The sequence below is a fragment of the Pempheris klunzingeri genome, chromosome 5 (assembly GCF_042242105.1).
Source record: "Pempheris klunzingeri isolate RE-2024b chromosome 5, fPemKlu1.hap1, whole genome shotgun sequence".
NCBI classification, from domain to species: Eukaryota; Metazoa; Chordata; class Actinopteri; order Acropomatiformes; family Pempheridae; genus Pempheris; species Pempheris klunzingeri.
In genome coordinates, this window is record NC_092016.1 from 26,790,200 (window position 1) to 26,857,186 (window position 66,987).

Genomic DNA, 66,987 nt, shown 5'->3' on the forward strand with positions numbered 1-66,987 from the left:
GGTGCTGGACTTGGGATGACTTGACATCAGCTGTGTTGTGCTCAGTACTCTGGGGCACCAATAAATGTTGGGGTCTGCATCATTTCCGGGGCAATTTGGCAATCGTAGATAATTAATAATCATTATGAATAATTATATTGATTATTGGGATTTAGTGTAAAGTCCACCTCGATTGGGGCAGCACCTCAATAAACGAGGAAAAAGAGCTAATTTAAGTGATTCAGTCTCTTAAAATACTAAACTATCAATTTGGTATTATGATGAATAATTAACTTAATAACTAAAACCAAAATGACCACATTGACAGCTAGGTGAAGGATTTCAGAGTTCTTGACAGAGTAGAGGTTGGCAGTATTCACTCTAGTACAATATTATAGAAGGCAGCATGTGGATTAAAACATTTATTAAAATGTTACTGGCCCCATGCCTACGGGTACCTGGGCCAGTGGCAAACCTGCTGCCAGGGACAGCAACAGTTGTTTACTTCATAGCAGGTGGATTTAATCTTCCCTATACAAATTAGGCTTCAGGTTTCAAACATATCTGTTAACCAATGGCCTTAGCTTCAGTCCATTTTGCATAACATGGCCATTTAACACCACTGAGCAAGAACAGCAATGGTTTCTTCACATTTTCACATTCACATTTTCTATGTGACTAGGATCTATTAATCACATTCACTCAAAAACGTGTATATAAAAAAAGTGTATATAACCAAGGATATGTTCTCTTGTTCTCTAATCTAGTACATCTTCACTGTATCCATGAAAAATGATATGCATCTTAATATTCTGTCTCAACATGAACTGTCCTTACAGTGATATTTTTAACCATAACACATGAAGACTTTTGTTCTACAGATAATATAACCACTCTGATCCCAGTTTCATTTTCAAAACATAAACTGCAGATAAACTACACATTTTCCCTTTGAGTTCAAATTCATCAACTCCATGCAACTCCATTTGCGCCTTTACTGGTGTTTTCCTCTCTCATACTTTACACTTTGTGCATTCACCACTTTATTTGCACTTGGCAGTAGCCTTTCTCTGGTTCAGACCATAGACCACAGATGAGCCCATATGGTTACTAATAGCCAGGAAATAACTTCTTGCATGAAAACATTGTTCATAGCTTAACCCCTTACTGCCTGAATTTATTTACAATCATATAAAAAAATTATTATTTGTGTTTTTGCATTCAAGCAGATGCTAAATGAAGTGGAGATTGTTCATTTGAATATAACATAGCATAGACTAGTACAATATAATAATAGTATAATATAATATATATGTATATACACATAGAATATATATATATTTATTTATGTATCCATGCATCTATGTATATATAATGTATACATAGAATATGCATCAACCAGCATTAGTGGGATACAGAGGCCACCTCAGATGCATCAAGACCGGACGAGGTTTGAGGCGAATTCGGGGTTAAGTGCATTTAATTAATTCACACATTTATTTGTTTGGGTTATCTCTCACCATCCACTAAACACATGTAAGTTCACAGTGATTATCTCAAAGTCTGATCACAACCCGAGATAATATGCAGCAGCCCAACTATAGTGCTGAGCAGCTTGTAGAGGCTGGTCTATACTCAGTGCCATGTCATGGCTCATACCTGGAGAGGAAAAACATACTTAGGCTATATTTGTGTCAGAGCATTAGATGTGAGTTGATGTGGCCTTGAAAACTTCAGAAGCATATTTCCTGATGCTTGCTTGACAGCATGCCTCTGATGTTATTCACACTGCTGTTGGCTGCAGTCAGCTGGCATAAGCTGATTTTGCATCAGTCTCAGCTGGAGTTGTCTGGGAGGAAGTAAATTAAGCATCACTATCAAATCCTCGAGGATACCTCATTCAAGTTAGGTAACACTGTAGAACAAGGACACAGAAAACAAGGACAAACAAAAATGAACAGATGCAAAGCATCCTACATACAACAGCAATGTAGAGAGGGGATGATTGTGGTTCATGGTGTCCGTTTGTCATATTATTTTATTTTAGCCTCTTTAAAGCCATTAAGGGTAAATGAAGCAAATCAATCATCTAATAAAAAGAACTAATGTCCCCACAGTGTGTTATATAAGCAGTGCAGTGAAAATAATCAAACATTCAATACAAAACCTAAGTAAAGGACAATACAACCCACAATCATCCCACAGTTCAATCCTCAGTTCAAAAGATGTACCAGACAGTCTGGGTCGCTTTTTAGGTCCCTGCCTACTCAATTATACTCCAGGTTCCAAAATCCAGTCAGAGTGATACCTCTTGACAGTTGAGCATCTTTGTGCATTTCTCCAGAAAGACCAAAGCGACCTCCCGTGAGCGATGGCAAACAGAAAAAGGCAGCAGCCTCCAGGGTTCCTGAGACAGCGAGGTAAGTGGAGGGTTGATGGCTGAATGAGGTGGACGTGATGAAAGTGGATGCGGATAGAATGGCGACCTAGCTAAATGGCAGACTTTACTCACATTGCCAGGGATAGGCAGACAACTCAGACCGACTGACCTCTTTGGGGTTTGGGCAATGCTGTAAGTTACGTCATTCCCATTTTAAATTCTTGTCATTTTGTCAAAGTGTTTGTTTTGTAAAGTGTCTTGACATGCTTGTATGATTTGGGACTATATTAATAAAGATTGATTGATTGATTGATTGATTGATTGATTGATTGAAAGGTTTGGGCATCTGGTTGGGATGCTTCCTACGTGCCTCCCCTTGGTGGTCTTCTAAACACATCAAGTGGATGGCGGCCCCGAGGCGGACCCAGAACCCACTGGAGGGATTATATAACTCATCTGGCTTGGGATCCCCCAGAAGGAGCTGGAAAGTGTTACTGGGGAGAAGGACATCTGGAATGCTCTGCTTTGCCTGCTTCCATCATTACCTGATCCCATATCAGTGGATGAAAATGAATGAATGAGTGAATAAAAGTGGCCTGTTTCCACTTTTATTTGAACACAAATACAAATGATTTTGCTACCTCAACAAACACAGATAGAAAAACAAATACTGGGCTCTCTGCACATCCCTTATAAATATGTGAGTTCATTTCCAGTTGAGAGCTGTGAGACAGGATTCAGGTGTATTATAGGCTTTATTTGCAGTCACAGTGGGATGCAAAACAAAGCTGAATCCACAAAGGCGAGTGGAAAGGCTGCGTTTATGTGCTCATTTTGCAATCAGTACCGAAGGCATTTCAGCCTCAGCTCACTAAAGGGAATATTTTGTCATGAGAAAATGGAGAGTACACTTGTTAGATGTAGATCAACATCACTCTCATGTCCGCCTGTTAAACATGAGGCTAAAGCCATGAGATGGTTGGCAGAAAGACTCAAAAACTGGATGTGATCAAGAGTAGCCCAGAATAGTTAGCTGTAGAGATGCTAACCAAACTGGCCGCTGTTTATAACTTCATATTCAAAGGACAGATATGAGAATGAGAAGAGCTCAAGTGGTGAACAACCTCCTCCTTCTCATCACTCCTAATTACAAGAACTGCAAAAGTGTCTTGGATACATCCATGTGCACTTGTAAAGTAAACCCCAGTCTCACAGAAGTTTGTGAAATAGTCATAATATTTAATCTCTGAATTTGTGTTTGTGTACACGAACGTCAAATTTCTTTCGTGTCCCTGAGCACAAATTTCAAACTAATATATTTCTATGGGATTATCTTTTCATATCGGCGTAATTTCCTTTTCCTGTCAGTAAGACATCTGTAGGACCTGGGAGCACAGAAGCTGTGCTGTTATTTCTCATTTTATATCTATTTTTAATAACATTTAAGTTTGATTTCATCCTTGTTTCCCTCTCTTTATTTCATCTGTCCACATTAGGCCGGCGGTCCGGATGATCCGTTGTTGGTCAAAAACATGCATTTGATAAGTCAACTATACAACTGGTAAATGCTGTGACCATCCATTTTTTTTTTCCCTGAAATATCATGCTTTTCTATAGAGACGGAGCACTTTTCCTCGCTGTCGTCACTTCCTGTTAAACGTCTCTCAACTTAAAAACATAACAGTGACCTTGACAGCTTAACAGTGGTGGTGTACTACCCTTAAGGCCATGAGTTTGACATATTTCCTCCTTGATTCTAAAAACATTTAAACTTGGTTGTCTGTTTTTCATCGCGGAAGTGGCGTCATAATCCATGATCCTCATCGACCGTAGCTATGGGGACAAACATGTCTGTTGTGCATTATGTTACAAAACTTTTAATATTGCTATGATATTATTATGTCCTTTACTAGATATTTGGTATATTCCATAGGTTTTGCAACTCTAAAGGATTGTAGTTTTTGAAGAATTAGAGCTCTCTATCTAACAGTTGGTCCCATGTATGTCGCCTCTTATGATGCTGAATTCTAAACCTTTAAAGATGCTCTGAGGTCAAGGTTCAGTGGTCCGTATAACACAGCAGGAGCCCTGTGAATTGCTGCTGTGCGACTAATAAAGGAATATCTTATCTTATGTAGAATCTTCATACTAATCTATGTTACTGTCCATGCTGACTTTCTAATGATGTATTTAGTTTAGTTCTTGGACATAATTTTAATTTTCTCATCTCATGGGCACAAGACATCCCAGACCTAATTTCAGAGAGCACTTTGAAGACACACTTTATAACATGAAGTAAATAAGGTAGCTCAATATTGAAATTAAAATGAAATGAATTGAAATGAAATATTGACCGTACAAAAGGAAATATAGACTGTGCTATGGATAAGCTAATGAAGTGCAGGTCTGTGAATATACTGTATGAAGGTGACTAAAGCAAAAATTAAATGTGACATGTGGATAAATAATTAAATTGTGTAACTGTGGAGGTTGGATGCATTTTACAGTGTGAAGTCCTTTTTGATTAAATCTATGAAAGTGACAAGTGCAGAGATTAAATGAGGGATATGAAGTGTAAAATCCAGTTTGTTAACACCATCTTCATCCTGTTTATATGGCCATTGTACAAATTGGATGCATGCACACATGCACAAGTGCTTTAGTGTTTTCAGAAAGTTAATTCCATATTAAAAAAAATCCTCAGTCACATAGTCTTCTTTACAATTACAGGCTATAAAAGGCCTTTTTTCAAAAGATACAGGGGTGTTTGGATTTGGCTTATGGCTAACTGATGACAATTCGAAATGGAATGAAGCCAACTGATGGCAAGCCCAAAACAATAGTTGAACACTTCCACAACACGGTGTACATTAGATACATATAACACACAAACCAAATGTGTAGTGCAGCTAAATTAGTAATTATAGTGCCCTATATGATCTATGATTACAATCAGTAATGTAAATGATGTATTAGTATTAAAGTAGTATAAACAGTTGATGAGGCTCATTAATAATGGTGCTGCTTCCGCTCATTGAACAGTCCGTCATATTGTTGAGCCATCCAGGACACTCGTATTTTTATGTTGAGAAATGTTTAACAGGAAGCGGTGACAGTGAGGAAAAGCAGAGCATCTTCGTCTCCACAGAAACCGCCGAACTGCTCCTGACAAAAAGCACGATTGTTCAGGATGGAAAGAGAAATAATATAAAATGGATGGTCAAAGCATTAACCAATTATACTGTTGACTTATCAAACACATGTTTTTGACTGGCAGCAGACCCTCCAGGCCGCTGCTGCAGACGCATGTGGACTAATAAAATTACAAGAGGAAAACAAGCATAAAATCTGGTGGTTAAATGTTGAGTAATGTAGTGGTTACAGTTAAAAAAAACATATAATGATAAATAACAGCACAGCTTCTGTGCTCCCAGGTCCTACAGAAGTCCTACTGACAGGAAAAAAGATGTGACGTAGACATGAAAAGAGAATCCCATAGAGATACATTAGTTAGTTAGTCTCACAGTTATTCAAAAACTATTTTATTTATTTTCTCTTATTTCTAAATGCAGCCCTTAATGAGACAAGAACATTCTACCTATCTACAGTATTATGTGTCTGTTTACTTAAAGTGACAATAAATATTGTCCTGCCCTTAATTAACACGTCCTTACTAGATATGATCAATGAGTCTTTACTAACAGTCTACGTACCACAGTCCTTTAAAGTAGCAGTAATTAAACCTCTTCTGAAAAAGTCCACTATTGATTCAGGTGTATTAGCTAACTATAGACCTATATCCAACCTTCCCTTTCTCTCCAAGATCCTGGAGAAAGTAGTAGCCAACCAGCTGTGTAATTTTCTAAATTCCAGTAGTCTATCTGAGGATTTTCAGTCAGGTTTTAGAGCGAACCACAGCACAGAGACAGCACTGGTGAAGGTTACAAACGACCTCCTTATGGCATCAGACAGAGGACTTCTCTCCTGGTCCTGGTCTTGTTAGACCTGAGTGCTGCGTTTGATACCATTGACCATCACATCCTGTTACAGAGACTGGAACACTTCATTGGCATAAAAGGAACCGCATTAAGTTGGTTTAAGTCCTATTTATCAGATCGATTTCAATTTGTAGATGTTAACAATGAATCCTCTGTCCACACTAAAGTTAGACATGGAGTTCCACAAGGTTCAGTGCTTGGACCAATATTATTTACCTTATATCTGCATCCTCTGGGTAATATTATCTGTCGAGCAAACTGATTATTTTTAATTCATATTAGGATTTACAGGCTGAGATTAAATGTCATTGTAGAAATATTCAAAGCCATTGTATTCTGGAAATAGCAAAGCAATCCTGATGGAGGTCACCACACACGTTGGAGTAGAGACCATGTTCCTCATGCCAAACTGTCTGTATGCAGTTAACCTGAACAGACTGTTCATTAGACTGACAATCATTAGTTATCCCATAATATCAGTCAAAACATACACACCATAAACAAAGCTTGCAGCTGCTTTTTGTAAAACAAAGTCTGTAATGTTATGTCACCTTAAGCTATAGCTTTCCAGTCTCATACTGTGTAATTTAGCCTATGGTTCAAACTAGAAATTTCATTAATTTCATGAAGAGTGAAGTGCTCTGACAACATAGCCTCAGTGAATCTGTCAGTGGTCAATTAGAGGCATGAGGTGAGTTTTGCAGGATGTGAGGGTTGTGTGGCTGGCATTGTCTGTTTACATCCTGTACACCAAAGCCTTCAAATGAGTGTTTCATGTTAGAGACAAAGGGACTGTGGTCATCCTTAATGGCACAGCATATTTTATTCATGACAGTTAACATGGAACTTGCGGTTTCAGTTGAGAGTCCATACTGACGTAGTAATGTAACCAGCCAAAGATGTGGCCAAGAAAATGAAACAAATTCTGCTGTAGAAATATACAGCGGACATTTTCCAAGAGCTGAAGAGCTGGGTTAAGCCATGGTGTAACCCCTCATTCAAAGGTGCCAACACCTTCCAGACCCCATCCTCTACTGGATTGACAAGAGATGGACAACAGCCAGCAGCAGGATCAATGACCGCCAGCAACAGAAGAGACAAAAGGAAGAGATGAGATGTGAGAAAACAAATAATATGTGCCATAAATGACGTGCATATATTTGCAAAACACATGCAACAAGCACCACATATTGTCCAACATGTGTATGAAAGTTTTGCTCACGTCAATGAGACCTACAGGCCATAAATAGCAAGTACAAAAGTACAAAACTTTTAATGTTCACAATTATTTTAATGACAAAAATCTAATTTGATAAAAAAAAAAAAGAATATATATATATATATACAGTGGGGCAAAAAAGTATTTAGTCAGCCACCAATTGTGCAAGTTCTCCCACTTAAAAAGATGAGAGAGGCCTGTAATTTTCATCATAGGTACACTTCAACTATGAGAGACAGAATGGGGGGAAAGAATCCAGGAAATCACATTGTAGGATTTTTAATGAATTACTTGGTAAATTCCTCGGTAAAATAAGTATTTGGTCACCTACAAACAAGCAAGATTTCTGTCTCTCACAGACCTGTAACTTCTTCTTTAAGAGGCCCCTCTGTCCTCCACTGGTTACCTGTATTAATGGCACTTGTTTGAACTCGTTATCAGTATAAAAGACACCTGTCCACAACCTCAAACAGTCACACTCCAAACTCCACTATGGCCAAGACCAAAGAGCTGTCAAAGGACACCAGAAACAAAACTGTAGACCTGCACCAGGCTGGGAAGACTGAATCTGCAATAGGTAAGCAGTTTGGTGTGAAGAAATCAACTGTGGGAGCAATTATTAGAAAATGGAAGACATACAAGACCACTGATAATCTCCCTCCATCTGGGGCTCCATGCAAGATCTCACCCCGTGGGGTCAAAATGATCACAAGAACGGTGAGCAAAAATCCCAGAACCACACGGGGGACCTAGTGAATGACCTGCAGAGAGCTGGGACCAAAGTAACAAAGGCTACCATCAGTAACACACTACGCCGCCAGGGACTCAAATCCTGCAGTGCCAGACGTGTCCCCCTGCTTAAGCCAGTATATGTCCAGGCCCGTCTGAAGTTTGCTAGAGAGCTTTTGGATGATCCAGAAGAGGATTGGGAGAATGTCATATGGTCAGATGAAACCAAAATAGAACTTTTTGGTAAAAACTCAACTTGTCTTGTTTGGAGGAGAAAGAATGCTGAGTTGCATCCAAAGAACACCATACCTACTGTGAAGCAAACCTCCTTCCATCAGCAAGGGCATTGAAGATGAAATGTGGCTGGGTCTTTCAGCATGACAATGAACCCAAACACACCGCCCGGGCAACGAAGGAGTGGCTTCGTAAGAAGCATTTCAAGGTCCTGGAGTGGCCTAGCCAGTCTCCAGATCTCAACCCCATAGAAAATCTATGGAGGGAGTTGAAAGTCCGTGTTGCCCAGCGACAGCCCCAAAACATCACTGCTCTAGAAGAGATCTGCTTGGAGGAATGGGCCAAAATACCAGCAACAGTGTGTGAAAACCTTTTGAAGACTTACAGAAAACGTTTGACCTCTGTCATTGCCAACAAAGGGTATATAACAAAGTATTGAGATGAACTTTTGTTATTGACCAAATACTTATTTTCCACCATAATTTGCAAATAAATTCTTTAAAAATCAGACAATGTGATTTTCTGGATTTTTTCTCATTTTGTCTCTCATAGTTGAGGTATACCTATGATGAAAATTACAGGCCTCTCTCATCTTTTTAAGTGGGAGAACTTGCACAATTGGTGGCTGACTAAATACTTTTTTGCCCCACTGTATGTGTGTGTATATATATATATATATATATATATATACATATACATACACACACAGCCAAGTATGCAGTGGAGTATCGGACTGTTGCCAATGAAGGGGGTTGGAACGACATTGCACTCCAGGGGGCATTCTACAGGGGTCTCCAGGAGGCATTAAAGAATGAGTTCGCCACCCGAGACAACGTCTCCAGCCTTGACCAGCTGATAAATATGGCCATCCGGTTGGACAACCGCCTTCGTGAGCGACGCCAGGACCCATGCAGATTGGGAGGGCCCAGCTAACTGCTCAGGAGAAAGAGCATCATCGCGCCACCAATGCCTGCCTGTATTGTGGAAAGAGGGACCACTTCATCTCCTCATGCCCTGTCCGCCCGGAAAAAGGACTGGCTCACCCTTAACCGGGGAATTATTGGTGAGTCGGACAACCATTGCTCCCCCCCGATGACTATCAATCAATCAATCAATCAGTCAATCTTTATTTATATAGAATATTATTATTATTATCTATTATATAGAATGAAGAGAGAGACCCAACCATTCAGGAATTCACAAACAAACTGCAACCAAAATTCTAACAGCAACTATAGTACTGACAATAGGAAGATGACTAATAATGAGCAATATGGTAACAGTGAAAAACATGACCGTAGTTGATATATGAATAATAATAACTAACTAATATCAGTAAAAAGTGTCAGCAGCCGAGGAAGAGGAGGAGAGAGGAGCCCAGTGCATCATGGGGAGTCCCCTGGCAGTCTAAGCCTATAGTAGCATAACTAGGGGCTGGTCCAAGGCCTGATCCAGCCCTAAACTATGCACCTAAGATGCACTGTAGTAGCACTACAGGTTTGCACTGTAATAGCAGACCTGTAGTGTAATCTAGCTGTCTAGACACTCTAACCAAACTTAAACCTAAAACATAGCAATATTTGTTTCCCTAAACATGATTTGAAAGTGAACATGCTTGTTTTGGGTGTGATTCTCGAGTGTGATGCAGTATTTTATGTTACAATAAATACAAAGTCTCATTCAAACAAGATGGTCGATAGATTTTCAGGGTTAGTTAGTCATGGCTATGACACTGAGACTAAAAATAGTTAATGAGATGTAGAGCTTATCAACCATCTCATGTGATATTTTGATTTTTGTTTGAGGTAAATGTTGATACAGACTACTAAAGATATATCTTACATTACATAAAGTTAACTGAACTGTAAGCTGCTTCCCAAGAGTAGGGTATTCAAAAATGAGTATTCATTTGAAATGGTAACATTCGACATTAGAAATAACCCAAAAACTACAAATGTTTAAGAACTTCTTGTAATCTGCTTAAAAGTGTTAGACATTAGTTCACTATCTTTATAAACCTCACACACAGAGAGAGAGGCACAGAAACCACAAAAAACACAAGCCCACAATGTTTTTTAATAGAAGTCCATTTCCTTTTAAAAGAGCAGCAAAACATGAGTTTCCTGTGTGTCCTGGGCCTCCATCTGTCCCCTGGGCCCTCTGTGGCTCTGCTCTGAGGCACTGCGGCCTGCTGAAAAGCCAAACACATCAGGGTGAGCCCACAAACTACATGCATCTAAAACCAACAGCAGCAGCCAGGGTGCATCACTGGCTTTAATGTGGAACTGGTTTAATATACAGTAGGTCCTGGTGTACTATTTAAAAAAAAACACAGAGCTTGGAAACTGCACTGACTGTATAAAAAGAAAAACATCTGTTTGTTTATAGGCAGATGCTGTTTGCACTTGAGTGTCAGTAGCCAACAACAATATTTGCTCCTAAGTGTAAATAGCCAATGTGACTATTTACACCCCAGTGTATATTGGAAAGATGATATTATGTGTTTAATGTCATTTTTAATTGTATTTGATATTTTATTTTATCACCTTTAATCATCTTTTCCTAAACCAAACCTAGAGTTGTGTTGCCTACACCTATCCAAATTGCAACTGAGAACTGATAATAATGAAAGAATGTTAGTGAACAAATAAGTCCACAAATAAATCATAATATGAACATTTTGACATTACTAAACCAATCAGCTTCCAACCAGCCATCAGTGACCGGTGACCATCAGTCTCAATGGCTAGTTGCACTAACCCTAGCCATCATGAAGTGCTTCAAAAGACTGGTCCAGCAGCATATCAAAGCAAGCCTCCCAGCCACCTTCAACTCACACCAGTTTGCCTACACATCCAATAGGTCTACAGAGGATGCCATCACTACTGCCCTGCACACCGCATCGCTCCACCTTGAATGAATGTACTCTTGTTCCCTCGGTTCAACTCTCACGGGCTCGTCCGCCATCTTCGAGTGACGTATTCACTTGTGTGATTACGTCACCATCCTGCTGCCTCTTCCTCGCCTCCCCCTCTCACACACACACACACACACACACATACACACACGTTAGATGCTTGTATATTGTTTTTGAGTAACTGATCATTTGTACCAATAGCTGCTTTTAGATTGCTTGAATAGTAGATGTTTATTGAATGAAGTATTATTGATTACCAATCATTGTGCTGTGTTAAACTCTATTATGCATTTAAAGAGTAGTTGTTTGTGATTATTGTGCATTTGTGTTGTGGTAATAGCTGGTTGTGATAGTCAGTGCTTGGATTCAAGCCTTCCTGATCACTTTTATATATGTAAGATAGTGAATTTCTTTTGAGACTGAATTCACAGTTTGGTTATTGGTCTCCAGGTCTACCAGGGTGGTGCCCCGATATTATTAATTTGATTAATAATTTTACTGATATTGATAAGTATACTGATAAGTGTTAAATCCTATCAATAATCACATAATTCTTCCACTAATAATCAAATCTGCTCCTTCCAGTGCCCGACACTGTTGGACTGAATCTCTTGCCATCTATCTGTGACTGGAAAAAGGAGTTCCTGACCAACCGCCCTCAGGCAGTTAGGTTAGGCGAACACACCTCCTCCACCTTGACACTCAACACTGGCATTCCACAGGGGTGCGTGCTGAGCCGCCTTCTCTATGCCCTCTACACCTATGACTGCGCCCCTATCCACCCTACCAACACCATCATCAAGTTTGCAGACGATATGGCTGTGGTTGGACTCATCTCAGGAGGTGACGAAACAGCCTAGAGGGATGAAGTTCAAAGATTAACAGAATGGTGTGGGGAAACTGGCCCTGAACACTTCCAAAACCAAAGCCAAAACCAGCAAGGGAAACTCATATTTGGGTGATGCACTTATTGCACAGCATCCAAATGTTATGGAGCTGCCATGATCGCCTAAGATTGAGACAGTGCGAAGTTGAAAAACAGTTTTTCAGCTTACAGGAACAATCATCGCCAGCTGAGGAGGATTGGACTATACAGCACATCTTCTCAAAGTACCACACACACATCTGATCACAGACCACAGAGTACAGAATGCGATTAAACATGCCTTAACATTTAGTGCCTAAATGAGAATTCTTTCTCCACTCTGAGAAATGTATTTTTGAAACCTATGCTCTACAAAGGAAAGGCTTGGTTGGTTCAGCTGGGGGTTTGAGAGGGACTTTACCTGAAGACAACAAATGAGTGGACCGACAGCATTCTTAGGAGGTTATGGTGAATGGTCTGTACTTGTATAGCGCTTTTCTAGTCATTTCGACCAATCAAAGCGCTTTTACATCACATCCTCATTCACCCATTCACACATCATTCATTCAGGAGGAATCTAAGTTAGAGGAGACTATCCTTTCACACACATTCACACAATTAATCTGTAAATTGGGATTCAGCGTCTTGCCCAAGGACACTTCGACATGCTGACTCATAGATGGGGATCAAACCATCGACCCTCCGATTAAATTTCTCCATATCCAGAGTTTTGTTGAATCTAAATTGTCTTCCTACCTGAACTGCTATACCAGCATGCCTTTGGTAGCCTTTTATTGACCAGACCCCTGAGCCAGACAAGCAGTATCTTCTGTACTATATGATCGTAGGTCCAGTTTGTAGAATCTCTCACTAACCATTTTATGGGAGATTGAATGAGATTTAATGTTTGGCATAGCAGGCGTCCAAATGGAAACAGGTTAAAAGTAGCAGAGACTTGGGACATGTGTCTGTCTGCTGTAGGACTTTAAGGATGATTTAATCCTAATCTTTATGTACGTTCAAATTCAGTAACTATTTTGACACGGCTGTGCACCATATTTATAGAGCAGTCTGGAACACTGGAATCAGAAAATCCTGTATTCCTCAGTGATCGTCCAGAAGTATAACGTTTTCTGCACCTCTAGGTTTGCCTCTCCAATTGACCTTGTGTCTTCAGACTGTTTTCACTGCAGGGACAGGAAAACAAACCATAGCGTGTTTTTAATGAATAAAGCTCTAGAATGCAGTGCTAGGATCTCTATCTGTCAGATCATTCAGAGAAATGACTAAGATAATTTTTATTTTAAGTAAGTTAATAAAAAATACTTTTATCACACCTAGGTGATGCATCACTTGACATAATATCCCGTCTTATCTGTACGTGCTCTCGTGTGCACACACATGTGAGGGCAGCATTTATCAGAGGTGCAGGCACCAAGGCTGAATGAGAAAAGCTGAGTTTTTGTTTTTCTTCTAAAGCTCTCAATGTTTACTTTGCTTTCTACACTGCAATTTGCAGTCTTTGTAGTCTGTGCAATGATAATATCTATCATCTAATCTACTTTAATCTAACAGATGCATGGCATTGGGGAAATTGCACTGCAGTGAGCTGTGCTGTGCATGCTGAGGAAAATCCTGCTCACAGTCTGGTTTACATTTGTTGTTACTGATCTTGTGCGTTTCAGCAACAAGGATGTGCTCCAACTCCTTGTTGAGAGTATAACAATTCATATCCCTAAAATCTTTTTAACCACAGTGAAACAGTTATATAAGTCATATATGTACATGCACAACAAACAACAACCAAAATAATAACAACTATATTCCTGACAATAGGAATGTGACTAATAATGAGCAATATGGTAACAGTGAAAAACATGACAATAGTTAATATATGAATAATAATAACACGACTAATATCAGTAAAAAGTGTCGGTGGGAGAGGAGCCCAGTGCATCATGGGAGTCCCTCGGCAGTCTGAGCCTATAGCAGCATAACTAGGGGCTGGACCGAGGCCTGAGCCAGCCCTATATAACTATAAGCTTTGTCAAAAAAGAAGATTTGAAGCCAATTCTTAAATGTAGAGAGGGTGTCTGCCCCCCGAACCCAAACTGGAAGGAGGTTCCACAGGAGAGGAGCCTGATAGCTGAAAGCTCTGGCTCCATCACTACTTTAGAGGACTTTAGGAACCACCAGTAGGCCTGCAGTCTGGGAGCACAGTGCTCTAGTGGGGTAGTACGGTACTATGAGTTCTTTAAGATATGATGGAACCTGAACATTAAGAACCTTGTAGGTGAGGAGAAGGATTTTAAACTCTATTCTGCCTATTCTATTCTGCCAATGAAGAGAAGCCAGTACAGGAGAAACATGGTCTCTTCTTTTAGTTCTCGTCAGAACACGAGCAGCAGTGTTCTGGACCAGCTGGAGAGTCTTTAACGACTTATTGGGGCAGTCTGATAATAATGAGTTACAATAGTCCAACCTAGAAGTGACAAATGTGTGGACTAATTTTTCTGCATCATTCATAGACAAGATGGGCCCGATTTTAGCAATATTATGTAGATGGAAAAAGGCAGTCCTGGAAATGTGGTTTATGTGGGAGTTAAAGGACAAATCCTGATCAAAGATAACTGCCAGATTCCTCACAGTGGAGCTAGAGGCCAGAGTAATGCCATCCAGAGTATATATGTTGTTAGAAAATGTGTCTCTAAGATGTTTAGGGCCAAGCAGAATAACTTCACTTTTGTCTGAGTTTAGCAGCAGAAAGTTGCTGCTCATCCAGGACTTTATGTCCTTAAGGCAGACTTGGAGTTTAGTCAACTGATTGGATCATCTGGCTCCATTGATAAGTATAATTGGGTATCATCTGCACAACAGTGGAGTGTTTCCTGATAATATTACCCAGAGGAAGCACATATAAGGTAAATAATATTGGTCCAAGCACTGAACCTTGTGGAACTGGACAGAGGACTCATTGTTAACATGTACAAACTGAAATCGATCCAATAAATAGGACATAAACCAGCTTAATGTGGTTCCTTTTATGCCAATGAAGTGTTCCAGTCTCTGTAACAGGATGTCATGGTCAATGGTATAAAACGCAGCACTCAGCTCTAACAAGACCAGGACAGAGAGAAGTCCTCTGTCTGATGCCATAAGAAGATCGTTTGTAGGAGAGGTGTAATTACCGCTATTTTAAATGACTATAGTCATTTAAAGTTAGTAAAGACTGGACGATCATATCCAGAAGAGATGTGTCAGTTAAGGGCAGGACTTCCTTAACCCTCCTGTTGTCCTCATATTCTGTATACACCCCGTGTCCTCCGGGTCAAAATGACCCATCTTCGTTAAACCCCCAATATAAGCAGCTTAATTGAATTTAAAACACCAAATCTTATTTTGCTTGAAGAAACAACTTCATTCACCACCATTCACCACAAATTGTGTGAATACCTGAGTTTTCCCTCTTCACCTGGCAGAAAGACTGCATTTATTCAAGACACCACTCGTTGCTATTATTGTTTCCTGTATAGGTGGTAAGCAATATTTGAATAGTATTTCTATAGCTTAAGAAAGAATAGAAATGTGCAAAAAGGAGTTTTGAATGCATTTTTATTATTTTTATTTTTTTTGCCAGTGAACGATGTAAGAAAATATACAATACAAAAATGTGAACATGTGAACCAAACAACATAACTCATTCAACTAATTAGCACATGTAGGGCAGTATGCAAGTGCACAGCCTTTGCAGATATATTTCTTACACCTGCAGCACACAGTATGTGTTTTACAGTCCTTCTTTGGCAGGCAGAACTGACATCTCTTCCTTTTACTTGCCGCAGCTGGGGCAGCGGCTGTGGCAGCTGGATCCTCAGGTTGATCAGGAGTTCTGGCACTCTGAATAGCTTTCACAACTGCTGCAGAGGCTTCTGTGCGGGGGACATGCTTCCTTCTTTCAATGAGTGGAGTTACAAGTGCCTTTCCTAGCTGCTCCAGGAACACCCTCCTCTTGTTCTGCTTACGAGGCATCCAGGTCGGGTTGATCTCTCTCCAAATCACAAAGGCATTGTAGGAGGAAACATCAATGATGTTGTGGAAGATGACCAGGGGCCAGCGGGCAGTCATCCTTCTGCAGCTGTATGTTCCAATCACCTTATCTAGGTTGTCCACACCTCCTTTGTTGCAGTTGTAGTCTAGGATGATGGGTGGCTTCCTGTCCTCACGATCGCTAATGTCAGCGTCTGTGTGCAGTGTGCTCAGAAGTACTACATTCTTGTTTTTCTTTGGGAGGTAGGAAACTAGAGTGGTGGTGGGTGTGAAGGCAAACTTTGATGAGAAGACCTCTCTCTCTTTTGATGCAAGCAGTGCAGGTGGGAGCTCAGGCTTGTTCTTTCGAACTGTGCCAACCATGGTGATCTTCCTCTTCAGGAGCTGCTGTCCAAGTTCATAAGAGGTGAAGAAATTGTCACATGTCACATTGTGACCCCTCAGTCCCTCTGTCACATCAAGCACAACTCGCATCCCCTGGTTCTTCTCTGGGCCTCCACTGGTCGGCTTCCCGGTGTAGACTTGCATCTTCCAAGCGTAGCTTGATTTGGCATCGCAAGCCACCCATGATTTGATCCCATATTTTGCTGGCTTGCTGGGCATATACTGCCGGAAAGGACAACGACCTTTGGACAGAAGAGATTAGCATCAGTGATTAGTATCAGTGTCACAGAAAACAGTCATAGAAATCAATAGTGAAAATCACTTTTATTACAAATATGAAAATAAATTACCACTAAATGGAACCAGTTGCTCATCCACTGTTACATCAGGCCCTGGGTTGTAGAGGTAGGGCAGCCGCTCCACCCACTTGTCCCAGACCTCTCTTATGGCTGCAAGTTTGTCTGTCACACGTCTTGCTGGTCTTGACTCCCGATTATCAAATCGTAGCAGTCTTGAGTAGGTGTGAAAGAGTTTGAGTGGCATTGTGGCTCGGAAAATTGGCCTTCCACTCTCTGCATCCCATAGACTAGCTGCAGCCTCACCTCGGGACCTGTATACACCTGCTAAGATTAGCAGCCCTAAGTAGGCATGCAGGTCAGTCTCATCCATCCTTTTCCAGCTGTCTCCATATTTGTGAAAACCCTCCAGATTTGTCATCTCCAGGATTATTTTTTCTATTGCTGGTGTGATGAACAGGTAGAATGTAGAGACAATGTCATGGGCATGAGAAACGGCATACCTTGTGGGTCCTGGGGTCATCCTTATGACATTTTGTTCTGCCACCCTGCCGTGTTTGTCATATGCTGCCGAGGACCATGTTATTTTGCCGTTTTTTGAAAGGAAAGTCTCTCTTTCAGCTTCAGGGATTTCTTCTTCTTCTGAAGAGGATTCATCATGCTCTGGGTTGTATTCCTCCCCATCTTCTTCTTCTGATACATCCTCCACTTCCTCTTCTGAATCAGAGTTGTCTTGCTGGACATCTGAAAAAATCAGCTCTAGAGCCTGTTCGACATTATGACGCGCACTCATGGCTTCAGCACAGAGATAATTTGGGGTACTGTCATCTGCAGCACCTTTATAGCCTCTGGGAATCCACAGACAAAGGGGCAATATTGTTACATTTGGGTCAGATCAAAGGCAGTGCAGTCCGCAAGAAGACCACCTGTCTTGTCTTGTTTATGTCTGCTACTGATTGATCTGAGACAGAACTAAAACCTTCTCACATTCTGTGGTGTGTAACTAACTCTGTGACTGTGATTTCAACTCAATTTGACTGTCGGGTCATTTTGACCCGAAGACGATCTTTGTACCTTTTTTTGTACAGCTTACATGGAAATGTGAATAAAGGCGACAATTCACTTTTTCTAATGTTGGGGTCAATCTAGGAAAAGTCATCAAATTTCAAGTTGAAAAAATATCGTTTAGGGGAATTTTTTTTGGTTTTTAACACAGTAGCGGGTCATTTTGACCCGAGGACAACAGGAGGGTTAAGTAGCCCAGTAAGAATGGGGTCTAGGAGACAAATTGACGGTTTGGATGAATTGAAGCCAATTCAGTAAGATCAATTGGAGAAAAACAGTCCAAATGCACATTAAGCCCAACAGCTGTTTCCATGATTCAAGTTCAAGTTTGAGGTTGAATCAGAGCCTGTTGAGGGCAGGAGATGATGAATTACACCAAGGAGTTTGTCTCTTTTCTTTAATTATCATCTTTTTTAGAGGGGTGATAGAGTCGAGTGTCATTCGCAGGGAGTCTGCAGCACTATCGACCAGATAATCGATTTGGGAGGAGCTAAGATTAGCATAGGGGTCTTCTATTGTATTGAGACATGGCATTAGCTTAAATGCTGATGCAACGCTATCAGATAGGCATCTAGTGAGGACATTTTATCAAGTGACGCATAGTCTAATAAAATGAAATGGTATCAGGTAATGGTCTGATAGAATAGAGTTTTGTGGAAAGACTGTATTACAGGGGTGCCCAATAGGTAGATCGCGTGACATTAAAAAGAAAAAAGTCGTGTTTGCGACTTGATTGACGTACAGGGCGGCCAGTCTGAGATCTCTTCTCTGCTACGGGTTGCAGGCAGGGACATGCACGCGGTCAAACGCGCTAGCTACTGCAAAACTCCAGCGAGCGAAGTGAATTAGTGTAATAACAAGGGTTACATTAGTTGCAGTTTGTAGTGTACACCAACATATATTGTAAGTATACTCAGTATATATAGAAATGAATATATGTTTAGCATTTTTAATGTAGGTAGATCATTTTGACCTGGTCATTTTAAAAGTAGCTCACGAGCCAAAAAAGTGTGGCCACCCCTGCTGTATTACAACTTGGACCCAGAATCAGGAAAGACTCAAATGCACAACGCCAGATACTTTCAGACAGTTGAACAACTAATGACAAGCAATACGTACAATGGCTTAACTTGAATTCAAAGGCAACCTGGACACTTGGACAAGACAAGACAATCGGGCACAGGACAAAGGGAGACGCAGACTATTTATACAAGAGGTAATGGGAAACAGGTGGAAACAATCAGGGCGGGGCAGACAATCACACAAGGGCAGGAAGTCAAACAACCTGAAACGAGAGGAGAGTCAGATTTCATAATAAGACAGGAAGTGAGAGACAAGACTAGGCACGAGTGAACTAGACAAACTTAACAGATAGGACGGGACATAACAGACTGTTAACCGTTCACTTTCAATACCATATGCCAGACCAAGGTCAAGGGTGTGGTCAAGGGAGTGAGTGGGTTCATTTACACTCTGGGAGAAGCCAATCGAGTCCAATAATGAGATGAAAGCAGTGCTCAGACATCATTATCATCGTCCACATGAATATTAAAGTCACCTACTATAATTACTTTGTCCACACTAAGGACTAAATCTGATAGAAACTCTGAGAATTCAGTGAGGAATTCAGAGTAGGGACCAGGAGGGAGGTACACTGTAACTAATAAGACTGGCTTTAGTGGTTTCTAGGTTGGATGAGAGAAACTAAGAACAAGGCTTTCAAATGAATTATTGTTGAATTTAGGTCTCGGCTTGATTAATAAGCTGGAGTTAAAAAAGGCCGCAGCTCCACCTCCTCATCCAGTCTGGAGGAATGTGAGTATTAATATGACTGGGGTGAGTGGCTTCATTAAGGCTAACATACTCTTCATGGTGCAGCCAGGTTTCAGTCAGACACAATAAATCAATATGATGGTCTGATATCAGATCATTTACTAAAACAGCTTTGGATGGCAGAGATCTGATGTTTAACAGTCCACATTTAACTCTCCTGTCCTGCTGGACTTTGCCAGTGGTGGTATTAACTTTGATGAGATTTTTATGCTGAACTCCACTGCTGTTGGACTTAATAGACCTAAATGATCTGAGTGGTTGGGTGACGGACACAGTCTCTATGGGATGTTGGGTGGGTGACTGTTCTAATGGAGGAGCAGAGAAGCGTGTAGGACTGCAGCTCTGCCTCCTGGTCTCAACCCTGGATTGTCAAATCCACATAATCTTATTTCATTCACATAATTTTATTTTTCTTGTTGTGCTCTGATAAGACTTAGATTTCCTTCAACCGAACATAATTTCAAGTAGGTTGTAAAATAACAAGGCTGACAGTTGTCTTCTTCACTATGACATCAACATCAAGCAGCCCCTACTGTACCCAAGTGGATGAACAAACTGCTCAATGGGCCGCAGGGACATGCAGAGACCTTGGCTAAATTTAAGAAAAATGCACCAACACACCATGTCCATGGTCCATGGTTTGTAGCCGTCATCACACCTTTCATATGCAGCATGTAAGTGCAACATCAAAATAAAACATTTAGTGGTATCTAGCGTGAGCTTGCAGATTGTAACAAACTGAATCCCCCTCGGCTCACTCCTCCCATTATAAACATGTAATTCAAGCTACCACTTTAATTTAAAAACACAGGAGGCGCCATGGTGGACTCCATGGAGGAGGACCTTCTGTAAATATAAGGGGCTCATTAACGAAAACACAACAATTCTTAGTCTCCGATGATAATACACCACCAAGAAAACAATAATGAATATCATATTCCATTTCTGTCAGTAGTTAAATTAGAGATTTTGTCAAAGTGTCTTAAAACAAGACATGGCATAAAGATGAAGGAAAAGCACTGGATTGGAAGTTTTTATTGTATTAGTGGTGCATATTACTGTCCCCAGTTCAGCTGGCTGCTTGGTAATCCAGCCTTGAGCAAAATGCAACATCATCCTCACATGATTGGCTCGCAGCGGCAAGGCTGTTTCTAGTCTGTGCAAAGCTAGACTGAGCACATGCTGGATCTGTCTTTGCACTGGACACAGAGATGAAGCTCATACGAACCTTCTCATCTCACTGTGGGGACGACGGCAAACATCTACTTCCCAAAATGGTACTAGATAAAAGTGCCTGATGGCACAAACTGTTACTTTCAGCTTCAGTCCATAATGACTGAAAGGCATTAACTCTGGGTGTGTCACTCAGTTACAGTGCTCCTTTAAAGGGGGGGCAGATAGTTGGGAGTGAGATAAAGCTAGAGACTCTCTGTGCTCTCTGTTAAGCTTTCTTCATACTTTTAGCCCACAAACATATTTATATCCAGCCAATTGGATTATTACATATCACCCTCTATCTGAGACCCCAAAGAGCCAGAAGGGCAGATGAGTCCATTTAGGGCATAATGGTGTTATGCTTGTTGTGATTTGATAGTTAATCAAAAAGAGCACACACACATACACATATAAGAGCACCATTACTGACTGTGTTGTGCCCCTGGCAGTAAAAGCCATCGGGCCTTAGCCACTAACAGGGTTTTTATGGACCAGACCACCATCCGGAGATCTCTACTGACAAAATCTCTCTCACACACACACACACACACACACACACACACACACACTTCCCTCTTCTTTGTTTTCTCTCACAGCCTCATCTCGTCCTCCTCCTCTCCTAATTATCATCATCATCTTCATCATCCAGATCTCTCTTCCTCTCCTCAGAGAACATCCAGTCTTGTAATGTTTTTAATCTGCACCTGGTTGGTTTTCATTTCTTCATCCTCATTCTCTTCCTCATGTTGTGCACTCTTCCCTCAGGCTGTAACCTCAGAACAGCCGTTTCAGTCACACAGTAAATCATGAGAGAACTAACTTACCATGTCTGCGGTGCTGTGCAGTGCTGTGGTCAAAGTTCACATTCTATAGTACAGACCAATGCAACCAGTGACTACATATGCCGACAGGGTTGAATGTGATTAAAACCACATAGTAAAGCAGTGAATCCGTTATTGTTTGTTTTAGTTGCAAATTAGAATGTGTGAAACCGAATGAATTGGATGTGATGTGGAAATTAATCAACTCCACAGAACAATCAGCAGAGAAAACCTTTTTGTACAGAGTACAGACATGCTAGCAGCTCTATCAGATTGTCTTTATAGTTGGGGCAGCAGTGCATTGACTTAAATGCTAACAGCCACATGCTAACATGCTGATATGTTGCTACAGTGTCCAGACATCACGGTTTGTCTGAGAATGACCTGAGTTCAAGCTGGGTGCCCCGAATGCCAACAAAAATAATAAAAATGTCCTGGTTTTCAATATTTACTACCAAACAGTCCTGGTTTTCCTCTTAATTAAGAACATATAATATCATACTAGTTTCAGGGCTTATATAGACATTACTAATGTTCCACTATTACTAACTGTACCACTAGGGTTGTCACTTTCAATATGGGAAAAAATAGGGACACCTTGCCAGCACAAATGATTTGTGCTTTTTATGTATCACTTTAAAGCCCTCTGCTATTCACAACATGAATGTAATGGAAATAAAGAGCAGCAGCAACCATAGACAATAACAATGATTAAAATAACATTTGGAAAACATACGAACAGACTGATAAACTCAGCAATAGCAAATGATCTAGCAAACCGCCGATTATGTGCTGTGATATATATATAATACATATACAGTACTGTGCAAAGGTTTTAGACAGATGTGAAGAAATGCTGTAAAGTAAGAATGCTTTCAAAAATGTAAATATAAAAATGTAATGATTGTCAATTTACAAAATTCAAAGTGAGCGGACAGAAGAAAAATCTAAATTAAATAAATATTTGGTGTGACCACCCTTTGCCTTCAGAACAGCATCAGTTCTTCTAGGTACACTTGTACACAGTTTCTGAAGGAACTCAGCAGGCAGTGGTTCCAAACATGTTGGAGAACTAACCACAGACCTTCTGTGGATGTCGGCTGCCTCAGATCTTCTGCACATTCTTCTTCCCCGACAGACTGGATGATGTTGAGATCAAGGCTCCTTGTTCTTCTTTATGCTGAAGATAGATCCTAATGACACTGGCTGTATGTTTGGGCTTGTTGTCCTGCTGCAGAATACATTTGGGGCTAATCAGAGGCCTCCCTGATGGTATTACATGATGGATAAGTATCTGTCTGTATTTCTCAGCATTGAGAACACCATTAACTCTGACCAAATCCTCAACTCCATCTGCAGAAATGCAGCCCCAAACTTACAAGGAACCTCCAGCAGCTCTACTGTTGCCTGCAGACACTCATTATTGTTCTGCTCTCCAGCCCTTGGGTGAACAAACTTCCTGCAGCCAAATGTGCTTGCCTCATCAGTGCAGAGCACCTGCTGCCATTTTTCTGCTCCTTAGTTCCAACGTTTTCATGCATAGTTGAGTCTCTTGTCCATGTTTCCATGTCGGAGGTTTGGCTTTTTGGCCACAGTTCTTCCATGAAGACCACTTCTGGCCAGACTTCTGAGCTGATGGCCCTGCTGGACATCTTCTGATTCTGAAGGGAAGTAAATGTAATGGATCTTTGATCTGCTGCACTAAGTTTCCTTGGCCGACCAATGAGGCGAAACGAGAGGAGAGTCAGATTTCATAATAAGACAGGAAGTGAGAGACAAGACTAGGCACGAGTGAACTAGACAAACTTAACAGATAGGACGGGACATAACAGACTGTTAACCGTTCACTTTCAATACCATATGCCAGACCAAGGTCAAGGGGTTGAATTTAGGTCTAGGCTTGATTAATAAGCTGGAGTTAAAAAAGGCTGCAGCTCCACCTCCTCATCCAGTCTGGAGGAATATGAGTATTAATATGACTGGGGTGAGTGGCTTCATTAAGGCTAACATGTTCTTTATGGTGCAGCCAGGTTTCAGTCAGACACAATAAATCAATATGATGGTCTGATATCAGATCATTTACTAAAACAGCTTTGGATGGCAGAGATCTGATGTTTAACAGTCCACATTTAACTCTCCTGTCCTGTTGGACTTTGCCAGTGGTGGTATTAACTTTGATGAGATTTTTATGCTGAACTCCACTGCTGTTGGACTTAATAGATCTAAATGATCTGAGTGGTTGGGTGACGGACATGGTCTCTATGGGATGTTGGGTGGGTGACTGTTCTAATGGAGGAGCAGAGAAGCGTGTAGGACTGCAGCTCTGATGATCATTAGCACCTGTTTGGTATAACTGGTTAATCATACACCTGACTATGATGTTACAAATCCCTGACTGTGTGTAAGTGTACCTGGAAGAATTGATGTTGTGGTGAAGGTAAAGGGTGGTCACACCAAAATACAGATTTGATTTAGATTTTTCTTTTGTTCACTCACTTTGCATTTTGTAAATCCACTTTTGGATTTTGGACTTTTGCACAGTATCTCGCACACACAAGCTCATGTGCAAAGGTGTTCTGTTCTGGTTTCAGCAGGTAAAATGTTGTCTTAGAGTGAGGTAAGATATTTATAGTTTGCCAAGAGTTTGCAAAGCTACTTGACTCATCGAGACATATTTTGATTCAAACCCAAGCTTTTGTTGTGTTTGTGACCTGTGATTCAACATCATCTGCATTGTAGTTTCTAATTCATAGTAAACGCACCAAAAGAAAACCCTTAAAAGAAATAATCTTAAACCCTAAAAAAGGGAACCCTAAAAGATACTAGCCTAATCCTGACCCCCAAACCTGTGTCTGTGTGTGTGTGTGTAGGGTTAGGGTTAACCCTAACCCTACACACGCACACACACTAAATAAATAGCTGGATCATTTTCAACAGATTTTCACCTAAATTTTATATATTTATATGGAGTAATGTTTTCTTGCTACAGTAAGATGCTTTTCACTGCACTGCATGCATCGCGGCTTGTCTTTCATGGGAGAACAGAAGTCTCACAGGGATTCGTTCAGATTAATTTATGACATAGAAACTCTGCCGACTGTTTTCTACCCATAATCAAGAATATTTTTTTCCTCAGTTAATATCTGTCTCTTTCCATCAAGAACAATTTCCTCCCTGTGAGAGCTTTTCCTGTAGCCTGGGTCAGCATCCATTTCATAAGGTCCAAGACACACACACACACACACACACACACACACACACACACACACACACACACACACTGACTACATCTCTGTCTTTAAGACCTGAACACGTTTTTCACTGACATTCACTCACATTTACACTCAGGAGGTTGAGACAGCTGTAGTCTCTCTGATTAGTAGCTGGTATTTACCATTTCACCAAGAGTTTTTACAATTTTTTCTGTTGAATACTGTAAAAACAATTACAAACTGTACTCCTACTTTGTCAATATACAGCATTATTACTATATTAACAATAAATACAATAACTACACTCAAAATTATTGAACCCCCATTACAAATTAGGTGCATTGGCAAAATGTACAAACTTTCAGCTGTGTTCCATGAACAACACAAACAAGAACAATTGAAATAGCTCAACACAACTAATATTACAGGTGGTTTTGTATTTGTGCTTAGAATTCTAAGCAAATGAGCCATGCTTCCAGAATCATGTAAGAAGTTGAGAAGAATCTTAATTGCACTGATAGGAAAGTGAGATTAATTTTAAACTTTTCTTCAAGGTTCTGAAAAACATAAGTTGAGAAAAATAATTTAGACGTCAGGTATGTATCAAGTTTGCCGCTATCTTGCCTGTTGTTTTTTGTTGTTAACATCTTCTGAAAAAACTGTATACAGTGCATACAGGCTGTTATTTATGTGTATATATATATACATATATATATGCTGTATAGTTCAGAAATATTTATACAATACAATTCACAAGTCTAAGGTATTGTGATGTACATACAATATAGTATATTGCGTTTTAATGTCATCTGTCCATTCATTTCATTTTTTTGTATTTCATTTAAATGGTTATATATTAGTTATATATTTATAATATTCTGTGATTTGAGGAATTAGCTTCTTCATGTGAGAAAAAGGGACATATTAACAGGATTACCGAGGTAAAACTTATGAGTTCACCCATATTTATACATTGCAAAAAATTGAGCAGTTGGTTTGTTAGTTTACTAGAAAAGAATATACCATTACATCGTATATCTATCTTCTCTGAACAAAATAGCTGTTACTCATCTTCCAATTATTCATTTGTTTTTGAGTGTAATCCTCTGACAGGTCACTACCATGGGCACCTTCACCACTGCAGGCTGCAGTCATTTGAAAATATAATAATGTTATCATTCAAATATTTTTATGATGTTATTTTGCAAAGGGTTAAGTAAATACAGCAATATGAGTGTGTGCTATCTTTTCCCTAATCCATAGACTGTAGTCTGAATGCTCCCAGGGGGCACATCTCCATATTGACACACAGGGCTTTCAATGTGGCTCTTAGAAGACTTTTAAGACATATGGACCAATAATCCAGGCAACAGAGGCATGACACAGAAGTCTTGTTGTAGCTGAGTCTCATCCTCTTAGGCATTTTATACCAAAATACATAAATTAGCCAGTTATAGTCAGCTGGTCATGTTTGACAGGCCCTCATGTTCTTTCACAATCTAATTCTATCTTCTGTGTCCTATTCCCTACTTTCTAACCTCATTATTAATTCCTGCATTATTCATTTTCCAAACCCTCCTCCACATGTCTTGCTTTTCTTTTAGGTGGGATGTAATGCTGTGGGGAAGTGTTTCAGGTACAGTCAAGCAGCTCCATGTCACCTGGTAGGAGCTACAATGCCCCCACCAAAGTGGTTAGCTGTCCCTTGCAACCATGTAACCATAGAGAAGGCTCAGAGGTGAAGCTAATCCTGTCAGCAAGTTTGCCTTGTTGACTCTTCTATGACCCCAAACTGCCCTTCAGACAGGACAAAGAGATAGTGATGAAAGAAGAACCTGGCAGATCAACATCCATGCACCTGATCCAGCCACCGCTGCAAGAGATCGTGTGAGTGAGGGGCTGCAAGGGCCACACTGATGGATGTGATGAGGATGATCCTCTGCCTGGAGATTATATTGTGGACGATCTTCCAGCTGGGGACATCATGACTGACGACAACCACACAAAGCAACACATCCATTGGTGATGCTTAATGGTTGCCCTGTCCAATTGTATCAGGCCACCAGGGTCAGTTGGTGTCCCTGTGTGGACCAGGAAGTTGGGGGACCCCTTATCCATGAGACTGTTGTCCTGGTGAATGCTGGGAGGCTTTCCTACACACCTATCCTGCCCCAGAATGGTCCAATAGTAAAAGAATAAAAGAATAGCAAAAGATCATCAAAACTTTCATTGTAGCATTATATCATCACTGTAGAATCATCATTAGAAACAACCTTTTCCTCAAACCTGACACACTCAGCCATTTTTGGAATAAAAACAACTCAGTCTCCCTCTTCTGTAATGTAATGTATCCCTTATCTCAATACGTTAATGGACAACTACTCCCTAATTTCTTACCATTAATGTATTCAGTTTCTTGCTGATTTTCAAAAATATTAGCTAGCAGCTTTTTTCCTAATTTATATGGATCTTTTTTTTGTATAATTTGACCAAAGTGCAGAGGGAGGCGTAAACCAATCCTGGTCAACCTGATTATCTGTGGTCGTTTTATCTTTTAAGTCATCAATACGAGGCCCCTTATGCCTGCCGTTATTGGTCAGAACAAGACAGCATGTTATGTTGTTATATTGATGCCTTCAGCTGTCCTTATGCCTCACCGGACCACACACACACACACACACTCATACACAAGTTTCATATTCTCCAATGTCCTACTGTGCACACACACACACATACATCCCAAACCAACTTTATAACTTATCTCTTCTCATTTAGCCACGTTAATGGAAGCAGACCGCAGATCCAGCACAGTTTTAAATCCCACTGTTAAGTTCCCAGCGTTCACTAATGCTTCCCCACAATTTACTAATGCTCCTTTGCCACAAAATCCCACGAGTCAGCAACTCTCAACAGCCCCTCCTCTCACATATACACACAGAAACACACACAAACACACAGAGGCCGCTATGGCTCATTAAGTGGCATTAGAGCCTCTTTCTGGCAGGTTATTCTGACTTCATGGCACCACAGTAGCATTCCACAGTCACCATGTAAGACTCTAAGTCTCACCACACATTTCACATCACAAACCACTGCTAATGCACTGGTCACAATATTACAACGTGCTGCAGACCATCACCAGGGGACCCATATAGTCCCTTGAATGTGTTACTGTGTCTGCTTTATCTGCATGTTCCCTTCAGAAAGCCATGGTATGGCAACCATTTCTAAAATAAAAAGACATAAAAGCCCCACATATAGATAATGGAGGCTGCAATGTTCATCACACTGTACAGGACATTTCTTCATAGTATTCCTGGTTGTAAAGAACAACAATATGTTTGTCCCTCAGATTATACCAGAAGAACAGCCAGGGGTCATTAAGGTCAACAGCGGTTCATCCTCTGGGAGGATCATGTCATGTTGTCAGTGAAATTAATCATCTAGGCCATGAATTGCCATTTTCATTGTTATAGAATCTGACCAGTAGCTGTCAAAATTAAATGGACCAAAGTGCTGGACTGAAAGGCTTTTTTAGTTTTAAAAGCTATAGAAAGGCCTTCTGTAATGTCAGAGCCTCCTATTACTCCTCACTGATAGAAGAAAATAAAAACAACCCTAGATTTCTGTTCAGCACGTTAGCCAGGCAAGAGCCAGAACTCCATTGATCCTTGTGATCCTTTAGAGCTCAGTAGCAATGACTTCATGAGCTTCTTTAATGATAAACTTCGAAATATTAGAAACAAAATCCATCACCTCCTGCCCTCAACAGGCTCTGATTCAACCTCAGACTCAGGAATCATGGAAACAGCTCTTAGACCTGATGTGCATTTGGACTGTTTTTCTTCAATTGATCTTCCTGAATTGGCTTAAATAATCTCCTCATCCAAACCGTCAACATGTCTCCTAGACCCCATTCCTGCTGGGCTACTTAAGGAAGTCTCCTTAATGGATATGATCAACCAGTCTTTACTAACAGGCTACGTACCACAGTCCTTTAAAGTAGCAGTAATTAAACCTCTCCTGAAAAAGCCTACTCTTGATTCAGGTGTATTAGCCAACTATAGACCTTTATCCAACCTTCCCTTTGACTGACTGGAACACTTCATTGGCATAAAAGGAACCACATTAAGCTGGTTTAAGTCCTATTTATTGGATCGATTTCAGTTTGTACATGTTAACAATGAGTCCTCTGTCCACACTAAAGTTAGACATGGAGTTCCACAAGGTTCAGTGCTTGGACCGATATTATTTACCTTATATATGCTTCCTCTGGGTAATATTATCAGGAAAACACTCCATTAATTTCCACTGTTATGCAGATGATATCCAATTATACTTATAATTATCAATAAAGCCAGATGAATCCAATCAGTTGACTAAACTCCAAGTCTGCCTTAAGGACATAAAGTCCTGGATGAGCAGCAATTTTCTGCTGCTAAAGTCAGACAAAACTGAAGTCATTCTGCTTGGCCCCAAACATCTTAGAGACACATTTTCTAATAATATAGCTGCTCTGGATGGCATTACTCTGGCCTCCAGCTCCACTGTGAGGAATCTGGGAGTTATCTTTGATCAGGATTTGTCCTGAAAAAAATTTACATGCTGTAATGTTCAAAAAACACATTATTTTTCTCATCCTGTTATACTGCATAGTGCTCTATTCAGCCTCTTTCTGAACGCTCCATTTTAGCTTCTGTCTCTTTAAGACCCCCTTCTCGGAAAGCTTAATCCACTCTGATTGGTCAGTTGTTACAAGCTTGAGCAGGCAACGTATCAGCTCTGCTGTTTCCAAAGCACAAGGCCTTAAAGTGTAGGAGTCCAGAATCCCGAGGATGGAAGAACATCATTCTGTGTTTGGAATGGCAGTGGACTTGACTTCACCATCTCAGCTCTTAGTACATATCTGCTACAATAATCTTCATTAAAATGTGTATTTACAATAAAATTAAATATAATATTAAACACAACTCTGCCTCATTTTATTAAATGACAAAATACAATGAAATACAAATAATCAATATATGAATATATACACACGTGTGTGTGTGTGTGTGTGTGTGTGTGTGTGTGTGTGTGTGTGTGCGTACATATATACATATGTGTTAGGTTAGGTTTTTCTTTTAATTACAAGATTTTAATTACAAAAACAGGATCAAAGTCCCTTGAAAAGGTACATACAATTGAAAACTTATCCTTGCTGCTTTCTTTTCTGGAGTTGACATGAAACCAGCCTTTAGGCTCTTTTCTTTTAGCCCCTCCTGGTATACTAGCTTACCTGTGGAGCCTCATACAGGATAAAGGCAGACATCTTTGCCATGCCACTGGCCACTGTCTGTCAGGGAATGATGACAATCCTCCACAGATTCCACAATTAATTTCCCAAAATCCTGAAGAGATGGAGGAGGTGGGCCTAACTTTGCTCGCCTGGCCATGAAGCATTCCATTATGCTGCTGATGCCATCAGGGTTCTTCCTCCTGCAGATCTACAGAAGATATAACATATATATAACAGAAGTTATATCAACATAAATCTTTTGCCATCTACTGCAGGGCGTGTGTAATGCCAAGAGTGCATTTATTGATGTGTACATCAAAAATCCTGGCTCTGTGTATGATGTGCTGGTACTGCGCAGATCACCCCTGTACCAACAGGCCCTTTATGGGTAGTTTCTCTTGGGAGATAGAGGCTACCCATGCCTGCAGCGTCCTGTTGCAATTAAGACACCATATCATCTGTAGCAAGAAAGAACATTAACTGTCTCGTTAAACACACACACTCACACAGACAGCAAATTGTTAACTTGTTGACTTGTGTTGGGCCTTCACCATGTGGGAGAACATAAGAGAGGCTTACATGTTAAATTCCAAAGCCTGAAACAAAGGAACAAGTCCCAAAACTCCCTCGGACGGTACAACCTAAAACTAGGTAGGAGGCTTGGCCAGGATCCAAACCATGGGTTCTCATTGGAGAAAACCACCAGGCTCCAGCCCACGGTATGGCCATGACTTCACCAAAAGCATAAAACTAGCGAGCAATGAAGCCACACCGCCTTGCCATTCCAACACAAGTTTCTACAGGAGGTGTTTGATAATCAGAAGTCTGTACCCATAAAACCTACAGCCATCCCCACACTCGCTGGACGAGCAACCTGTTTATGTCCCCATTTTTGTTTCCATGCTTTTTGTTTTGTTTTTGTGTCCCTCATCGGACACGTCATGTTCACTTTTATAAATGTAAGATATTTTAAGTGAATTTCTTTTGAGACTGAATTCCCAGTTTGGTCATTAGTCCCTGATCCCAGAGTAGTGCCCCGATATTATTCATTTAGTTAATAATTCTACTGATATTAATAAGTAAATTGATAGCTATTTTTTTTGCTGATAACCAAATCTGCTCCTCCCAGTGGCCAAATTTTAATTTAACTGCATGACTGTAAATAATTGGATATAACTGTAAAATATAAGAATGTGATTTTGTTTTGTTGTAACTATACACAAGACGTTGTTTTCAAAAATGAATTACCTGAGCTGAAGTCAAGTGGAACTAAATCTATTTAACTTATCTACAAGTTTCTCAAACAGGGACCAATAGCGCTCAGCTCCGGCTGTGGCTGCCCTCTTCCTCTCCTCCTCTCTCGCCACTGTCTCTCGGCCTGCTCCTTAAAAACAATCCAGGAGAGTCTGTCTTTGACCCTTTTCCTGGCTGACTGGTTCGCCCTGGCCTCCTCTCCTCCTGCAGCAGGGGGCAGAGGCCAGTGAGGGGACAACACCACCTGCAGTGGCAGTCAGGTTTGCTGCAGCTACCAGGGGCTGTATCTATCATACTGTACCACTGCCAGGTGGCAGCAGTCACACTCCTGGCCTCCACCCCTCTCCCTGTGGGTAGGTCCCTAAGCTCCTGAAAATAGGGTATTAATTACTACACTTTGAAACTGATTGTTTGAATGTATTCACAGTCTTTAGACTTTATTTCAAGGGCCACTGCATCTATGCTGCTGTCCTAATTAAGTCTCATACATGGCCTGGCAAGTAAAGCTAAGCAGTCTCAGGAAGACCCCCTTAGTATATACAAAGCAGAAAAACAGGTAGATTACCCTCCGTCACGACTCACTCTGTATAATCTGTCCCTCCACAAAGAAAAGTGCGGGTATGTCTGCGCTGCGTCAGGGCACACCAAGTGACCATCAATATTTATCACTTGGTTGAAGGCTGAGCGTAAGGTATGGGGTGGTCCATGGGGTGGATTTTGGGAACCAGCGGCGTCTCCGGAGGAGGCGTCGCGCACAGCACAGACAGCACTGAGCACAGCACAGACACTACATGTCCCCTACCGGTCGTGGTACCGGCAAGCTGAGTGCCGCCGTCTGTGCGTCCCCAGAGAGCAGGGGAAGCAGGCACACTGCCCACTCTACCTCCGGCCACCCGCACGCCTTAGTACCCCAGGAATATCTGGGGATCATCCTCCGCTGCCATCTTGTGCACGGTGAGGCCGGAGAGCGGAGAGGGGGGGATCCCATGTGACGCACCCCATGACCGGGCCAACAGTCTCTCCAGGACCCCGGTCTGTCGCTCTGCCTGGGCCTGGAGCATTTCCAGGTGCTGCCGTTGTACCGCCGCCTACTCCTGGCTCATCTGGGTCAGAATGGCCAGAGGCTGGGCTGGTTGGTCCTCCTGTCGGTCTGTCATAATTTAGGCTGGGAACTTGGGCGCCAGTGTAACGTGAGACTCCGTCCCCTGTGGGTTCCCCAGCACTAATAGACTCTTGACAGCCGGTCCAACTCAAATCTTTTATTTTCTTTCAACACAAAATGTCCTTTTTCAGGCGAGGTCCGGCCGTTCCCGTTTTCACCGACCCTGGTCTGGCACTGTTCTGTGCGCCTCTCCTGACCGGATAGGGAGAGAGGCAATTCACTGCAGGTGTTCTCAGCTCTCAGGTGTGTTAGTGCTAATTACCTCTCTCCCGTGCCATCTCCTGGGCCAGTACTGCAACTCTTCCTGTTGCAGTACTGGCTTCAAAACCAGCCCCCACCTCCACAATGTGTTCCTTGACCTTTGTGATATTACAACTAATGCTAAACAAGTTTTGTGCCAGTTAACGTCACTTGCTGCTAATGTAACAGAAGAGCTAGCTGTGCACATTGGTTGAGGTACATAAGTACAAGCTTTATTAGCTATTGTCAATAAAGCAAAGCAAAAATGGCACTCACCAAGTAACGTAATGATAAATGTGCTAAGCAGATCAGCAAACTCCTGTTTTTCCCTCTCAGTTCTGGAAAGCGCGGTCAGTGATGACGGGAGGCCCTGAGGCTCCGCCCACACCCCGAATATTCCAAATTTAAAAAATGCTATTTGAATACAGAATGAAATATAAACAGACATTATCATGACAGAAAGTGTATTTTTCATCCTTTACCCATGCTAACAGCGATTAATATAGTTTTGAATTGTATTTATTCAATGTCTCTGAATTGAATTTGAATTACTTCCTGTGTTCGGGATGCCCGGCAATGATCGCTAGCATGTGACCTGAGGCCATGCTCTGATTGGCTCTTTTAAATCGGAGCTGATTTAAAGGTGCACAAGTGGAAGTTATGCTCACTTAATTCTTGTCTATTGTTAAATGAACTAGGGATTGTTTGTTCAAAATCAGTGTATTTTTAAGCAGAGACAGATTTCTTTCTTTCAAGTTTGACTAACTTGTTAAAACAACTTTTTAACTCAATTAAATGTGTATGTGACACACTCAATGTTTTTTGTTGAAAAAGCTCAACTTCAAGTTGTACCTACTTAGTTCAAGAATTACTTTTTAGAGTGTGTACACTCTAAGAAATTGCTGTAAATTTACAGTGAAATTTCAACAGTAAGATCAGTAAGATTATGTTTAGATACAGGGTTACCCTGTATAATAACAGTTTATAACGTTATTTTACTGTATTATTACTTCAAGAAAAGAAAACAGTAATTTCTTGTATTTTTTGCAATGCATTTTGGGAACAAGAAGGTGAGAGAGGAGGAGACACGTTGGAGAGTGGAGTTTGAAGCCAAATTGTTATCTAGTTCCATCACCACAACAAACAGGTGAGTTTCTTACTGCTTTGCTAATTAGAATAGGCAAAAACCATCACTTACTTAAGTTGGAGTCATTTGTAAGATTAGCATTAGCTAGGCACACCGTGAGTAAATTCTTTGCAAGCTAACTAGCTAGCGCGACCTTAACAGTTGCTAAAGGGGAAAACCCCACAAAACATTTTCTTGTAATTTCAAATGTTGGTAGGGGTTGTTATATGGGTATGCAATGCCTTGAGACATATTAATATTGGTTCAATTCATACCCTGGCTGGGCTTAGTAAATCTACTACAATATGGAATATCAAGAACATTAAACACATGGATATAATTACAGTAAATGTTTTTCAACACCAACTCTGAACATGCACTCTTGTTTTTCAGGCGGTTCATCGGGATCAACCCTGACCGGGGCACAAAGGCTTCAGGGGGCAAAGGGAAAGGCAAGAAGAGAGCTTCTCCCTCCGTCAGCCCTCCGGTCTCAAGTCTCCCGAAGAGACTGATGGATTTTGAGTGGGACTTCATATAGTCAGTTACACACATACACACACATAGACATGCACACACACACACACACACACACACACACACACACACACACACGTAGTTGCTGCTGTTCTCAGTTCTCAAGCAACTTTTTGGTTTTGTTATTTCAGTGTTTTAAGAAGAACTTAAGTTTGAAGTTATTCTCTATGTTATGAGAAAGTGTGTTAATCCTAAGAGCCACCAAACTCTTTTTGTTTAACCTTAAAAAGGTGACCTTTTCGCACAAGGTTTTGGCAAGGCAGTGCAATACTTGTTCTTGTTCTTGTTGATACTTTGTTCAATTTCAATAAAGAGACATGGTTTGAGAAGACACTTTGAAGTTTTATTATTTGTCTTGGCATTTTAAGTTGCAGTTTCAAAGGCTATGTTTCTTTATCACATTAAAACATGGCGTTTATAACATGACATGCAAGAAGTAATTTATCAAATCACTAGGTTTAGAAAAATAAATATATTGTCTATTAGAAGGAAATGAAGTAACAACAAGGTGTAGTATTTTGCTGAAATTCACAGTTAAAAGCTGCAAATATACGTCATAAGAAAAAGTGTAAATAAACGGTAATAAACTGCTAATCTTTTCAACAGTACTTTCCTGTAAAGGTTTAAAATAACAGCTTTTTGCTGTATTTATACTAACAGTAGTTAACTGTGAATTTCAGCAACAGCAATATACCGTTAATTTTACAGTAATTTCCTGGCAACCCTACTGCCAGTTGTTTACCGTTTTTTAACAGGGGGAATTTCTAAGAGTGTACAGTCCACCTCGGTAAATTCAGTCTTATATGATTCAGTCTCATAAAATACAGCACTAAACTATCAGTTTGGTATTACGATTAATAATTAACTTAACTAAAACCAAAATTACCATATTGACAGCTAGGTGAAGGATTTCAGAGTTCTTGACAGAGTAGAGGTCGGCAGTATTCACTCTTGTACAACATTAAAGAAGACAGCATGTGGATTAAAACATTTATTAAAACATAACAAAGTTAACATACAAACAATCCAGAATAGGCAAAAGAATGTAACATGGAGGACCACATGATGACTCCCTACAAAATGGCCACCAGACAGGCTAAATGGCTCTTCCAGCAACTAACATCAACTTAACTTTGGCTGCACAGTAAACTACAACACATCACAATAATCAAACTCAATGAACATTAAAGCAAATCAAAGCCAATACATTAACAAGGTTAAACCATTGCTTAGCCATGTATACAGTTATTCTATGCTATATATCCCCAGTTAGAGTTTGTTACCAGTCCTCAAAGGGAAGAAGAAGGTCCTTCAGTGTGCTGCTTTCTCAGCCTGTTGATGAACCAGGCTGGAAGAAGGTTGTGGTTCTTTATCCTTGCTGTCCTGGTTGTTCCTTGTTAGTTAGCAGCTCGGTGCTAACTTGCTGGTGTGCTCCTGTTGCTCTGAAGATCAGCTGGCAGACTTCTGGTCATACCTGCTGGTGCTGAGAAACTTGGTTCAGGCAGGGCTTCATGAGATGAGGTGCAGCACTGAACTGGTCTCCAGCAGAGCCCAAGGTGAAACAGAGCTGGACCCTCAGGGGTCCAGAGGAGAGGTGTGAGAGAGCTGTGGGAGAAGAGCTGGACTCTCCACAGTCCAGATGAGAGAGCAGAGAGAGAGAGAGATCAGTGGGGGTTCTCTGGTTTTGTGGCCTGAGGTTGTAGGGTCTTGTGTCACACATTGGCCAATGTTGGCTGTAAGGCTGGGCCCAGGGGTGCTTATAGCACCTATGTGTGAATACATAATGACTCTGGGTGACTGAGTTTGAAGAGAGAGCCCTTTGTTCAAAAGACAGAGAAACATGTAGTCCTCACCATTTTCTGGTGAAGGCCCAACACTCCTTGTGTCCAATGATGAAACACACTAGTGACAAAGCATTCCTACATTGCATTGTCCCATGTGTTTCACTGATGCTGTTTTTTAATGAGGGGTTAGGGTTAATAAAACTGTACAACACATGGAGTCTCATGAACTTTTATATAAATAAGTTTGTATGTATCAGGAATTTAATAATTTAATTTGTGGAAATATACAGTGTGATGGCAAAATAGTGTATGCAGGAGAATCTGCTACCACTGCTTTTAAGACTGTATAATTTATTTTCCTAAATTATTTACTATCTAAGCTGCTCATTAAAATTACAAAAATGTGCTGGAAAAAATTAACATTACATTTTATCTATCTATCTACATGCGCATACACACACACACACACACACACACATATATATATATGTATGTATTTGGAGGACCTAAGATGATTACACAAAAACATGTAAGAACTGACCACATATTAATCTGGTTTGACAGTTAGTCAGTTTTTCAAAAAGGCCTTAGAAACATTCAGCTTTGTCCATGCTCTCCTAATGCTGCCTCTGTTCATTTTGGGATTCTTGTTTGAGGAAATATAGTGATGCTAGATGGAATGGACTGATGATGTTCAGTAACAAGAACTAAAGGACAAACCTGCCTGATTCAGGTCAGGTACATGTCCTGTCACCTAGAAATGGCACAGCTCTGACCCTGGACCTACAGGTCCACTGAAACAGAGTAGACCTTTTTAACATCTATGCACCTAAAAGCTATTGCATGAAGGACTGAGAAATACAGGCCAAATAGTGTTTTATGGACTAAACCTGCCTGACTGAAATATTAATGACTTACCATTGCTCCCTGATTACCTCATGGTCCTTTTTTGTCCTAGTCTATGTACTCCCATCATCTGAGGATGTGAAGACCCAGTGGATTCAATTTAGCTGACAAACATGCATTGAATGTAATGTGAAATGTGAAAGAAAAATGGTCATACTGCTAGGAATGTTGGAATTAGTAATTCCTTTGCTTGTTTAACTTTGATCAGCATCTTGTCACTAACTTGCTCATACCCAAAGCTGCAATGGGCTTCTGGGCAGTGTGTGTGCAGTCAGGCCAAGGCCAAACTTACCATTCTGAATCACTGGTACACTTACCATTACGAAAATACTACTATTAGAGACACAATTGCAGCTCTGTTGTAGTTCCAGTGTGACATATTATTGTTGGTACAGTCCTCGGCCTTTCCTCTTGCTGTCATGTAGTATCGCATTGTTCCTTATACTGACTGTACAAGCTTTAGGTTATGTCACAACACAAGTTATAGACTGAGTCAAGTGTGTGTCTGAGTGTACTTGGTCTATCAGACAGGTTGCCAAGCAACTGATCAAGGGGCAAGGAAGATCATAATTGGATTGGAAAGAAGACAGAAATGGTGAAAGGAGGAAAAAAGTGTTTATTCTGAGACAACCTCACATAAATGTCTTTCAGTTCTTGGAGTTCTTCCATGGCTTCACAATGTGAGGTACCTCATATCCTTACAATACTTAAATATTCATCAGGAATCCCTTATTGATTTCTTCTTTCAACAGCATGTCAAAAAGAAAAAATATCAGCATCGTGAATGTTATCCATGTACATGTCAGTAGCTCCCTGTCCACTGGTTCTAATCTTAATCTCTTTCCCTGTTGCCAAACAATCCAGCTCTGAACTCCTTCAGCAACTCTTATGAAAGTTCCTGATGATCCTGCTGCTTGTTGTTTGTTATTGACACTGCCATCTGGATACTGTTAGACCTTAACTTGACCTATGAGAATGGTTTACCCCCTTTATAACAGATCATGCGTGTTGCTGTTAATACGTTGAATTCTGTGAGTACCTTAAAAGTTAGCTAATACAGAAAGTAAACTTAAATCCATCAGACACAAATAATGCAATATACCTTGTCACCACTGTCGACTGGAACCGAACTCCCGTTGTAGTTTACTGTCCCCGTTCATTATTACTCATTTTGGAACACGTGTTACTCACCCCGTGCACTGTTACTCTGTTCACTCCATCTTATTTGCACCATTTTTCACTTCTTTTACAGTGTACATCTGTTACCTCTATGGTCTCCTTTCAAAATAAAAATCCAAACTTCTGTGTTCACAGGAAACACTATAGGAACAATATGACAAATGCATTAAAAGCAGGTGAGTTCAGTAATTGTATGTTACAGCAGCAGTCATGTTTCATTTTTTTTTTTTTTTAAATTATTTGAAATATAAAAACAAAGAACGCAAGGTCATCATGGGTGTTACATTTAAAATCTCAACACATTTTTCTCCATACATCATGTCATACTATTCTAAACAGAGTGCATACATAATCCATTTTCCCATCGTTCAGTACATAGCAGTCATGTTTCTAATGTCAATATGGGCAAATCCAGACACACTTTGGGTACTATACTCTATCACAATATTCACATCAGTTACACATGCAACTCATCCTGGCCTCTTCATCTGGAATGTTGTTGTCCATTTGCCCACACATGGAGGCTATGAAAGTCTATGCCAATAAATTGGCCAAACCTTTAAGCATTTCTAAACCTCCATAGTGACAGAAAACAATGTGAATTGTAGCTTGCACACAGATTCCAGATTTCATTTGAATGCAATATTGCCACCTATTTGACCTATTTAAAAGGAGTCCATTTAAGAACACCAACAGTATCTATTATTAAAAGCTGTCTTACATACTTCTATTAATATGGTAAATGTAGCACAATAAAATATATTTTAAGATAAATACAATTTACACAGGGACTATAGACTGCAACCATCAATATTTATTCAAGTTGTCTACAGGACATATTAAAGCTAGAATAGCTTATCCACATAAAAAAATAATTTTGAACTAGATTCTAAACCTTTTTTTCACTCATGTAATTGAACTGTACAACCGTTATTCATCATTTATGCTTCAGGTGTGTTTATTACTTGATGTGTTGTAATTTGTGAATCACTGTGTATCCTTACTGAAGGATTAATATGTATATATTTGCATCTGCTCAAGTGGAGACGTTCAAGTATCTCGGGGTCTTGTTCACGAGTGGGGGAAAGATGGAGCGTGAGATCAACAGGCGGATCGGTGCAGTGTCTGCAGTGATGCGGTCATTGTATCGGTCCGTTGTGGTGAAGAGGGAGCTGAGCCAAAAGGTAAAGCTCTCGATTTACCGGTTGATCTACGTTCCTACCCTCACCATGAGTTTCCTCCACAGGGTGGCTGGGCGCACCCTTAGAGATGAAGAGACCCTTAGAGGGTGAGGAGCTCAGTCATCCGGGAGGAGCTCGGAGTAGAGCCGCTGCTCCTCCACATCGAGAGGAGCCAGCTGAGGTGGCTCTGGCATCTGTTTTGGATGCCTCCTGGACGGGCATGTCCCACCGGAAGGAGGCCCCGGGGAAGACCCAGGACACGCTGGAGGGACTACATCTCTCGGCTGGCCTGGGAACGCCTGGGGGTCCCACCGGACGAGCTGGAGGAGGTGACTGGGGCCGGGGAAGTCTGGGCATCTCTGCTAAAACTGCTGCCCCCGCGACCCGACTCCGGATAAGCGGCTGAAGATGGATGGATGGATGGATTTGCATCTATGTTTGATTTGCTTACAGGTGAAGGAACCAGCAGAGCATTCACTGATACTATTCAACAGCCTGAGGACACCCCATCAACTCCAACATATCCAGATATACGTGAGTACGTCAAGGCAGCCCCTATCCATCCTGCTGACTGGCCATCCCTGTCTGATACAGTGAGGACTGAGTTAGTCAACAGAAGGCCTTATCAGGTCAAATCAGACTTCAATTTCCCAAAGAGAGAGGATGGGAGAAGTTGCCATCAGCATCACTTCTACAGACAATTAGTGAATGGAGAGAAGATCAAGAGAAGTTGGGTGGTGTATTCCAAGAAAAATAATAGTTTATACTGCTTCTGTTGCCTTTAGTAAGTAAACACGCACAATGCAATACACACACACCGAGCGAATGACGCAGTATTAAAGTATAAAAGCCCCATAAGTGGATCAGAACTTTGGAATTGGAATTGATATTGAAACTGAAGTGCTTTGTGAAGCTGTGTTGTATATAATAAAACTCCCAGCGGGTGCTGAAGTTCCCTCCCTGTGATGTTGCGCAGGGAGGTGTTGTTGCCATTCAGTCTCCCCCATTAATTTTAGTTTTTAATGTGTGCTCACCAGCATCAATAAAGCCGACTATGACAACAAAATAATGAAGAACTAAACTAGTTGGGAAAAAAATAGCTAAAAACAGAACGTACAGTATCATTGTGCTTGCATAATGCTGGTGTAGTGAGTTATTGTTGTAATCAGAACACAGCGCTTCCATGACGTGAAGGAGGATCGTTTGGGTCTTTTTCCCTGGAGATCTGGTGTCTCCATCTGGACAAACAAGCAGCTGAGACCATCTGCTGCTGCTGCTGACCTAGACAACCTGTTCTGTTAAAGGTGCAGTACAGATAACTGATGCTGCCCCGCAGGCTGTAATGTACCTAGAAAGAGTTGAATGCAACATGCCAATGTGTTAGGAAGGTGTTGTTTCATAAAGAGCCTCCAAAACAGCTTCAGGGCTCCTTTTCTTAGTTTCTCCCAGCGTGTGGCAAACAGCATTCCTGTAAAACATGTCAAACATGTAGTATTTTGATGATTGAGTGGAGAGCACTGTGTCGCATACACAGGGTTCTAACTACCAGTGTTGTCATGTTCTCTGTATTTTTTAGTGATATTATGTGATATATGTTTAACTTTGAAGTTACCTTGAAGTTCAAGCCTTCAAGACTTGAGTATGTTATATAGGGTGGTGCATATTCACTGGTCATACATTTCACAGTTAAGGATATTACATGAAGTATAGATGATACACTCCACTACATTAAAATGTAACTTTCTTTAAGAATTTTTTAGCCGATGTTTGTAGAAAATGTGTAATTAAAAACAGTAACAAACAAGTAAAGAATTGTAGAAATACAAACACTAAAAGCCAGCCGTTCCTGTGTTGTCCAGCTTATGTAGCGGTAGTAAAAGTGAAATAGGTGCCTATGGGTTGAGGTCTGCCAGCAGCCTCACAGAGTGTGACTGTCACATATAGCAAGGCACAGATTGTGATGGCCATGACCCCCAGCATCTGCCAGGGCTGCTGGTGACTCTCTGATCACTAACGGAGTCAGCTAACTAATAGGAGCATCAGCAAACTGCTTTCACATGGGAACCCTCAGCCCTTGACCTTCATCATCTGTCAGGGAGTTCTAGGTTTCAGCTATCCTGTTTCACTGATGAGATCCACTGGTGGGAACTTACTAGGACCACGCAATGACACTGTGTGCTCCTAGTCAGTTCCCACCATCGTTTATGGCTGGTTGGCACAGCCATGAAAACTGAGACAGTGATGGTTTATCCTTTAGTATTATCAATAGATATTACATATTTCTTTTTTTGTCATGAAAGTTGAACTTACTTGTCATAACATTATCACATACACAGAAGTGGTTATATATGAATTATTATTATTATTAATAATAATTATATCACATCAACACTGCAACAAAGCAAAACAGAAATTGTAAAGTAACAGCTTTCTCTTAATTCTTTCTCTTAATATGTCTGTCTGATTACTAGTGCTGTCAAAGTTGATGAGTCAATTTTGCAATTAACTTATTTATTTTTATATTCAATGTGTTAAAAAAATATTGGAATTAATAGAAAATAATATTGCCTTTGGTTTATTTTCTTTTTTTGTGGACAGCTATTGTCTCAGTTAGCGCTGCTGTTAATCTAAACCCCATGCATCATTTTCAGTGCCTATGAGTGTATTTCTGCCTAATATGTGTTTGAGCACTAAAGCCAAAGAAAAAAAGGGAACACTTTATGGCCACAGCAGCGTCGGTGCAGCAGCTGCAGCTCATTGGAACGCTGCTATATTTTTGTTTTAATCACTTACTTTTTCAGCTTTCTTGCTGAAATATGTCTCCAGTTATTCCTTGCGTTTCTTGAGTTTACCCCACCCCTTTTGTGGGGGCATGATGCTCTGTTCATTCAGCACACAGGTGAGACCTGGACATAATCAGAAGACTGTGGAATAAGAGATAGCAGGTAGAACTGCAGCCTCCAGCTCTGTCTCAGTCTGCCTATAGAGACCACGTGATGTGGATGTGCTGTGTTTTTACTGCATGTAAGAGATGATGCCTTCTAAGCTGATACCTGAATAATTGGTCTTGATTTTGAAATTCAACTGGCACTCTGACATATGGGCCTGGTTTTGCTATTATTTCTATTGATTCGGTGTTGAAGCCTTGATGGTTTTATGTGAAATCTGTAGTTCACAGGAGAGACTCTGTGCTCAAAGTCAAACAGATGTTAAACAAAAGTATTTGAATTCAAATATACTCTTTTTGTGTTGATTTTTTACATCTAAATATTCATTTAATGAATTTGTTGTTTTTTTAATTGATTGACAGCTCTATTTCTTAAACAAAATGAAATTTGGCCTCCAGTGGGGATCCCTTCTCAATCAATAAATGTCAATCAATAACTGTTACCAGGGTTATTCAACTAAAATTCAGAAAGGTCCAGTCAGAGAAAATGTATTAAAGCAAAGGTCCAGAACATCTTAATGTCTAAGTTGAGTTAGTGTGATATATGTTGATGTAGCCTTGTAGTTGTATCAACGTCTGCATGGGATCAATAACTGACTGTCAAATCAAATAAATTCAGTATGATTCAAAAACATTTTGACAATATTTACTGTCACTTAACATTTAAGTAACCAGACACATAATACTGTAGAGAGGTAGAACGTTCCCGTCTCATTAAGCAAATGAAGGGCTGCATTTAGAAATAAAGTTTAGCAGCAGCTTTTCCCTTTTTTCTTTAACTGTCACATCTTGACTGAACAGTCTCAACCAACTTTACAATATATAAATCTCAAACCCAGCGTCACATGGGATGGCTTAACTCAAATGCAATTAGTCTGTGCATTTCCTGATCTGCTCCACCAATGCTGTAAACACTAGAAAAATAGAAAGTGTCTCATCAAATTTAAACTCCCCTTATAATTTATTGATAATAGGTCCAGGTCCGTATAGGATTCCGTCTGGGTCTGGGTCTGGGTCCGGACCGCGGTCCGCCAGTTAGTGACCTATGCCTTATACCATTTGCAGTGACTATAGGCTCCAGAAAATTGGATTTGGCAGAGACAAGCAATTTATTTATGGCTGAGGCTGGAATAAACACAATTGCAGTGGTCTAAATGAGAAGACACATGACTACTTTCTCGTCATCTGTTAAACAACATTATAATGTTTAAATGTTGGTATCATATCCTATTCATATTCTTTATTTGAATAGTATAGGAGATTTATGTAAGAATTGCAGAAACTTTTCAAGGGACCAGGAATCTTTTTTGGGGACCTAAATCTGCCTTTCGACCAGAGGAAACGGCTCAACTTTAGTTCTTGTTGGGCAGTTCCAGGGTGCTAAGAAGTCTGTCTATACCTCCCAAAGGTAGGGGCTGTCATGGACTCATGAACTTTGGACTATTTGGTTCCCTGTGTTTTCTTGCGCTCCTGGTGTCCCTCCACACTCCTCCTCTTTGATTTTAATATCCCTGTGGATTCCACCAGCTGCTCCTTTGCCACTGAATTTCTCTGTCTACTAGACTGCTTCAACATCTCACAGCATGTTCAAGGTCCAACCCTTACCAAAGGTCATACACTGGATCTCGTGTTCCACTGGCATTTCTCCCCTCCATCTTCAGTGCCTGCACCTTGCCGGCACCAATCATCATGCCGTCCTATTAACTGTGTCTTCCCCCCTCCCCAGGCACAGTGCTAAACGCACCATTACTTTCTGAAGCATTAAATCAGTAAGCATACCAGGAATATCAAATGAAATAGCTACCCATCTGGCCTCTGAGCCCTCCATGACTACGGTGGATGCTCTGGCAGACCACTACAACACTGCTCTATTCATCAGCCTGGATTTCCTCGCCCCTCTGAAAACTCACTCTGTCTCCTTCACCAGTCCGGCCCCTTGGTAAAACACTGAACTCCACTTCATGAAGGCCTCTTGTCACCTGCTCGAGAGACTGTACAAGAAATCTGGCCTCACTGTCCACCTGGAACCTACAGAGACCACTTAACCTCTTACAAGCTGGCTCTCTCAAGAACCAAGAAGCAGTGCTTCTCCACTTTCATCTTTAACCAGCAAAACCACCCAAGACTGCTGTTCTCAGCTATCAGCCACCTATTTGCCCCATTGACCCCCGCCTCCCCCATGGCAACCCCAACCCCTTGCTCAAGTTCTCGGGTTTCTTCCATAAGAAGGTTGATGCTATCCATCAGCTACACCTAGCACCTGCCTCCCTTCCTCAAATTCCCCCTCTGCCTCAGGACACTGCTCCCTCCCCAGCTCCCCTGTCTCCGCCTTGACATCTGTGGATGCCCTACTGGTGGCCAAGCTGGTTATCAAGGCTAAGGTTTCCTCCTGCCCCCCGGACCCCATGCCTACACTCTTGGTCAAAGCATGTCTGCCTGTCCTCTGCCCCATCATGGTTAGCATCATCAACTTCTCTTTGGAATCTGGCACAGTTCCATCTTGCTCCAAAATGGCCTCAGTCACTCACATCCTCAAGAAGCCAGCTTTGGACCCGGAGGCCAATCTCCAACCTTCCATTCCTCAGCAAAATCCTGGAAAGAGCGGTTTCCATCGGCACATGTCCAACCATGAGCTCTGTAAACCCTTTCAATCTGGATTCAGAACACACCATAGCATAGAAACCACCCTCATCAAAATCACAAATGATCTCTCCGCAGCCTTTGACACAATCTCCCATATCATCCTCCCCAGCTGCCTATCTCACCACCTTGGGATCACCAGCACAGCTCTGTCCTGGTTCCTGTCATACCTCTCAAACTCTGTCACCATCAGCAACTCACGCTCCCAGCCCCGGTCAACCAAGGTGCAAGGTGTGCCTCGAGGCTCTGTGCTAGGACCTCTTCTTTTCATCATCCTAGACAGGCTCCAGTAAGTTCAGAACTTAGCTGCCAGGGTTACCACATTACAAAATCCTCCTACTCACATACAAATGCCTCCGTGCCCTTGCTCCTCAGTACCTCAGTAAAGCTTAATCTGCTAACTTTTGTAAAAACAAAAGCTCAGTCATTTTTGCTGAAACTGTAACTATATCCTGACTGTGGTACATTTTGTGGTACAAAAAATCAGGTTCCTCAGCTCCTCCTTGAAATTTGACAATTACATTTGTAAGAGCTCCTGAAAGAAAACAACCAATCAGTACAGGAGCAGTGTTAAATACAGTGTCAGTCTGTCTGTCAGTGTGTCGCATACTGCTCAGCTGTACTCTTTCTCAAGTCTAGTCTCTTCTTAATCTTATCGACTGCACCTTTGATAGTGTTCATCCTGGGAGGAGCGTCAATACATAGCAAATTTTATTTTTTATTTTTATTCAAACACTTACTACGAATTTTTTAAAACAGATTTTAAATGTCCCTTTGCTTCCAAAACGCTCCTTTTAGTATGTGGGGCAAAAATACAACATGAATGGTATTTTTGTCATCCCTCAAAAAGCTGATTAGGGTAGCATCAATGTGTTCTAATTACACAGGTGAAATATTACTTCTTATCATATTACTTCGGTAGAAAAGAATACTGTAAGACCTTGTATTTACACTGTTGCCCATGAAGTTGGACTAAAATGTTTTTTACCTCTTCTCATGAAATGATTGTGACAATGTGATTTATTCTTGATAAATAATAATAATAAATCAATATCAATAAATCAATAAATAAAATAAAGTGTATATCTTCTCAACTTTATTGATCAAACTCTTCCGAACATATCACAGTGAAACTTAAACCACAATGAACCTTTGCAAACTGTGTATTCAGGCTTTAACTAAATTGGGGGTATTGAACAATTATTCCAACTTTATGGGCAACAGTGTATTTGCTCTGCTCGATCAGTTTCACTACTCTTAAGGTAGTGAAATGTACAAAATAACACTAATATGTATGACAATATGGTAATCTTACAACTGCTAGTTAAGGAAAGAAGAAATGTTCAAATCATACATTTTCTGTTTCATTCAATCCTCATGAGCTTTCAGTATACTAACAGTAACCCTGTAAATGGAGAGTAACCATCAGAAAGCAAATCGTTGCAGTGTTCCACTCAGGATCATTGAAGATCAGTGACCTTGTGCTAAGCAGTAGGTTATGGCTCCTCCCGTGTCGATAAGTGAAGTCCCAGTTGTTCATTTAGTCACAGAGACGGCCATATAATACTGATGCTGCTGACCCCGTGTCTGCATGGAGTCTGCCCACTGCCACTGTGATATGCTTCAGTTACAAGCCTGTGTGTGTTTGTATGTTGTGTACATATCCAACACTGGACCTTAGAGTTGTACAATTCACCAGGAGAGGACCGACAAGCCAACAGGGGACATTTTGGAGGTCCATTGTTGGTCATGGTTTAAAATATGCCAAAATCATGCCTAAGAATTTATTTCAGTTTTAGCCTGCAGCTATATGAGTGTTAAAGTTCAGACGTAGCACTGCTGCGGGTGACTGGAGCAGTGGTTTCAATGGCTCACTAACACACATTGTTCTTCCATAGTGTGCCCCATGAAGACTTTTAGGCTTTACTGAAGGAACCAGTCTCCTTAAAATGTTTTTTGTTCTTTTTGCAACAAATTATTACCAATCAATCAATCAATCAATTTATTTATATAGCGCCAGTTCATAACAGCGTTATCTCAAGGATTTTAAATTCTATTCTAGATTTTACTGGAAGCCAGTGAAGAGAAGCCAGTACAGGAGAAATCAGATTTAGTGGATGTCATAAATACACTGCTCAAAAAAATTAACAGAACACTTAAATCACACATCGGATCTCGATGAAGTTAATTTTCAAGTTCAAAATCTTTTTTGTACATTGTGTTATTTGTGGAGAACAAAATGAGCTAACAACAGTCAACGGAAACCAAAATCAAAGTAAATTGAAATCACAGGCTGTTCCAACTTGCATGGATTTCATCAAGGCAACTCAAAATGTGACTCAGTAGTGTGTATGGCCCCCACATGCCTGTATGCACTCCCTACAACGTCATGGCATGCCCCTGATGAGATGGCAGGTGGTGTCCTGGGGGATCTCCTCCCAGGCCTGGACCAGGGCATCAGTGGCTCCTGTGGTGTTATGTGGCTGCGTCGGATGTACCGATACATAACGTCCCAGAGGTTCTCAATTGAATTCAGGTCTGGGGAACACGGGGAGCACTAAATGGCATCAATGCCTTCGTCATCCAGGAATTACACACACTCTGGAGCCTACACACTCTGGCCACATGAGGCCGGGCATTGTCCTGCACCAGGGCTCACTGCACCAGCATAACGTCTGACAATGGCTCTGAGGATTTCATCCATGTTGGCTAGCACGTGGAGGTCTGTGCGACCCTCCAAGGATATGCCTCCCCAGACCATCACTGACCCACTGAGATAACGCTGTTATGAACTATATAAATAAAGATTGATTGATTGATTGATTGATTGATTGATAATATAATATAATATAATATAATATGGAAAAAGAAAAACGCTAAGGTCACTGGTGTGATAACCTTACAATATTATCTAAAAGGTATTCTGACAATTAAGTTTGTTCCCCACAGTTTCGCTGCGAACGACAGAGGTCCCCCTTTTGAAATGTAAACATCATCAGGGTTACATGTCCCCTCTGAGCACCCTTTAAATGTAAGTATTTCTACATTTATATTCTGAAAGATGGTCATAGAAAAGGTCTCAGGTCCACATGTGGTCAGTGGGCTGTTAGCAACATAAAAATGGATTAGTGTGTGTGTGTGTGTGTGTGTGTGTGTGTGTGTGTGTGCGTGTGTGTGTGTGTGTGTGTGTGTCTGTGTATGTGTGTTTGTGTCTGGATGTGCTCTCTACAGTCAATTGACCAAGACCCAGAGGGGTACACACACACACACACACACACACACACACACACCTACACACACCTACACACACACACACACACACACACACACACACACACACATACACACAGCATGGCGCTTTATGGCCAGATGAAGCCTTTGAACTTCATTATTGATTAGGTCAGGGTCACTCTTAGAGTCTGTGTCCTAATGTCTCTGTGATTCCTTCTTCATCTCTCTCTTTCTCCCTCTCTCTCATGCACGCACACACACACACACACACACTAAGACGAGTAGGTTTACCTTGAAATGAAATCAAATATGTTTCAACCTCAGTTTATAAATTATGTGGATGAATATTTAAACAGTAGCAACTGTCTCGTGCAGATTCATGACTAGCCCTGTGTGTGTGTGTGTGTGTGTGTGTGTGTGTGTGTGTGTTTGTGTCTGTACCAGGATGTAGTGACATGTACATAGAGAACATGTATTGTATATGATACATGTGATTGTATGTGCATATGTAGAGCATGAGAGAAGATATTTCACTTCTCATTACACGTCCATATTAATCCCACCATAATATATTAGCAGCATCAAAATGAATGCGTTAATTGCAAATCATTTAAAAAATGTTAACACAAAAACTTAAAATAAAAAACAGCTGCATTTTGTTTACTTCCTGTGCCATGGCAGCTCTGTGCTGCTCTTAATACAAATCCAACACCTTGTCTTCCAGTGGCTGAGTGTATGTCCGCCATAGGTAAAATGTGTTTGAGCAACGGTACGGTGGGCATGGTGCTCCTTTCATTCAGCAAACAGGTGAAGCCTGTACATCCTCAGCAGACTGTGGAATAAGAGGTAGTAGATAGATAGTAGCTCTCCAGCTGTGTCTCAGTCTGCCTATAGAGACCATGTGATGTGGAGGTGCTGTGTTTTTACTGCATGTCAGAGATGATGCCTTCTAAGCTGATGTATGAAAAATTCGTCATGATGATTTTGAAATTCAACTGGGACTCTGACATATTGGCCTGGTTTTGCTATTATTTCTGTTAATGCCGTCAGTGTTGAAGCCTTGATGGTTTTATGTGAAATCTTTAGTTCACAGGAGAGACTCTGTGCTGAGAAGAACTCTGTCTTTCAAGCTGACGGTCAGTGCTCCTTTATATCTTTAACATATGATGGAGCCTGACCATTCAGTACCAAACTACCCCACTAGAGCACTGTGCTCCCAGACTGCAGGCCTACTGGTGGTTCCTAAAGTCCTCTAAAGTAGTGATGGAGCCAGAGCTTTCAACTATCAGGCTCCTCTCCTGTGGAACCTCCTTCCAGTTTGGGTTCGGGGGGGCAGACACCCTCTCTACATTTAAGAGTAGACTAAAAACCTTCCCTAGTGATAAAGCCTATAGTTTAGGTCTGGCTCAGGCCTTGGACCAGCCCCTAGTTATGCTGCTATAAGCTTAGACTGCCGGGGGACTCCCATGATGCACTGGGCTCCTCTCTCCTCCTCTTCCTCTCCATCCTGATGCTTCATGTCTCTTTAATGTCTGTTACTAACTTGGTATCTTCCCCGGAGCCTTTCTGTGCTTTTCTCATCTCTCAGGCTCCTCTACATCATCGTCGCTGCCACTTTTGACTATTTTTAGTCAAGTTATTATTATTCATTATTTTATTATCATATCATTCATTATTATTATCGTTTCTCCTGCCACTGTTGCATAATACCTGATGCTTGCACATGTGGGGATTCTTGAATCCTTAATTTTGGACACTTTGGAAAGTTGCTGGCTTCGATCATGCGATGACTCCTGTCGTGATGATATTAAATGACATCCGCTCCAAAGCCAAACAACACAGGATATTCCAGGTGCTGTTGGAGGAGCTGTCAGCTGAGTATAGTGACCTGTTACTACACACAGATCTCTGTCAGATCTTCAGTCAGGCTGATGGTGGACCTATCATGAACACTCATGAAACTAAACAAATCACAAAGCAATGTAATATATAGAACAGGGGTAAGATCACTGACCAGCCCTCTCTGTTCGCTGATGCCAACTTCTGGTTTATATGTTGTAAGAAATGAATGTATGCTAAAGCACTTTATCATATAACCCAGTGTTAATCTAAAACAACCACATTTCCTCTAAATAATGCCACAGTTAAAACTCATGTTTCTGCCATGGAAAGGTTTTCAGTTCCAGAACGCAGTGAAACACATTCCAGCCGTTTGACCTATGGACTGTCAAATGTAGCAAATAGGGGAAGTGACACACCCAAAGCTGGCCTCAGTGTCAACCGTGGAACAGTGTTATAACATGATCATTACAATGTAGTGAGTATTATTGTAAAATGCTTAGAATGAGTAACCTATTTGTATCACACCTCAGAGACCACTCTGACAATCCCTTCATTAGACTCTATTAGCACTGTAGAGAGCTAACACACTCAATCCAGGACTGGCTTTACTCAGTCGCCAACGTTACGTCCAACTATTTGCAAATCATCATGTAGAATTGTTAGATTATTGACACTGAGGAAATCTGACACTTGCTAAAGTCAGCTATCAGTACAGTATCCTCGTAATGATGTACAGCATAGTATGATTAGTATTTTGATAACATTAGCCAAATGGGTGAAAACATGGCAGAAAAGCAAAAGAAGACTTACAATTTTAACAATGATTGGGAGGAAGAGTCCTTTTTTATGACAGTTAAAGAAAAGTGTGTATCTCTCATTTGCAGAACCACTGTGGTGACGGCAAAGCGGCACAATGTGGAGAGACACTTCAGTACGTGTCACAAAAGCTTCCATGCTAACTACCCACCTGGCAGCGCCTTTTCAGACAGGGAAGTCTTCAAAGAAGCAATGATGATAATTGCAAACACTTGATTCAAAGACGAGAAGATGGTTCAAAATTTCAAATATGTCCAGGAACTTACAGAGCAGCTGGACCCAGATCTGGTTAAGTGCAGGTGGTTTAGCATCCAATGTGACGAGTCCGTGGACAGCAGCAGTACATCGCAGCTGATGATATTTATCCGAATGGTGTTTGATGATTTCTCCACAAGAGAAGAGCTCCTGACACTACTGCCCTTGAAGACAACAACGAGGGGAGTTGACATCTACAACGCGGTGAAGGGGTTCTTTGTGGAGAAAAAGGTACCATTGGAAAAGTTGGTGTCAGTGACTACAGGGGGGGGCTCCCACCATGACGGGCCAACATGCAGGCTTCATTTCACAATGCAAAGGTGACACAGACTTTCCAAAATGTCTACATTACCACTGCATCATTCACCAGCAGGCGATATGTGCTAAAGTTACTGGCTTCGTAACACGTGATGATTTGGTAAAAATACTACATATTTGGTGATTAGTACAAATGTGATATGATTGATTTAAGAAGTCATGTTTTTTTTTATCTTACATAACTGATCATTTGTACAAACATGGGACAGAGTTCATGATTTGAAGACGTGACAGTTAATGATTTCCCTAAAGATTTGTACAAAAATATACCAGATGTGATTTTGAAAAAATGCTACAAATGTGCTCATTCATACAAAACTGTCAAGAAAGATACTTACAAAAACGTTCAGAGAGGTGATAACAGATTGAGATGAACAGAAATAAATAATCTTGCATGTTGTGTATCTATGTTTCCTACCATGGTAAATCATTGTTAATAATTATTGTGAGGAGTCATTAACATTAACATGTGAGCAGACAGCTTCCTCACATATATGAATATTTATGACTGTTAATAGCATTATCATACAAGGTGAACTTCAATTATTCAGGAAGTTTGTATCAAACAAGTAGCCCTTCGTATTACTCAGTACCCTTGAAGTAGCTCTCAGTTTCAAAAAGCTTGATGACCCCTGCTCTAGACATTTTTACACATTTTAATGTGAAAATGTTACATATTCTACCTTTAACGTGGGTAGCACCCCAGTCCAGTCTGACCTGTGCTTCTGCTTTTCAGCCTCGTCAGCAGTGACTCTCTGTGCTCTGCCTCGCAGGTTATTTCTTTCTCCATACTTTCCCCGCCCCATGTATCACTCACTGTAGGCCCTGGAGCTTCGCCACGACTGAGCTACTATCCAAACTATTAAGAGATGAGCGTGTGTGTGTGAGTGCGTGTGCGCATGTGTATGTGTGTGTGTGTGTGTGTGTGTGTGTGTGTGTGTGTGTGTGTGTGTGTGTGTGTGTGTGTGTGTGTGTGAGTGCGTGTGTGCATGTGTACGTGTGTGTGTATGTGTATGTGTGTGTGTGTGTGTGTGTGTGTGTGTGTGCGTGCGCGCTTGTTGCAGGGCTTGAGGGGGTCATTCAATTTTAATTTGAAATGGAATTTCTCGCTGTCGGCTCAGCAAAACAAAAGCAACAGAACAGAGAAAAGACCTCAACTCAACTGTGCTTCCATGGTCTTTGGGGGGGGGGGGGTTGCATATTTTGTTGTCTGACTTTCATGTTGTCTTTCAATACATACCTCCCCAAGGTCCCACAACAGGGTGACAACATACTTAACATTCCCAACTATTTCTCGTGAAAAGCCAAACTCTTTTTTTCAAAAATAACTTACAGATTTTACACATTTTGATCTTTTTTCAAGGTAAAAATGCTGAAAACGGATACAACGTCAATAAGAAACAGATACAGGGATGTAAACAGGCTCAAGTTTCCAACCGATAGCCGAGGAATGGTCCATAAAGGTCTGAAACACTCTTTGTTTCAGGATTAAATGAGTGAAGTTGTTTCATTGGAATGATAAAAAAGCTCATGCCACCAAGACATGGACAATGTCAATTTTTGGTGGAAACCACGTTTAACAAGGATGCTTGTTGGTGTCATATCAGCAAAATCCAAGACTGCCAAGAGTGGATTGGATGTCTGAAGTACCACTTGATTCTTGTGCTGAATACTAAGATCGGTCAGCTGGTCACCATTTGTCACGGTGAGATGAAACTGATGGACGGACTTTAGACTGCTCGGCTTTGGAAGTGGAGCCTGTGGACTGTGGACAATTTTCAGCATTAAAGGAATAAATATGATATTATGAAATACTCATATGAATAAATAGAGTTAAATATGTAATGAAGTAAATGTAGAAATTAATTTCAGAATTATGAAAATACAGCTTATTATTATGAAATTTTATTTCATTATTATTTTGTTATAGTCTATTTTTATGTCATGGCATTTTTGCCAAACACAGTGTTATTTCAAAATGTCAAGGGTGTGGTGTGGTGACCATGGTGGGTCACCACACCCTCATCTTAAAGCTCTTTTCCACCTAACATGACATCTAAAACACAGACAGACAGAAGTGTGACTGACTGAAGCTGCGTTTGGTTTTAAGTTGGGGAAAAGAAGCGAGAACATACATGTTAAAGATTATCTGTAGTTCACAACCAGCGTTGCCAGATCTGACTGACAGTTTCCAGCCCAAACACAACGTAATACCTGCCCAAGTCAATAAAAACCAGCCCAAATCACAACCTCTCTAGAAACTCATGTTAAAACCGTAAATCTATTACATGCGTAATAAAGAACACGTCATAAGCACATGAAGCTTCACAACTGCACTAAATAACCGAAGAAAAAAGGCTCCCCACAAAAAGTGCAGACAGACAACAAAATAGCCAACATAGATTGCCTTCCCAATCAGGGCGTCATTGCAACCACAAAAAAGTTATCCAATACCAACATGAAATGTAAACTGTAAACTGTAAAATTATGCGTGCATTTTGAATGCTCCCACCTCGTCTTGAATAATATCCAACAGGTCTGACAGACGTGTGACAGGCGATATAAGTTGCAATCCTTAGTTCACAGCGTTTTTGGTCATCTTTTATCATGTTTGGACCAGCACCACATCCCAGCGATACTGCAAGAGACTTGACATTAGGCACACAACGAGACCTATGTTTTTTTGTGGCGCCATGTTCTTTTAAACCGTTAAGTTGCACTTGGATTTCTGTATTACAATACCTGCAACAAGCTTTAGAGTCATCCTCTGGGACAGGGGCGACCCACATTTTTAGGGCCGGATCAGTCTCCCATTCCTTCCTGTATAATTTCCTGTATTTTCCCCACTTCGGCATGTTGCTGTCGTTAAACGCCAACTCCAAGCTTGAGAGGAAAGGCCTTCAAGCTTGGTTGAACTCTTAACCCTGTTTGCGGCGCTCACAATTGACAGTGACCAATAGCATTTCATAGTGACACTTGATTAACCAATGACTATCACTGATGATGAGGTCAAGTTGAGCAGATTCTCTCTCATTTCAAAATAAATGAACCAATGATATGATATGAGTTTCTTTGCCATATAATGGCAACTATTTTGTTAATATTCATATATTTACAATATTAATATTTACAAATGTTGTGAAAAGCAGCCCAAATTTTATCAACCAATGCTATTTTTTCCAGCCCAACGTGTTCAAAAGAAGCCCAACTTGGCGGAAACCCGTCCAATCTGGTAACACTGTTCACAACTAACTAACTAACCTGGGATGGAAGATATTAGTGATTGTACAAATTTTGTAAACATGTGAAAATGAATTTGTTAGGTTACATCCATCAGAATATGAGGCCACTCTCTGAGAACAGGAGCTGTTAATCTTCCAGTGTGTGAGACATTCATCTTGGGACTCACCCTATTGAGATGTACAACCATCCTGTCACAAGCTGACAGATACAGGACCTTTCAGCCACTGTGGGACTCGTAATTTTAGATCCCGTCTCATGGTACTTTATCAAAATGAAAAAGAAAATGGATTTACCAGTGAATGCAATAAACAGAGGTGTATGGCTACTTAAAGGAACACTGTACGTATCCATCCCGATTATGTGTCACCTTAAAATGGCTCTTTGTTTGCAAGTCCTGCCGACCCTGTAAGTGTTTTCTGGAGTATTAACTGCTGGTAGGATGATCTCCTTGTGCGTTAGCAGCAGCAGGGAGAAGGTGAAGGGTGTAGTGTTATTTCAGTCTGGCAGGGGACCAGGACAGAGGCTCAGGCAGACTGGACCCTGGCAGCACGGCGAGCAGCACAGATTCATGGCTCAGACAGTGATCAGCAATTGTCCTGGAGCCTTGCTTTGGAGGTCTTCCAGACACATGGAGGCAATGAGGAGCACCCAGAGCCTGCTGACTCAGATGAACTGTACTTTTAGCAGGCTTCAATTCCTGGAACTGTTTTCCCAATCTTTGTCTCATTTTTCTCCTGTGTGCTTCTCTGTCCCCACACCTTCACATGTCACTGCCTACACAGAAGACAATAAACAGCCTTTGCCTCCTTGTGAAACAAATGGCTAGAAGTGGAACAAAATATATTTTATTTCACTCCATCAGTGGGAGCTGTCGCACCTTATGGAACCACATAAACAATTCACTCAAATAAGCAAAATCACCATAGTCAAAAAAGCCACAGAGGCAAACATTAGAATTAGCAAAATTAGCATCTGACAAATTCTATGGCAAACACACCACAATGCTCAGTCAATCAATCAATCAATCAATCTTTATTTATAGAGCGCCAATTCACAACAGCGTTATCTCAAGACTCTTTCCATAAAGAGCAGGTCTAGACCAAACTCTTTAATTAGAGAGAGACCCAACGATTCAGGAATTCAACATTAAGGATTCAAGAATCCCCACATGAGCAGCATCAGATGTTATATTGAGGAACAGTGGCAGGAAAAACTCCCCTTTAACGGGAAGAAACCTCGAACAGACCCAGGATTAATGGGGGCGGCTTCTGTCAGGGTCCACAGAGAGAGAGAGAGAGAGAGACAGACAGAGAGACAACACAAACAGCAACCAATGTACTAACAGTGACTATAGCATTAACAATAGGAGTGTGACTAAAAGATTAGCAGTATGATATTATTGAAAAACATGACGAGTGGCCGACGATCCGCAGCAGTGATTCATGAAGCAGAGAACCACATCAGCAGGACCAGGACCAGGATCCACAGGAACCTGAGAGATGAGAAAGTGCAGAAAGGCTCCGGGGAAGATAGCAAGTTAGTGGCAGACATTAGGCTGACATGGGACATAATGATGGAGAGGAAGAGGAGGATAGAGAATAGAGGAGCTCAGTGCATCATAGGAGTCCCCCGGCAGTCTGAGCCTATAGCAGCATAACTAGGGGCTGGTCTAAGGCCTGATCCAGACCTTAAATATATGCTTTGTCAAAAAGGAAGGTTTTTAGTCTACTCTTAAATGTAGAGAGGGTGTCTGCCCCCCCGAACCCAAACTGGAAGGAGATTCCACAGGAGAGGAGCCTGATAGCTGAAAGCTCTGGCTCCATCACTACTTTAGAGGACTTTAGGAACCACCAGTAGGCCTTCAGTCTGGGAGCACAGTGCTCTAGTGGGGTAGTACGGTACTATGAGTTCTTTAAGATATGATGGAGCCTGATCATTAAGAACCTTGTAGGTGAGGAGAAGATTGTGTGACAGAAGAAAAATCTAAATCAAATCAGTATTTGGTGTGACCACCCTTTGCCTTCAGAACAGCATCAGTTCTTCTAGTTACACTTGTACACAGTTTTTGAAGGAACTCAGCAGGTAGGTGGTTCCAAACATGTTGGAGAACTAACCACAGAACTTTTGTGGATGTCGGCTGCCTTAGATCTTCTGCACATTCCTCTTCCCAGACAGACTGGATGATGTTGAGATCAGGGCTCTGTGGGAGGGGGGGGCACCATCACTTCCAGGACTCCTTGTTCTTCTTTACACTTGACACTGGCTGTATGTTTGGGCTTGTTGTCCTGCTGCAGAATACATTTGGGGCCAATCAGAGGCCTCCCTGATGGTATTGATGATGGATAAGTATCTGTCTGTATTTCTCAGCATTGAGAACACCATTAACTCTGACCAAATCCTCAACTCCATCTGCAGAAATGCAGCCCCAAACTTACAAGGAACCTCCAGCAGCTCTACTGCTGCCTGCAGACACTCATTATTGTTCTGCTCTCCAGCCCTTGGGTGAACAAACTGCCTGCAGCCAAACGTGCTAAATCTTTGCCTCATCAGTGCAGAGCACCTGCTGCCATTTTTCTGCTCCTCAGTTCCAACGTTTTCATGCATAGTTGAGTCTCTTGTCCATGTTTCCATGTCGGAGGTTTGGCTTTTTGGCCACAGTTCTTCCATGAAGACCACTTCTGGCCAGACTTCTCTGGACAGTAGATGGTGTACCTGGTCCCACCAGTTTCTGCTGGTTCTGAGCTGATGGCCCTGCTGGACATCTTCTGATTCTGAAGGGAAGTAAATGTAATGGATCTTTGATCTGCTGCACTAAGTTTCCTTGGCCGACCACTGAGGGTACGGTCCTCAGCGTTGCCTCTTTCTTTATGCTTCTTCAGAAGAGCTTGAACAGCACATCCTGAAACCCCAGTCTGCTGAAATCTTAACCTGGCAGAGACCTTGCTGATTCAGTGTAACCACCTGGTGTCTTGTTGCTGTGCTCAGTCTGAACATGATGACCTGTGACATCAAACTGTCTTCCACAGCCTCACCTTGGTAGCAGTTTGGCTGTTCCTCCCCTACTTTTAATCCTCCTACAGCTCTTTCTGGTTCAGTTGATGACTGTGTTTCAACCTACATATGAAACCGATGATCATTAGCACCTGTTTGGTATAATTGGTTAATCATACACCTGACTATGATGTTACAAATCCCTGACTTTGTGCAAGTGTAACTGGAAGAATTGATGCTGTTTTGAAGGCAAAGGGTGATGGATGAAAGCATTCTTACTTTACAGCATTATATATAGATATGTGTGTGTGTATATATATATATATATATATATACACACACACACATACCTATACCTATACCTATACATATACATATACATATACATATACATATACATATACATATACATATACATCTGGAGTCACCTTTTCACGCATGTAGCACACAACCACACAGTCTATACACACAAAAGACTCAGACTGTTATCGCCTGTTGTTAATTAAATGAAAATGTTCCTACCATACCTCCCCTTACCCATCAGTAATCACGCACTGTCACTTTTAACTATAACAAAGTGTCCACGATGACACCAACACCATGCGCACTAACACACTCGGACATCAGGGTGACTCGATGATGCCCAATGACTCTTTGGCCCAAACCATAAAATACTTGAACAAATGCTGAATCCAGATGTCCGGGCACATTCCTGATTTCCATCAAAGTAGAGGGAATGTTTTTCTGTATATATCAACCAGTTTGCATCTCTTTCATACTGTGTAAAGCTGCAGACCTGCAAATATCTTGAATAATTGTAAATGTCAATATGTTAATAGCTGTTCAGAAAAACACTTACAGGAATTACAGGGTCGAGGTCTTTTATCATATCCACTGAAACAATTGAAGTCTGAAATGCCATCTCATAATGAATGGTGTCCCCTGGCAGCACAGCACCCTCCGTGAATCCATGGGAGCTCTGCCATGGCTTCAGCCAAGATGGGACCTTATGAGACAGAGTGAGAACCTCAAGATCATTCAGAAGAAGAAACAAAGTGTGGGAGAGATTGTGGAGAACAGGAAGACAATGAGATGAGAAAAGCAGTGAGAAAGGGCGTCTGAAAAATGGTTTTGATTCTACTGCATTTCTTCCAGAATCGATTCATGTCATTATGTTGAGGAAGCAGTAGTGTGCGTGAGAGCTCTCCAGATGTGACCGAGCAGCTGAACACATGAGGAACGTAGAAGAATGAAGCAGAGAGGAGGCGATGCTTGAAGCTGCAGAAATGTGGGAGCTCGAGAGTGTAGTGCTGTGCTACTCCGCTCGTGGCTGCAGGCTAGCTGTGGAGGAGGTCTTGGCTTCCACCAATGCAGAGTTATCTTTAGACCAAGGCTTTGAACATTGACTGCCCACGTTGCTTCACCACTGATCTGGAGATTTTTTATGCTGTAGCTCATTGCAAACTTCTCCTCTACAAACCTACTGTTTCAAATATTCTCCTCAAACAAAACTGCTATTAACTGTAACCAGAGAGGGCAGGTGTGGAGCTAAACTACTAACAGCAACTATAGTGCTGACAATAGGAATGTGACTAATAGTTAGCAATATGGTAACAGTGAAAAACATGACAATAGTTCATATCAGAATAATAATAACAGGACTAATAACAGTAAAAATCAGTTGGTGGCTGACGATCAGTGATCAGCAGTGATTCATGAAGCCAGAGAACCACAGCAGGAGAACCGGGACCAGGATCCACAGGAACCGGGGAAGATACCAAGATAGTAACAGACATGAAGCATAAGGATGGAGAGGAAGAGGAGGAGAGAGGAGCCCAGTGCATCATGGGAGTCCCCCGGCAGTCTAAGCCTATAGCAGCATAACTAGGGGCTGGTCCAAGGCCTGATCCAGCCCTAAACTGTAGGCTTCATCACTAAGGAAGGTTTTTAGTCTACTCTTAAATGTAGAGAGGGTGTCTGCCCCCCCGAACCCAAACTGGAAGGAGGTTCCACAGGAGAGGAGCCTGATAGTTGAAAGCTCTGGCTCCATCACTACTTTAGAGGACTTTAGGAACCACCAGTAGACCTGCAGTCTGGGAGCACAGTGCTCTAGTGGGGTAGTACGGTACTATGAGTTCTTTAAGATATGATGGAGCCTGAACATTAAGAACCTTGTAGGTGAGGAGAAGGATTTTAAACTCTATTCTAGATTTTACTGGAAGCCAATGAAGAGAAGCCAGTACAGGAGAAACATGATCTCTTCTCTTAGTTCTCATCAGAACACGAGCAGCAGCGTTCTGGACCAGCTGGAGAGTCTTTAAGGACTTATTGGAGCAGCCTGATAATAAGGAGTTACAATAGTCCAACCTAGAAGTGACAAATGCATGGACTCATTTTTCTGCATCATCTATAGACAGGATGGACCTGATTTTAGCAATATTATGTAGATGGAAAAAGGCAGTCCTGGAAATCTGTTTAATGTGGGAGATAAAGGACAAATCTTGATCAAATAAGACTCCCAGATTCCTCACAGTGGAGCTGGGGGGCAAAGTAATGCCATCCAGAGCAGTTATGTTGTTAGAAAATGTGTCTCTAAGGTGTTTGGGGCCAAGCAGAATAACTTCCGTTTTGAAGTTCATCCAGGACTTTATGTCCTTAAGGCAGACTTGGAGTTTAGTCAACTGATTGGATTCATCTGGCTTTATTGATAAGTATAATTGAGTATCATCTGCATTACAGTGGAAATTAATGGAGTGTTTCCTGATAATATTACCCAGAGGAAGCATATATAAGGTAAAAACAGTCTTCCCTACTGTTCCCTGAGGTCTTCATGTCCTCTGACAAAAGCTGGCTGCCACTGGAAACTTTCACTGTGACCTCCAGTCATAACTGGTTCATGTTCATTGTAGCACATCTTATTATCTCACACATGACGTCACACCAGCTCCATTAAGTGTAATGAAGAGCTCTCGTAAGTAACAGTATGATGTGACAGAGCCTTGCAAATGCCTTTACCTCTGTAATATCCCAACAAGATTATTACTTTGAAGATCCTCCATTTTGGAGAACAGATAATTGCTGTCTGGATTATGTATCAATGGAACATTAGAAATGCTTTAGTTGTCACTGTAGTGTGGTGGAAAATGGAAAATGGGAGAAGTTTGGCTTCTTCATACCCAGAATGTAACACTCCCTTAAAGTAAAGTCTTAGCAGCACTTTTTATTGTTGAGGGACACTGTTAAGATATTTGTAGCTATTTCAGTTTTCCTCCTTTCAGTTGCACCACTTTGAACACACAATCATTTTCTTGTTTTGTTGATAAAAACACTGATTCTGTTTCTTTAAAAGAAACCATGTGCTAATGCAAATTAGTATCACACAAACCCTACTGTCCTCAGATTAACTGCAGCTACATATGGCCTGTGTGCCAGACTAACATCTCATATTGCTTGTTTTACTCAGATTTCCATTCCGTCCAACCAGCAGTCTAAAACCCCCAAATACTTGCCACACATGAACAAGAACCTAACCGTATCCCCTAAAATCATTGCAGTTGTTCTAAAGCATATAAATACTGTTTTGTGGTTGTGTTTGTGACTGTACAAACACATTGTTTTCACGCCAAATGATCCTTTAATGACATGCAACTACTGTGCAGAAATAATGGTCAGCTCTTTCTCAAGAAAGCAATATTCTTTACTATGACTGTGTATGCCAGAGGGACTTTCTGTGGGAGAGGGAGACTGTGCAGCTTTGTCCTGGGCATCAGCAGCAGAATGGATGCCCTGATATAATCTCCCACCATTCTTTTTCTATGATCTGATTACAGGTGAAAAATTGAAAGTGCCCAGGTGCTGTTGATGCGAAGTGATGTTAACATGGGACATATTGAAAACAAGGTTACACCCTCCGATGAACACAGCGTGGATTCTAGTTTACAATGAGGACCTGGACAGCTTTTAGTATTCACTAAAGTAAAAGGCTTCCAAATCAATATGACAAGATGATTTGGTCTACAGCAGTGCTGTGCTTTTCACTTGCTGTCTATGGAGGGGAAAAGAAATCCTTTTCAGAAGCAGCAGGTTTTTTGCTATTTGCTCTGTACAGTTTCAATTGCAGACAGTCCTAAAAACACAATGACTGAAGAATATGGACATGCAGTCACTGATTTTAGGTCTGACAGCTGTAATATGGCACCATAAGTCCTTTACATATCAGTGCATTACTTTATTTCCCTAAAGTAGGCAATACTGTACTTGTGTGGCCAAACACCAGCTGGCTAGAACAATTGATGATTTGATAGTATAGTATACCAAGGCTCGTTTAGTAAGCTACAGCAAGCATCACAAAGCCTGACTGACGAGTATCTTTGTGAATTAAGCACATACATATACAACACAAAATAATAATACTAATCCTTTTTCTCATGCAGTAAGGTGGGAAAGTGTGTACAGACAGAGAACAGACACACTGTCACCACAGAGGAGTTCTTTTCTTTCACTTGTCTCCTCAGGGGGGCAGTGATGCTGCATCACCAACCATTCACAGTGGAACGCTGCTCACTGCTGGTCCATCTGTGTGCTGCTGCTGCTGCTGCTGCTGCCACTAAGTCAGTGGAATCAGTTCCATTTCAAATGATATTTACTGTGACGGTAATGATGATGACAAGGGTGGTGGCTGTGGTTGTGATGGTGATGGTTGATGACAATGATCAGTGTGATCATTTTGGTGATGAGGAGCATCATTATTATGATCATGATTACAACTAATCTTTGTACCTTTGCCATAGCTGCCGTCATTCATCACTAGACTGTCCTCCTAAAAGTCCTAAGACAGGTTTAGGTGAAGTGGAGCCTGTAAACTGCCTGTAAGTATGAATGTGAGTGGCATATTACTACATGTGTGTCAGCCCAGTGAGGCAATGAATCCAGGGTTAGGGTCCTCCATCTGTCCCAATGTGAGCTGGATATGATGGACTACAGGCCCTAGATGTCACTGAAAGTGGAAAGGAGGCAGAATCTGTTAGATCAATAGATTTTGTGGGACCCTGCATCCACATCTATGCTTCAGTTCATTCGTAACCCTGAAGCAAAAGACACAAGAGTGACCATGAGTGAACTCAGCTTACAGACAACATCAACTCAACTCCCTGGTAACCCAGATTCTTTTGAGCAGTTGTGCACTAATGTAGTGGCAGACATTGAGAGGCGCCCACCAAACGGCACGTCTCACTGCAGCGACACCTCACAGTGACCAGCAGATGTCGCACACAGTGCGTCAGGCATTTCGTGACAGAGCTGTGCCTGAGGGTGTAGATTCTTCACAGGACACAGCCCATACAAGAGCGTCCCCCAGGTCAGTAATGAGGGTTCCTCAACCAAACTCTGATGGTGGGGTTTTGTACCTTTGTAGTACAAGTTGTAGAGTTAGACTGGAGCATTGCACAGTGTTCTTTAATGTGCCCCAGCCTGCTGCAGCCACAGCACTGACACCAGCCTGGCCACACTAATATCCATTCTGACCGGACAGCAGGTTTACACACCAACACCGTGCTGTCACACAGGTATTATCTACCAACAGGCTGGCTCGGATGTCAAAATCCCCAGCTTTCCCTTTCCCATTTGAACCTTTCTCATGCTGGTTTGCACTGAAACCAGAGAATATTATATTGTTGTAATATGACATTTTTTGGTCACACTGTTTATCTGCATTTTTGGCACTGAGGCCACACCACATATAGACAACTGACACTCTTCTCAACCAGCCATACACAAAGAATGAGGCCGACAGTCGTCGATGTTTATGTAGTGTTGGTGTTCTTTTGTCCCAGATTGAATGAGATATTCAGCAGTTACAAATGGTTTCACTCACAAACGAGAATATACGAGAATGTAAGCTTCTTCAGAAAGACTGAAAATGGTGATGATCCCTTGTGGAGATTCCTGCTCTACAGTCAGTGAATTATAGAAGAGCTGCACATTCACAGCTTCACTCACACTTTTCACTGGTAAAATGGAGGGTGTTTGTCCAGGCACTCATTAGTATGAGGAGAGACCCTATCTCAGACACCCAAACCACAGTTTTCTGTTTCTATTCTTTGTGTGTGTGTGTGTGTGTGTGTGTGTGTGTGTGTGTGTGTGTGTGTGTGTGTGTGTGTATATATATATAAACAGTTACAGTAAAATCAAAAGCATAAAACACCATTTTAGTGGCCAACTTGTATGAGTCCTGCAGTGTTGTTGATCCAGTCTTGGCATATAAACTTATGTCACATGATCACATAAAAGTTAAAGAAAATCAATAACAATATCAGCCCCACAGTCGTCGAAACACACCATGAAAATGAAATAGTTGTTCAGGCTTTTTTCTTTTCAAACTATCAGGACTCAAAGAAGGACCTCTTACCACAGCCTCACAAGGTCAGCTGATGGGAAGCTGTCGCTCACCTTGTGGTCTAAACTCTTTTTCATCAATTTGGTATTTTGTAATAAACTCTAAGAATTTACATTAGCTTGATTTAGTTATGTCAACTGGTCAAGGAAATGGACGAGACAGCTGATTAATACTACATGCTGTTCAAATCTCACCAAACTGTCTTTATAAAATGTGCTCCATCAAACATTTTTGTTTCGCTTACTGAATGCACTTATTTTAAATGACGTAAAGACAGTGTGTTCAGCTGACAGCACAAATAAGGTGCATTTATATTATAGGATTTTGTTGATGGTATTTAACATCCAGCTGATTATCAGAGAGCCAAATAAATACAAATGAAGTCATTTAATTTCACCTGACTCATAAACGGTTTCAGGTCAGAAACAGTGAGGAATGTGCAAACAAACATGACATCACGTCTCAGGAAACAGAGCTGTGGTACTTTTTGTTCTTTGTGGTACTTTGTGTGGCTGTATGGTTGGGGGGGGGGTGAGGCAGGTCTAAGTGCCTTGGGAGACAGAAAGACAGACAAGCTTTTCCACATTCCAGATTCCTGTGTTTTGACTAGATGGAATGTATCTGAGTCACATGACCAGCTGGTGTCCTCAGGTGTAAAATGTAAACTGCTTTATCTCAGTACTTACCAGCCACTGTGCTAAAAGACTGTGTGTGAGTGTGTGTGTGTCTAACCAAACAGTCTATATCCAAGAACAGCAGAGCATAGTACTGTACTGTCAAGTACTGTTCGATGTGAAGAAGAGTGGCAGCACACTTTATTTACAGTTTTATACAAATGCTAACTCACATTTCTCAATGCTGAGTTGACTCAGACACAGTTCTTTTTACAGCGTTCAGTGTGCCCGGCAGAAGCACTGTCGTCATTTTAAATGTTTATCCAGTTTTAAGGCATATTTTTTAATACACTTTTAGACCAAGATTGTCTATTTATAGGCTCTACACGAGGTAAAAGATTTTAGTCATCAGGTGCACAGATTTTCAAGTGTTAACGTGCCACTAGTTAGCGGCTTATTTTTAGCACTGAAGCTAACCAGCTAACGAGGATACCAGCTATCAAGATGCAACCAACCAAATCCCAATTTCCACAGCGGGTACACTGGTTGGACACATGTAGGTACGTTTCGCTGACTTGATGTCCTCTCGGTGAGTCACCCTTGCTAAATCCAAGATCACCACTGTGGGCTCCAGTCTGGACCCCCTGCGTGTAAGTGCCTGAGCCATAACATTCCCAGCCAGCAGCTACCCTCTGCAAACTGGTCGTTATCTGAGTAGTGGCACATCGAAAATCTCAGTTCTGGTACAATGCTAAACTGATTCAAATCTTTCTTATAGGATTGGGACTATTTTGTGTCAATTGGTCATTTTAAATCTGAGCTAACAAAGATAACATGTGGGGTACCTCAAGGGTCCATTCTCGTACCTCTTCTTTTTAATGTTTATATGTTTCCCCTTGCTCAGATCATTGAATCTCCTACCATACTTATGCAGATGACACCCAACTCTACGTAACAGAGAGTCCACAAGCTACAGTCCCTTACATTTGCTAAACAAATGTATCAATCACGTCAATAGGAATTCTTGAGGGGCGGGCCTGTGTGCTGAAGAACGCTGATTGGTGGAACACACTTGCAGCGTTCCGCACTTCCATTCCAGTGTGGCTGCAAACTTTTATTTAATTTCTACAAGCTTCACTTCGTTTTGATCATTTGGAAAATGGAGCAAAAGAAGAGAAGCCACGAGCAGTGGACAGTCTTCTGAGCGTATTTGCCGAGGAAGAAATTCAGCAGGACTTCGAGTTGGCGACTTGAAATGACGAGTCTATGGAAGAATAGCCGATTGGATGGTGCTGATTGGATCATGTAGAGTCTAATTATAGCACTTTGGATTGCCTTGTGTCTGAATGGTGCTATACGAATAGATTTGCCTTGCCAACTTATAGCTCAACACAACTGTTCTTCTCATATCCAACATGCACCAGTGCAACCAAAACAGTTGATACACATCTCAGGCTCATCTATCTCAGTAAGAGAAATGTGTGTTACCAATTAGAAAAACCTGTAAATGTATTTTAGGAAGTCACTACTCACTGTCCCTCTTATCATTCAATCATTTGGTTCAGGCAGACACGCTGCAATGCTGCTGTGACAAGCAGACAAGAGGCCTGATTCACATTCTATTGTATGTCAGAACATGTGTGTGTGTGTGTGTGTGTGTGTGTGTGTGTGTGTGTGTGTGTGTGTGTGTTTGAACTGTGTGTGTGTGTGTGCGCGCCTATGTGAGACCCACCCTGTATTGTTTCACTAGAGGCCAGTCAGAAATGAATGAAGCCACCCGACGCAGATAAAAACCTGTCCTTCAGTGTCACCACCTGTCACACCCCGACACACAAAACACAGCTACCACGGCTGGAGG

General features: G+C 41.3%; 2 pseudogenes; both read right to left on the reverse strand.

Moving 5' to 3' along the window:
* Nucleotides 1-14,304: 14,304 nt before the first annotated feature.
* Nucleotides 14,305-17,571, reverse strand: LOC139201946 (piggyBac transposable element-derived protein 4-like; annotated as a pseudogene).
* An 881-nt stretch (nt 17,572-18,452) lies between these two features.
* Nucleotides 18,453-30,505, reverse strand: LOC139201947 (uncharacterized; annotated as a pseudogene).
* Nucleotides 30,506-66,987: the final 36,482 nt, after the last annotated feature.